Source organism: Triticum aestivum, chromosome 4A, assembly GCF_018294505.1.
Source record: "Triticum aestivum cultivar Chinese Spring chromosome 4A, IWGSC CS RefSeq v2.1, whole genome shotgun sequence".
NCBI lineage: Eukaryota > Viridiplantae > Streptophyta > Magnoliopsida > Poales > Poaceae > Triticum > Triticum aestivum.
Window position 1 is genome coordinate 744,234,227 of NC_057803.1, and position 72,089 is coordinate 744,306,315.

At 45.0% G+C, this 72,089-nt stretch overlaps 1 long non-coding RNA gene and 1 pseudogene across 1 annotated transcript; both read right to left on the reverse strand.

The window, feature by feature from the left end:
* Window positions 1-21,073: 21,073 nt before the first annotated feature.
* Window positions 21,074-27,143, reverse strand: LOC123088536 (putative disease resistance RPP13-like protein 1; annotated as a pseudogene).
* A 7,137-nt stretch (window positions 27,144-34,280) lies between these two features.
* On the reverse strand, window positions 34,281-36,780 carry LOC123083569 (uncharacterized). Its single transcript, XR_006439319.1, has 5 exons — window positions 36,551-36,780; window positions 35,967-36,455; window positions 35,044-35,450; window positions 34,841-34,960; window positions 34,281-34,608 (listed from the first exon to the last, which is right to left on the reverse strand). It is a non-coding gene; the product is annotated as an uncharacterized lncRNA (long non-coding RNA).
* Between the last annotated feature and the right edge of the window lie 35,309 nt (window positions 36,781-72,089).

The following is a 72,089-nucleotide window of genomic DNA, read 5'->3' on the forward strand; positions in this document are numbered from 1 at the left end:
TTCCGAGGCCATGTCTGTACATGCTAGGCTCGTCAAGTCAACCTAAGTGTTTGCATGTGTAAATCTGTCTTACACCCGTTGTATGTGAACGTCTGAATAAAACACCCGATCATCACGTGATGTTTTGAAACAGCGAACTGTCTCAACGGTGCACAGTTAGGGGGAACACTTCTTGAAATTAGTATGAGGGATCATCTTATTTACTACCGTCGTTCTAAGTAAACAAGATGCAAAACATGATAAACATCACATGCAATCAAATAATAAATGTGACATGATATGGCCAATATCACATAGCTCCTTTGATCTCCATCTTGGGGCTCCATGATCATCTTGTCACCGGCTTGACACCATGATCTCCATCATCATGATCTCCATCATCGTGTCTCCACGAAGTTGCTCGCCAACTATTACTTCTACTACTATGGCTAACGCGTTTAGCAATAAAGTAAAGTAATTTACATGGCGTTTCTCAATGACACGCAGGTCATATAAAAGAATAAAGACAACTCCTATGGCTCCTGCCGGTTGTCATACTCATCGACATGCAAGTCGTGATTCCTATTACAATAGCATGAACATCTCATACATCACATACAGATCATTCATCATTCATCACAACTTTGGCCATATCATATCACAAACCACTTGCTGCAAAAACAAGTTAGACGTCCTCTAATTGTTGTTGCAAGTTTTACGTGGCTGAATTAGGGTTCTAGCAAGAACGTCTTCTTACCTACGTTAAAGCCACAACGTGATTTTTCAACTTCTATTTACCCTTCATAAGGACCCTGTTCATCGAATCCGCTCCAACTAAAGTAGGAGAGACAGACACCCGCCAGCCACCTTATGCAACTTGTGCATGTTAGTCGGTGGAACCGGTCTCACGTAAGCGTACGTGTAAGGTTGGTCCGGGCCGCTTCATCCCACAATACCGCTGAAGCAAGAAAAGACTAGTAACGGCAAGAAGGTTGACAAATCCACGCCCACAACTGATTGTGTTCTACTCGCGCAAGAAGAAATATGCATAGACCTAGCTCATGATGCCACTGTTGGGGAACGTTGCAGAAAACAAAAATTTTCCTACTCGTTTCACCAAGATCATCTAGGAGTTCATCTAGCAATGAGTCATTGGATGCATCTACATACCTTTGTAGATCGCGCACGGAAGCGTTCAAAAGAACGGTGATGATGTAGTCGTACTCGACGTGATCCAAATCACCGATGACCAGCGCCGAACGGACGGCACCTCCGCGTTCAACACACGTACGGGACGGGAGACGTCTCCTCCTTCTTGATCCAGCAAGGGGGGAGGAGAGGTTGATGAAGATCCAGCAACACGACGGCGTGGTGGTGGATGCAGGACGTCACAGAAGCAGGGCTTCGCCAAGACTACGAGGGAGAGACGTAATAGGGGGAGAGGGAGGCGCCAGGGGCTGGTGTGTGTTCCTCCTCTCCCCCCCACTATATATAGGGGTGCCATGGGGGGGGGGCGTCGGCCCTAGTAGATGAGATCTACTAGGGGGGGCGGCGGCCAAGGGGAGGTTTCCCTCCCCCCCAAGGCACCTAGGGGTGCCTTCCACCACTAGGACTCCTCCTAGGTGGAAACCCTAGGCGCATGGGCCTAGTGGGGCTGGTGCCCTTGGCCCATGAAGGCCAAGGCGCACCCCCTACAGCCCATGTGGCCCCCCGGGACAGGTGGCCCCACCCAGTGGGCCCCCGGGACCCCTCCGGTGGTCCCGGTACAATACCGATAACACCGAAACTTGTCCCGATGGCCGAAACAACACTTCCTATATATAATTCTTTACCTCCGGACCATTCCGGAACTCCTCGTGACGTCCGGGATCTCATCCGGGACTCCGAACAACATTCGGGTTTCTGCATATACATATCTTCATAACCCTAGCGTCACCGAACCTTAAGTGTGTAGACCCTACGGGTTCGGGAGACAAGCAGACATGACCGAGACGACTCTCAGGTCAATAACCAACAGCGGGATCTGGATACCCATGTTGTCTCCCACATGCTCCACGATGATCTCATCGGATGAACCACGATGTCGAGGATTCAATCAACCCCGTACGCAATTCCCTTTGTCAATTGATATGTTACTTGCCCGAGATTCGATCGTCGGTATCCCAATACCTCGTTCAATCTCGTTACCAGCAAGTCACTTTACTCGTACCGTAATGCATGATCCCGTGACCAGACACTTGGTCACATTGAGCTCATAATGATGATGCATTACCGAGTGGGCCCAGTGATACCTCTCCGTCATACGGAGTGACAAATCCCACTCTTGATCCATGTCACCCAACATACACTTTCGGAGATACCCGTAGTCTACCTTTATAGTCACCCAGTTACGTTGTGACGTTTGGCATACCCAAAGCACTCCTACGGTATCCGGGAGTTACACGATCTCATGGTCTAAGGAAAAGATACTTGACATTGGAAAACTCTAGCAAACGAACTATACGATCTTGTGCTATGTTTAGGATTGGGTCTTGTCCATCACATCATTCTCTCAATGATGTGATCTCGTTATCAATGACATCCAATGTCCATAGTCAGGAAACCATGACTATCTATTGATTAACGAGCTAGTCAACTAGAGGCTTACTAGGGACATGTTGGTGTCTGTTATTCACACATGTATTACGATTTCCGGATAACACAATCATAGCATGAATAAAGACAATTATCATGAACAAGGAAATATAATAATAATCGTTTTATTATTGCCTCTAGGGCATATTTCCAACAGTTCCAACCATGTCTGATGATTTGCGTCGCTCTCAATTTTTCACTTTGGAGTAATTCAATGCCAACACCGAAATTGCTTGAGCAGACCGAACAGATGCTTGCAAAGACTCTCCACGAGTAAACTTTCTTCGTTCCCAGCATGTGTACCAGGACACAACAGCAACTAGATTGCACCGCCGAACACCTGCCAGCACGGGTACGTTATTAGTATCCAATAGCAGCCTCTCTAGGGGTGCAATCCCATCAACCTCCACAAAGCAAGCTTCATCAATGATTTCCGTCATTCCCAAGTGCGTCCAGATCTCTTTTACCCTTGGGCATGTGAAGGACATATGGTTAATACTTTCACAATCAATAGTGCAAATTGGGCATTGACTCCGGCTCTGAATATGGCGGTTTGCGAGAACACTGTAGCAAAGGATATCCCCATACAGTGATCGCCAGTAATGAATTTTCACTTTGTCTGGCGTCTTCAATTCCCATAATGCCTTCCAGACCGGATTCTTCATAGATGAATCATATGGGCTTGTGATTCTAAGCTTTCGGCCGTGTTGGTGATCCCATTCTCTGTAATAAGATGATTTAACTGTGAAGATCCCATTTTTGTTGTAGTGCCAAGAGACAAAGTCCTCCATCATCCCAATTGCCAAAGGGATTTTGAGAATCCTTTCTGCGTCGGCCGGCCAGAATATCTCCCTTATTAACACTTCATCCACACACGAGCTTCATGGTCAATAAGTTCTGCAACTTTAGTAAGCACTATGTTGCCTCTCCTAGTCACAATCCTTCTATTTGGACCGCTTGGAATCCAGCAATCCTCCCAGATATCGATATTGTTCCCATCTCCTACACGCCAGATGTGTCCTCGTTTAATGTTTGTATACCTGCCCATAAACTTTACCACCTGTAAGAGCTCCCCTTCTTCAAATCACAATTAAAAAGATCACCTGAAGGGTAATACTTTGCACGAAGCACTTGGGCACACAAAGAATTTGGCTCGCTCATCAGTCTCCAACATTGTTTAGATAACATGGCCAAATTAAAACTCTCCAAATCTTTAAACCCCATACCTCCTTGTTTTTTAGGGACACACATTTTCCACCACGCAAACCAGTGCATATGCTTCTGTTGGTCATCATCTCCCCACCAGAACCGGGACATTGCAGAGATTATCCCTTTGCAGATCTGTTTGGAGAGCCTGAAAATTGACATAGCATAAGTTGGTATGGCTTGTATGATTGATTTAATAAGTGTTTCCTTCCCACCATAAGACAACATTTTCTCCTTCCAACCACACAAAAGTTTAGTAACTATATCAATAATAAACTAGAAACATTCCGTCCTGTCCATCCCAACAATGGGTGGTAGCCCCAAGTAATTTTCAGTAATAGCTTCGGTCTTGATGTTCAAAACAATACATACTTGTGTCCTTATCTCAGTAGAACAACATGGGCTAAAATTATGCTGGACTTGGCTTCACTAACCAATTGTCTAGAGGCCAAACAATATTCATTTAGTGCTCTTTTCAGGTGATGACCCACAAATGTAGGGGATCTATCATAGTCCTTTCGATAAGTAAGAGTGTCGAACCCAACGAGGAGCAGAATGAAATGACAAGCGGTTTTCAGTAAGTTATTCTCTGCAAGCACTGAAATTGTAGGTAACAGATAGTTTTGTGATAAGATAATTTTTAACGGGTAACAAGCAATGAAAGTAAATAAGGTGCAACAAGGTGGCCCAATCCTTTTTGTCGCAAAGGACAAGCCTGGACAAGTTCTTATAATGAGAAAAGCCCTCCCGAGGACAGATGGGAATTATCATCAAGCCAGTTTTCATCACGTTCATATGATTCGCATTCGTTACTTTGATAATTTGATATGTGGGTGGACCGGTGCTTGGGTATTGCCATTTCTTGGACAAGCATCACACTTATGATTAAACCCAATTGCAAGCATCCGCAACTACAAAAGAAGTATTAAGGTAAACCTAACCATAGCATGAAACAAGCGGCTCCAAATCAGCCCCTTACGAAGCAACACATAAACTAGGGTTTAAACTTCTGTCACTCTAGCAACCCATCATCTACTTATTACTTTCCAATGCCTTCCTCTAGGCCCAAACAATGGTGAAGTGTCATGTAGTCGACGTTCACATAACACCACTAGAGGAGAGACAACATACATCTCATCAAAATATCGAACGAATACCAAATTCACATGACTACTAATAGCAAGACTTCACCCATGTCCTCAGGAACAAACGTAACTACTCACAAAGCATATTCATGTTTATCATTAGAGGGGTATTAATATGCATTAAGGATCTGAACATATGATCTTCCACCAAATAAACCAACTAGCATCAACTACAAGGAGTAATCAACACTACTAGCAACCCACATGTACCAATCTGAGGTTTTGGTACAAAGATTAGATACAAGAGATGAACTAGAGTTTGAGAGGAGATGGTGCTGGTGAAGATGTTGATGGAGATTGACCCCCTCCCGATGAGAGGATCGTTGGTGATGACGATGGTGATAATTTCCCCCTCCCGGAGGGAAGTTTCCCCGGCAGAACAGCTCTGCCGGAGCCCTAGATTGGTTCCGCCTCGTGGCGGCGGAGTTTCGTCCCGAAAGCTTGCTTATGATTTTTTTTCCAGGGTAAAAGACTTCATATAGTAGAAGATGGCCACCGGAGGGTTGCCAGGTGGCCCACGAGGCAGGGGGCGCGCCCAGGCGGGTAGGGCGCGGCCCCCATGTTGGAAATATGCCCTAGAGGCAATAATAAAATGATTATTATTATATTTCCTCGTTCATGATAATTGTCTATCATTCATGCTATAATTGTGTTATCCGGAAATCATAATACATGTGTGAATACATAGACCATAACATGTCCCTAGTGAGCCTCTAGTTGACTAGCTCGTTGATCAACAGATAGTCATGGTTTCCTGACTATGGACATTGGATGTCATTGATAACGGGATCACATCATTAGGAGAATGATGTGATGGACAAGACCCAATCCTAAGCATAGCACAAGATCGTGTAGTTCGTTTGCTAGAGCTTTTCCAATGTCAAGTATCATTTCCTTAGACCATGAGATCGTGTAACTCCCGGATGCAGTAGGAGTGCTTTGGGTGTACCAAACGTCACAACGTAACTGGGTGACTATAAAGGTATACTATAGGTATCCCTGAAAGTATCTGTTGGGTTGACACGGATCAAGACTGGGATTTGTCACTCCGTATGACGGAGAGGTATCTCTGGGCCCACTCGGTAATGCATCATAATGAGCTCAATGTGACCAAGTGTTTGGTCACGGGATCATGCATTACGGTACGAGTAAAGTGACTTGCCGGTAACGAGATTGAACGAGGTATTGGGATACCGACGATCGAATCTCGGGCAAGTAACGTATCGATTGACAAAGGGAATTGTATACGGGATTACTTGAATCCTCGACATCGTTGTTCATTCGATGAGATCATCGTGGAACATGTGGGAGCCAACATGGGTATCCAGATCCCGCTGTTGGTTATTGGCCGGAGAGCTGTCTCGGTCATGTCTGCGTGATTCCCGAACCCGTAGGGTCTACACACTTAAGGTTCGGTGACGCTAGGGTTGTAGAGATATTAGTATGCGGTAACCCGAAAGTTGTTCGGAGTCCCGGATGAGATCCCGGACGTCACGAGGAGTTCCGGAATGGTCCAGAGGTGAAGATTTGTATATAGGAAGTCCAGTTTCGGCCACCGGGAAAGATTCGGGGTTCACCGGTATTGTACCGGGACCACCGGAAGGGTCCCGGGGGTCCATCGGGTGGGGCCACCTATCCCGGAGGGCCCCATGGGCTGAAGTGGGAAGGTAACCAGCCCCTGGTGGGCTGGTGCGCCCCCCTTGGGCCTCCCCCTTTGCCTAGGGTTTGAAACCCTAGGGGTGGGGGGCGCCCCACTTGGCTTGGGGGGCAAGTTCCCCCCCTTGGCCGCCCCCCTTGAGATTCAATCTCTAGGGGGGCGGGCCCCCCCAGGGCCCCTATATAAATAGGGGGGAGGGAGGGCCGCGCACCCCTTCTCCTGGCGCCTCCCTCTCCCTCTCGCTGAGCTTGGCGAAGCCCTGCCGAGATCGCCGCTACTTCCACCACCACGCCGTCGTGCTGCTGGATCTCCATCAACCTCTCCGCCCCCCTTGCTGGAGCAAGAAGGAGGAGACGTCTTCCCCAACCATACGTGTGTTGAACGCGGAGGTGCCGTCCGTTCGGCGCTAGGATCATCGGTGATTTGGATCACGTCGAGTATGACTCCATCAACCCCGTTCTCTTGAACGCTTCCGCTCGCGATCTACAAGGGTATGTAGATGCACTCCTCTCTCTCGTTGCTAGATGACTTCATAGATTGATATTGGTGATGCATAGAAATTTTTTATTATTTGCTACATTCTCCAACAGTGGCATCATGAGCTAGGTCTATGCGTAGTTTCTATGCACGAGTAGAACACAATCTTGTTGTGGGCGTAGATGTTGTCAATTTTCTTGCCACTACTAGTCTTATCTTGTTTCGGCGGCATCGTGGGATGAAGCGTCCCGGACTGACCTTACACGTACTCTTACGTGAGATAGGTTCCACCGACTGACATGCACTAGTTGCATAAGGTGGCTAGCGGGTGTCTGTCTCTCCCACTTTAGTCGGATCGGATTCGATGAAAAGGGTCCTTATGAAGGGTAAATAGAAATTGGCATATCACGTTGTGGTTTTACGTAGGTAAGAAACATTCTTGCTAGAACCCTATTGCAGCCACGTAAAAACATGCAACAACAATTAGAGGACGTCTAACTTGTTTTTGCACCATATGCCTTGTGATGTGATATGGCCAAAAAGGTTGTGATGAATGATATATATGTGATGTATGAGATTGATCATGTTCTTGTAATAGGAATCACGACTTGCATGTCGATGAGTATGACAACCGGCAGGAGCCATAGGAGTTGTCTTAATTACTGTATGATCTGCGTGTCAATGAATAAATGCCATGTAATTACTTTACTTTATTGCTAAACTGTTAGCTATAGTAGTAGAAGTAATAGTTGGCGAACAACTTTATGGAGACACGATGATGGAGATCATGATGATGGAGATCATGGTGTCATGCCGGTGATGAAGATGATCATGGCGCCCCGAAGATGGAGATCAAAGGAGCAATATGATATTGGTCATATCATGTCACTATTTGGTTGCATGTGATGTTTATCATGGTTTTTGCATCTTATTTGCTTAGAACGACTGTAGTAAATAAGATGATCCCTCCCAATAATTTCAAGAAAGTGTTCCCCCTAACTGTGCGTCGTTGCGAAAGTTCGTTGTTTCGAAGCACCACGTGATGATCAGGTGTGATAGATTCCAACGTCCACATACAACGGGTGTAAGACAGATTTACACATGCAAAACACTTAGGTTGACTTGACGAGCCTAGCATGTACAGACATGGCCTCGGAACACAATAGAACAAAAGGTCGAACATGAGTCATATGGAAGATACGATCAACATGGAGATGTTCACCGATGATGACCAGTCCGTCTAACGTGATGATCGGACACAGTCTAGTTGAGTCGGATCATGTATCACTTAGATGACTAGAGGGATGTCTAATCTGAGTGGGAGTTCATTACATAATTTGATTAGACGAACTTAATTATCATGAACTTAGTCTAAAAACCTTTGCAAAATGTCTTGTTGATCAAATGACCCACGCTCATGTCAACCTCAACTTCAACGCGTTCCTAGAGAAAACCAAGCTGAAAGATGATGGCAGCAACTATACGGACTGGGTCCGGAACCTGAGGATCATCCTCATAGCTGCCAAGAAAGCATATGTCCTAGAAGCACCGCTAGGTGAAGCACCCATCCCAGAGAACCAAGACGTTATGAACGCTTGGCAGTCGCGTGCTGATGATTACTCCCTCGTTCAGTGTGGCATGCTTTATAGCTTAGAACCGGGGCTCCAAAAGTGTTTTGAGCAACACAGAGCATATGAGATGTTCGAAGAGCTGAAAATGGTTTTCCAAGCTCATGTCCGGGTCGAGAGATATGAAGTCTCCGACAAGTTCTACAGTTGTAAGATGGAGGAAAATAGTTCTATCAGTGAGCACATACTCAAAATGTCGGGGTTGCACAACCGCTTATCCCAGCTGGACATTAACCTCCCGGACGAGGTGGTCATTGACAGAATCCTTCAGTCGCTCCCACCTAGCTACAAGAGCTTTTTGATGAACTACAATATGCAGGGGGTGGTGAAAACTATTCCTGGAGTATTTTCAATACTGAAATCAGCGGAGGTGGAAATCAAAAAGGAATATCAAGTGTTGATGGTCAATAAAACCACTAGTTTCAAGAAAGGCAAGGGTAAGAAGAACTTCAAGAAGGACGGCAAGGGAGTTGCCGCGCCCGGTAAGCCAGTTGCCGGGAAGAAGCCAAAGAATGGACCCAAACCTGAGACTGAGTGCTTTTATTGCAAGGGAAGGGGACACTGGAAGCGGAACTGCCCCAAATACTTAGCGGACAAGAAGGCCAACAACACTAAAGGTATATGTGATATACATGTAATTGATGTGCACCTTACCAGTACTCATAGTAGCTCCTGGGTATTTGATACCGGTGCGGTTGCTCATATTTGTAACTCAAAACAGGAGCTGCGGAATAAGCGGAGACTGGCGAAGGACGAGGTGACGATGCGCGTCGGGAATGGTTCCAAGGTCGATGTGATCGCCGTCGGCACGCTACCTCTACATTTACCTACGGGATTAGTTCTAAACCTCAATAATTGTTATTTAGTGCCAGCTTTGAGCATGAACATTGTATCTGGATCTTGTTTAATACAAGATGGCTACTCATTTAAATCCGAGAATAATGGTTGTTCTATTTATATGAGAGATATGTTTTATGGTCATGTCCCGCTGGTCAATGGTTTATTCTTAATAAATCTTGAATGTGATGTTACACATATTCATAGTGTGAATACCAAAAGATGTAAGATTGATAATGATAGTCCCACATATCTGTGGCACTGCCGCCTTGGTCACATTGGTGTCAAACGCATGAAGAAGCTCCATACAGATGGACTTTTGGAGTCTCTTGATTTCGAATCATTTGACACGTGCGAACCATGCCTCATGGGAAAAATGACCAAGACTCCGTTCTCCGTAACAACAGAGAGAGCATCCAACTTATTGGAAATTATACATACTGATGTGTGCGGTCCAATGAGCGTTGAGGCTCGCGGTGGCTATCGTTATGTTCTCACTCACACTGATGACTTAAGTAGATATGGGTATGTCTACTTGATGAAACACAAGTATGAGACCTTTGAAAAGTTCAAGCAAATTTCAGAATGAGGTAGAGAATCAACGTGACCGAAAAATAAAGTTCTTATGTTCAGATCGTGGAGGAGAATATTTAAGTCACAAATTTGGTACGCACTTAAGGAAATGTGGAATCGTTTCACAACTCACGCCGCCTGGAACACCTCAGCGTAACGGTGTGTCCGAGCGTCGTAATCGAACTCTATTGGATATGGTGCGATCTATGATGTCACTCACCGATTTACTGCTATCATTTTGGGGATACGCTCTAGAGAAGCACTTTAAATAGGGTACCGTCTAAATCCATTGAGACGACACCGTATGAATTATGGTTTGGGAAGAAACCTAAGCTGTCGTTTCTAAAAATTTAGGGATGCGATGCTTATGTCAAGAAACTTCAACCTGAAAAGCTCGAACCCAAGTCAGAAAAATGCATCTTCATAGGATACCCTAAGGAAACCATTGGGTATACCTTCTACCTCAGGTCCGAAGGCAAGATCTTTGTTGCCAAGAGCGGGTCCTTTCTGGAGAAAGAGTTTCTCTCGAAAGAAGTAAGTGGGAGGAAAGTGGAACTTGATGAAGTACTACCTCTTGAACCGGTAAGTAGCGCAGCTCAGGAAGATGTTCCTGTGGTGCCTGCACCGACTAGAGAGGAAATTAATGATGATGATCAAGGTACTTCGGATCAAGTTACTACTGAACTTCGTAGGTCCACGAGGACACGTTCCACACCAGAGTGGTATGGCAACCCTGTCCTGGAAATCATGTTGTTAGACAACGGTGAACCTTCGAACTATGAAGAAGCAATGGCGGGCCCAGATTCCAACAAATGGCTTGAAGCCATGCAATCCGAGATAGGATCCATGTATGAAAACAAAGTGTGGACTTTGACAGACTTGCCCGATGATCGGCGAGCGATAGAAAACAAATGGATCTTTAAGAAGAAGACGGACGCGGATGGTAATGTTACCATCTATAAAGCTCGACTTGTCGCTAAGGGTTATCGACAAGTTCAAGGGGTTGACTACGATGAGACTTTCTCTCCCGTAGCGAAGCTGAAGTCCGTCTGAATCATGTTAGCAATTGCCGCATACTATGATTATGAGATATGGCAAATGGACATCAACCGGCATTCCTTAACGGCTATCTTAAGGAAGCACTGTATATGATGCAGCCGGAAGGTTTTGTCGATCCTGAGAATGCTAACAAGGTATGCAAACTCCAGCGATCCATTTATGGGCTGGTGCAAGCATCTCGGAGTTGGAACATTCGCTTTGATGAGATGATCAAAGCGTTTGGGTTTATGCAGACTTATGGAGAAGCCTACGTTTACAAGAAAGTGAGTGGGAGCTCTGTAGCATTTCTCATATTATATGTAGATGACATACTTTTGATGGGAAATGATATAGAACTTTTGGACAACATTAAGGCCTACTTGAATAAGTGTTTTTCAATGAAGGACCTTGGAGAAGCTGCTTACATATTAGGCATCAAGACCTATAGGGATAGATCGAGACGCCTCATAGGTCTTTCACAAAGCACATACCTTGATAAGATATTGAAGAAGTTCAATATGGATCAGTCCAAGAAGGGGTTCTTGCCTGTGTTGCAAGGTGTGAAATTGAGCTCAGCTCAATGCCCGACAACGGCAGAAGATAGAGAAAAGATGAGTGTCAACCCCTATGCCTCGGCTATAGGGTCTATTATGTATGCCATGATGTGTACCAAACCTGATGTAAACCTTGCCGTAAGTTTGGTAGGAAGGTACCAAAGTAATCCTAGCATGGAACACTGGACAGCGGTCAAGAATATCCCGAAGTACCTGAAAAGGACTAAGGATATGTTTCTCGTTTATGGAGGTGACGAAGAGCTCATCGTAAAGGGTTACGTCGACGCTAGCTTCGACACAGATCTGGATGACTCTAAGTCACAAACCGGATACGTGTATATTTTGAATGGAGGGGCAGTAAGCTAGTGCAGTTGTAAGCAAAGCGTCGTGGCGGGATCTACATGTGAAGCGGAGTACATGGCAGCCTCGGAGGCAGCGCATGTAGCAATCTGGATGAAGGAGTTCATCACCGACCTAGGAGTCATACCCAATACGTCAGGGCCGATCACTCTCTTCTGTGACAACACCGAAACTATTGCCCTTGCCAAGGAGCCCAGGTTTCACAAGAAGACCAGGCACATCAAGCGTCGCTTCAACTCCATTCGTGAAAATGTTCAAGATGGAGACATAGATATTTGCAAAGTGCATACAGATCTGAATGTCGCAGATTCGTTGGCTAAACCTCTTCCGCGAGCAAAACATGATCAACACCAGAACTCTATGGGTGTTCGATTCATCACAATGTAACTAGATTATTGACTCTAGTGCAAGTGAGAGACTGTTGGAATATGCCCTAGAGGCAATAACAAAATGATTATTATTATATTTCCTTGTTCATGATAATTGTCTATTATTCATGCTATAATTGTGTTATCCGGAAATCATAATACATGTGTGAATACATAGACCATAGCATGTCCCTAGTGACCCTCTAGTTGACTAGCTCATTGATCAACAGATAATCATGGTTTCCTGACTACGGACATTGGATGTCATTGATAACGGGATCACATCATTAGGAGAATGATGTGATGGACAAGACCCAATCCTAAGAATAGCACAAGATCGTGTAGTTTGTTTGCTAGAGATTTTCCAATGTCAAGTATCATTTCTTAGAACATGAGATCGTGTAACTCCCGGATGCCGTAGGAGTGCTTTGGGTGTACCAAACGTCACAACGTAACTGGGTGACTATAAAGGTATACTACAGGTATCCCCGTAAGTATCTGTTGGGTTGACACGGATCGAGACTGGGATTTGTCACTCCGTATGACGGAGAGGTATCTCTGGGCCCACTCGGTAATGCATCATCATAATGAGCTCAATGTGACCAAGTGTTTGGTCACGGGATCTTGCATTACGGTACGAGTAAAGTGACTTGCCGGTAACGAGATTGAACGAGGTATTGGGATACCGACGATCGAATCTCGGGCAAGTAACGTACGATTGACAAAGGGAATTGTATACGGGATTACTTGAATCCTCGACATCGTTGTTCATTCGATGAGATCATCGTGGAACATGTGGGAGCCAACATTGGTGTCCAGATCCCGCTGTTGGTTATTGGCCGGAGAGCTGTCTCGGTCATGTCTGCGTGATTCCCAAACCCGTAGGGTCTACACACTTAAGGTTCGATGACGCTAGGGTTGTAGAGATATTAGTATGCGGTAACCCGAAAGTTGTTCGGAGTCTCGGATGAGATCCCGGACATCACAAGGAGTTCCGGAATGGTCCGGAGGTGAAGATTTGTATATAGGAAGTCCAGTTTCGGCCACTGGGAAAGTTTCGGGGTTCACCGGTATTGTACCGGGACCACCGGAAGGGTCCCGGGGGTCCACCGGGTGGTGCCACCTATCCCGGAGGGCCCCATGGGCTGAAGTGGGAAGGGAACCAGCCCCTGGTGGGCTGGTGTGCCCCCTTGGGCCTCCCCCTGCGCCTAGGGTTGGAAACCCTAGGGGTGGGGGCGCCCCACTTGGCTTGGGGGGCAAGTTCCCCCCTTGGCCGCTGCCCCCCCTTGAGATTCAATCTCTATGCGGCCGACGCCCCCCAGGGCCCCTATATAAAGAGGGGGGAGGGAGGGCTGCGCACCCCTGCTCCTGGCACCTTCCTCTCCCTCCGTAACACCTCTCCCTCTCGCTGAGCTTGGCGAAGCCCTGCCGAGATCGCAGCTACTTCCACCACCACGCCGTTGTGCTGCTGGATCTCCATCGACCTCTCCCCCCCCCCTTGCTGGATCAAGAAGGAGGAGACGTCTTCCCCAACCGTACGTGTGTTGAACGCGGAGGTGCCGTCCGTTCAGTGCTAGGATCATCGATGATTTGGATCACGACGAGTACGACTCCATCAACCCCGTTCTCTTGAACGCTTCCGCTCACGATCTACAAGGGTATGTAGATGCACTCCTCTCTCTCGTTGCTAGATGACTCCATAGATTGATCTTGGTGATGCGTAGAAATTTTTTATTTTCTGCTACGTTCTCCAACACCCCACCCTCATGGGTGGTGGGTGGCCTGATACGTCTCCAATGTATCTATAATTTTTGATTGTTCCATGCAATTATATTACCCCATTTGGATGTTTATGGGCTTTATTTTACACATTTATATCATTTTTGGGACTAACCTACTAACCAGAGGCCCAGCCCGTATTGCTGTTTTTTTTTTGCCTATTTCAGTATTTCGAAGAAAAGGATTATCAAACAGAGTCCAAACAGAATGAAACCTTCGGGATCGTGATTTTTGGAACGAGCGTGATCCAGAGGACTTGGAGTGCAAGTCAAGAAGCAATCGAGGCATCCAGGAGATAGGAGGGCGCGCCCACCCGTCCTGGGAGCGCCCCCTGTCTCCTGGGCCCATCGAGCGGCCACCGATGTACTTCTTCCTCCTATATATACTGACGTACCCCGAAAACATCCAGGGAGCCAACAAAAAACAATTTCCACAGCCGTAACCTTCTGTATCCACGAGATCCCATCTTGGAGCCTTCGCCGACGCTTCGCTGGAGGGGGAATCGATCATGCCGGGCTTCTACATCAACACCATAGCCCCTCCGATGAGTTGTGAGTAGTTTACCACAGACCTTCGGGTCCATAGTTATTAGCTAGATGGCTTCTTCTCTCTTTTTGGATCTCAATACAATGTTCTCCCCCTCTCTTGTGGAGATCTATTCGATGTAAACTCTTTTTGCGGTGTGTTTGTCGAGATCCGATGAATTGTGGGTTTATGATCAAGTTTATCTATGAGAAATATTTGAATCTTCTCTGAATTCTTTTATGTACGATTGAGTTATCTTTGCAAGTCTCTTCGAATTATCAGTTTGGTTTGGCCTACTAGATTGATCTTTCTTGCAATGGGAGAAGTGCTTAGCTTTGGGTTCAATCTTGCGGTGTCCTTACCCAGTGACAGAAAGGGTTGCAAGGCACGCATTGTATTGTTGCCATCGAGGATAAAAAGATGGGGTTTATATCATATTGCTTGAGTTTATCCCTCTACACCATGTCATCTTTCTTAATGCGTTACTCTGTTCTTATGAACTTAATACTCTAGATGCATGCTGGATAGCGGTCGATGTGTGGAGTAATAGTAGTAGATGCAGGCAGGAGTCGGTCTACTTGTTGCGGACGTTATGCTTATATACATGATCATGCCTAGATAATCTCATAATTATTCGGTTTTCTATCAATTGCTCGACACTAATTTGTTCACCCACCGTAATACTTATGCTATCTTGAGAGAAGCCACTAGTGAAACCTATGGCCCCCGGGTCTATCTTTTATCATATAAGCTTTTAGTCTACTTTTATGTGCATCTTTACTTTTTGCATCTATATTATAAAATACCAAATATATATTTATCTTATCATATTATCTCTATCAGATCTCACTTTCGCAAGTGGCCGTGAAGGGATTGACAACCCCTTTATTGCATTGGTTGCGAGTTCCTTGTTTGTTTGTGTAGGTGCGTGGGACTTTTGAGGAGCCTCCTACTGGATTGATACCTTGGTTCTCAAAAACTGAGGGAAATACTTACGCTACTTTGCTGCATCACCCTTTCCTTTTCAAGGAAAACCAACGCAAGCTCAAGAGGTAGCAAGAAGGATTTCTGGCGCCGTTGCTGGGGAGGTCTTCGCTCAAGTCAAGACATACCGAGTACCCATCACAAACTCATCTCCCTCGCATTTACATTATTTTCCATTTGCCTCTCGTTTTCCTCTCCCCCACTTCACCTTTGCCATTTTATTTGCCCTCTCTTTCCAAATCTATCTCTCTTTCGTTAGCCTTCCTTGCTTTTGTTTGCCGTTATGTCTGAAACTTGGGAGATTATCGTTGATATGGACAATAATGATAACATGGAAAATTCTGAGGCTCCGGCTGAAGAACCCCCTATCTTGCATACCAAAAAGTTTTGAATCGGTAGTGGTAACAATATTGGAAAAGGTGTTATTCAAGATTTCTTCATAGAACTAGTAGTCTTGCGGATGCTATCGCTATGCTTGTAGTTGAACTTGAAAGACAATTTATGCATATGCATCCTTGCATACAAAGAATTTTCCTAGAATTTTCCAATATTGAGCATTCTTCTGTTAAGCGTGCTGTTACTACCTTTTTGGCTCATGAGTTTAGATTTATAATAAGAGAGGCCAAAGAAATCTGTGCGCACTATAGGGTGGACGCCGGTCGTCCTCCCATAGAGGCGGTCCTCTTCGATCAAGAGGAAATTAGGCGTTTTCAATCTTCGGACTATGTTGCTTGTAATGAAAACCTTAGAAAAAAGGTTCCTACCGATGTCCTAGTTGATAGAATTTCCGAACTTAATAATGATTTTGCTCTTCGAAATAATGAGCTAGGATACTCTCTTGAGTATAGGCTCACGAGATTTTGCCAAAAGAATGCTTATAGTGATGAATTGGTTGTTGATTATGAAGGGCCAAAGGAGGAACCCGTTCCTCCTGTGATTGATCTTGGGGACTTTTGTCCCGCTAAATTTAGCCCTTTTGATTACTTTTGCATGCCTCAAAGAAAACTTGCTGCTGAACATAGAGAATATGAGATGGGTTTTCAAGATCTATCTTATTGTTATGGCACTACTTAGATCTATCTTCGCTTTTATGCCTATCTAGGGGCGTTAAACGATAGCGTTAGTTGGGAGGCAACCCAATTTTATTTGTGTTTTTTTTTGTTTCTATTTAGTAATAAATTTTGCATCTACTTTCTGTTTAGATGTGTTTTTATGTTTTAATTAGTGTTTGTGCCAAGTAGAACCTATAGGATAACCTATGATGATAGTTGATTTGATTCTGCTGGAAAACAGAAACTTTGCGCACATGAAATTAGTTTTATTAAATCACAGAAACGTGCTTTTGCGTTGATTCTTTTTGCTGCTGATCAATATACAAATTTTCCAGGACTTCCTATTTTGGTAGGAGTTTTAGAGTTCCAGAAGTTTGCGTTAGTTACAGATTGCTACAGACTATTCTGTTTTTGAAAGATTCTGCCTTTCGTGTGTTGTTTGCTTATTTTGATGCATCTATGGCTAGTAAAATAGTTTATAAACCATAGAGAAGTTGGAATACAGTAGGTTTAACACCAAAATAAATAAAGAATGAGTTCTTGGTGGTTTTGTTTTCTTTCACTAACGGAGCTTATAAGATTTCCTGTTGAGTTTTGTGTTGTGAAGTTTTCAAGTTTTGGGTAAAGATTTGATGGACTATGGAATAAGGAGTGGCAATAGCCTAAGATTGGGGATGCCCATGGCACCCCAAGATATTCGAGAATAGCCAAAAGCCTAAGCTTGGGGGTGCCCCGGGAAGGCATCCCCTCTTTCATCTTCGTTCATTGGTAACTTTACTTGGAGCTATATTTTTATTCGCCACATGATATGTGTTTTGCTTGGAGCATCGTGTATTATATTAGTAATTGCTTTTTAGTTTTCCACAATCATCCTTGCTGTACACACCTTTTGGGAGAAGCCTACTTGATTGAAATTTATTAGAATACTCTATGTGCTTCACTTATATCTTTTGAGCTAGATAGTTTTTGCTCTAGTGCTTCACTTATATCTTTTAGAGCACGGCGGTGGCTTAATTTTGTAGAAATTGCTAGTCTCTCATGCTTCACTTATATTATTTTGAGAGTCTTTTAGAACAGCATGGTATTTGCTATGGTTATAAAATTGGTCCTAGAATGGTAGGCATCCAAGTTGGGCATAATAAAAACTATCATAGGGAGTGAATTGGATGCTATGATCAATTTGATACTCGATAATTGTTTTGAGATATGGAGGTAGTGATATTAAATTCATGCTAGTTGGGTGATTATGAATTTAAAGAATGCTTGTGTTGAAGTTAGCAAGTCCCGTAGCATGCACGTATGGTTAAAGTTGTGCAACAAATTTGAAACATGAAGTGTACTTGGATTGTGCATCCTTATGAGTGGCGGTCGGGGACGAGCAATGGTCTTTTCCTACCAATCTATCCCTCTAGGAGCATGCGCGTAGTGCTTGGTTTTTGATGACTTATAAATTTTTGCAATAAGTATATGAGTTCTTTTGACTAATGTTGAGTCCATGGATTATACGCAGTTTTACCTTTCCACCATTGCTAGCCTCTTCGGTACCCTGCATTGCCCTTTCTCACCTTGAGAGTTGGTGCAAACTTCGCCGGTGCATCCAAACCCCATGATATGATAAACTCTATCACACATAAACCTCCTTATATCTTCCTCCAAACAGCCACCATACCTACCTATTATGGCATTTCCATAGCCATTCCGAGATATATTGCCATGCAACTTTCCATCGTTCCGTTTATCATCATGACATACATTACTTTTGTCATATTGCCATTGCATGATCATGTAGTTGACATCGGATTTGTGGCAAAGCCACCATGCATAATTTTTCATACATGTCACTCTTGATTCATTGCACCATCCCGGTACACCGCTGGAGGCATTCATATAGAGTCATATCTTGTTCTAGTTTCGAGTTGTAATTCCTATGTTGTAATCAATAAAAGTGTGATGATCATCATTATTAGAGCATTGTCCCAAAGAAAAAAAAAGAGAGGCCAAAAAGGAAAAAAGAAGGCCAAAGAAAAAAAAGAAAAAGAAAAAAAATAAAATAATAAAAAATAAAAAAATAAAAAGGGGCAATGTTACTATCTCTTTTTCCAGACTTGTGCTTCAAAGTAGCACCATGTCCTTCATATAGTGAGTCTCATTTATTGTGCTTCAAAGTAGCACCATGTTTTTCATATAGAGAGTCTCATATGTTGTCACTTTCATATACTAGTGGGAATTTTTCATTATAGAACTTGGCTTGTATATTCCTACGATGGGCTTCCTCAAATGCCCTAGGTCTTCGTGAGCAAGCAAGTTGGATGCACACCCACTAGTTTTCTTTTGTTGAGCTTTCATTCATTTATAGCTCTAGTGCATCCGTTGCATGGCAATCCCTACTCCTCATGTTGACATCAATTGATGGGAATCTCCATAGCCCGTTGATTATCCTCGTCAATGTGAGACTTTCTCTTTTTTTGTCTTCTCCACACAATCCCCATCATCATATTCTATTCCACCCATAGTGCTATATCCATGGCTCATGATCATGTATTGCGTGAAGGTTGAAAAAGTTTGAGATTATTTAAGTACGAAACAATTTCTTGACTTGTCATCGGGGGTGTAGAATTTGGGAACATCTTTGTGTGACGAAAATGAAGCATAGCCTAACTATATGATTTTGTAGGGATGAACTTTCTTTAGCCATGTTATTTTAGGAAGACATGATTGCTTTGATTAGTATGCTTGAAGTATTACTATTTCTTTTATCAATACGAACTTTTATTTTGAAACATTTGGATCTGAATATTCATGCCACAATAAAGAAAATTACATTGAGAATTATGCTAGGTAGCATTCCACATCAGAAATTCTGTTTTTATCATTTACCTACTCGAGGACAAGCAGGAATTAAGCTTGGGGATGCTTGATACGTCTCCAACGTATCTATAATTTTTTATTGTTCCATGCTATTATATTACCCCTTTTAGATGTTTATGGGCTTTATTTTACACATTTATATCATTTTTGGGACTAACCTACTAACCGGAGGCCCAGCCCGTATTGTTTTTTTTGCCTATTTTAGTATTTCGAAGAAAAGGAATATCAAATGGAGTCCAAACGGAATGAAACCTTCGGGAGCGTGATTTTTGGAACGAACTTGATCCAGAGGACTCGGAGTGCAAGTCAAGAAGCAATCGAGGCGGCCAGGAGATAGGAGTGCGCGCCCACCCCTCCTGGGCGCGCCCCTGTCTCCTGGGCCCCTCGAGCGGCCACCGACATACTTCTTCCTCCTATATATACCCACGTACCCTGAAAACATCCAGGGAGCCAACAAAAAGCAATTCCACCGCCGTAACCTTCTGTATCTGCGAGATCCCATCTTGGAGCCTTCGCTGGCGCTCCGCCGGAGGGGGAATCGATCACGCAGGGCTTCTACATCAACACCATAGCCCCTCCGATGAGTTGTGAGTAGTTTACCACAGACCTTCGGTTCCATAGTTATTAGCTAGATGGCTTCTTCTCTCTTTTTGGATCTCAATACAATGTTCTCCCCCTCTCTTGTGGAGATCTATTCGATGTAAACTCTTTTTGCGGTGTGTTTGTCGAGATCCGATGAATTGTGGGTTTATGATCAAGTTTATCTATGAGAAATATTTGAATCTTCTCTGAATTCTTTTATGTATGATTAAGTTATCTTTGCAAGTCTCTTCGAATTATCAGTTTGGTTTGGACTACTAGATTGATCTTTCTTGCAATGGGAGAAGTGCTTAGCTTTGGGTTCAATCTTGCGGTGTCCTTACCCAGTGACAGAAAGGGTTGCAAGAAACGTATTGTATTGTTGCCATCGAGGATAAAAAGATGGGGTTTATATCATATTGCTTGAGTTTATCCCTTTACATCATGTCATCTTTCTTAATGCGTTACTTTGTTCTTATGAACTTAATACTCGAGATGCATGCTGGATAGCGGTCGATGTGTGGAGTAATAGTAGTAGGCAGGCAGGAGTCGGTCTACTTGTTGCGGACGTGATGCCTACATACATGATCATGCCTAGATAATCTCAAAATTATTCGCTTTTCTATAAATTGCTCGACAGTAATTTGTTCACCCACCGTAATACTTATGCTATCTTGAGAGAAGCCACTAGTGAAACCTATGGCCCCCGGGTCTATCTTTTATCATATAAGCTTTTAGTCTACTTTTATGTGCATCTTTACTTTTTGCATCTATATTATAAAATACCAAATATATATTTATCTTATCATATTATCTCTATCAGATCTCACTTTCGCAAGTGGCCGTGAAGGGATTGACAACCCCTTTATTGCATTGGTTGCGAGTTCCTTGTTTGTTTGTGTAGGTGCGTGGGACTTTTGAGGAGCCTCCTACTGGATTGATACCTTGGTTCTCAAAAACTGAGGGAAATACTTACGCTACTTTGCTGCATCACCCTTTCCTTTTCAAGGAAAACCAACGCAAGCTCAAGACGTAGCTTGGCCCCCCTCAGGTACATCTTCCGCTCAATATTTATCATTAATTCTAAAAATGACTTTCGTGGAGTTTCAGGACTTTTGGAGATGTGCAAAATAGGTCTCCAATATTTGCTCCTTTTCCAGCCGAGAATCCCAGGTGCCGGCATTCTCCCTCTTTATGTAAACCTTATAAAATAAGAAAGAATAGCCATAGTATTATGACATAACGTGTAATAACAGCCCATAATGCAATAAATATCGACGTAAAAGCATCATGCAAAATGGACGTATCAACTCCCTCAAACTTAGACCTCGCTTGTCGTCAAGCGGAAGCCGATATCAAAAATATGTCCATATGTTTAGAGATAGAGGCATTGATAAAATAAAATACGGACATGAGGGCATCATGATCATTCTTATAACAGCAATATATATATATAGGACAAATGTTTCCTACAAGCAGTGGTAGTTACCATCACTTGCGTTTTGTATGTTGTATGTAGTATCTATCGAAACCGAGAGTATATACGTGTAGTATGTAGTATATAATAATGATTAGGTAGTATATATACTAATTTTTTGGTAGTATGTACTATGTTTTGAGTATGCTCTTTTTTACGTACAAATTTGTACGTATTTCACAAATATAACAAAAACTATGGGCTCATATGCAATTTTTTCATGTAACTTGCTTTGAAATATCTTAGATATAGTACATGAACATATTTAAAATAATAAAATAGTATATATAGTACTGCATGGTAGTATATGAGATATGTGGGGTAACTACCACCGGGTGGTAGGATGGATTTTCCCTATATATATATAGGATCGCGCTATTCGTCACCCTGGGTGGGGAATAGTTATTCTTTCCCCCTTTCTATTTTAACATGAATGCATCGTAATTTTAGTTTCGTAAATTTTGTCTTATTTCAGACATAAAAGGAGAACGTAAGAAAATATATAATAGCCGTAAAAATATTTTATGTTACGCAAATTTTGAAACGTAAAAACATAGTGTAAAATGTACATAAAATGTAATTTTTCTGGTCTTCTAACCTTTTTTATGCCAAATTTTACACAGTGAATCAATATGACTGTAACTATTTGTATTTGAAACATAATTTATTTATGAAATGATCGTAAAATTACCTCGGGTGAAGAATAATGTATTCTGCACCCTGGGTGATGAATAGTAACACTATATAAAAGACAAAATAACGGAATGTAATGTTAAGAAGGGATATACTCCCTCCGTTCGGAATTACTTGTCTCGAAAATGGATGTATCTAAAACTAAAATACATCTAGATACATTCATTTCAACGACAAGTAATTCCGAACGGAGGGAGTATATCTTTGAGTGCAAAGGTGACTGACAGGAGCTATTTACCTTTCCGTTTATTTGTATGAAGGAATCGAAATCACACTTTATAAAAAGTACTTCCTGCGAATATGTGCAATCTTTGGCCAACTTTCTCCATCAGGTGCTCGGCAACTCTCCTTCAAGCGTTCACAACGCCCCCATACACTTATCTGCTGGAGGGAGGTTGGCAGATCTGGTAAAGATGATATATTGGGGCAGCTAACAATGTCGAGCATCTTCAGATTGGGGAAGCACTTCAGATTTTCTGGCAGGGAAGTCATTTCACAAACACTGAATCTCAGCCTCTGAACAGATGTACAGTTTGTGAATTCTTCAAATGAAATGAATGGTTGCTCCCATCTAGCAAGACAGAGAAATGTTGGAACTGTGAAACCTTCAGCTGAGAGCATGTTGTTGAGTATCACGGGACTGCTAATATAGAGTGATCTCTGGACTCGAAACTGTGAGATACACTCAGGGATGAGTTTTGGAACATCAACCAAATGTAGGTTGTACAGTTGCAGCGAAGACAATCCTTCGAGAGAACATAAATCTGGCAAGTGATAAAGTGAGAATAATTTAACAGAGGTGAGACTACCAACAGACAAGCATGCGGTGCTTCTACAATTGGTTATGCTAATTTTATCAATGTGTGGCCACTCAGTACAGAGGAAGTCAGCTGCAAGCACACAATTTTCTATAATGAGCACCTTAAGGGATAATGGCAAAAATTCTGCTCCACGTGCCAACTCTAGAGAAGGGCACGAAATCAATCTAACAAATGAAAGAGAGACAGCAGCTCGTAAGCCCCCTAATGACCAGAGACACCAGCAATTATGGATGGACAAGTAGTCAAGTTCTGTCAAATGTTGGAGGACCTCTTCTGAAGGAAGTGTAGTTAGAGTCATAATCCCTTCTAAGCATAACTTTTTCAGTGAAGCCAGGCCATTAAGGCAAAGAGCTAAAGCTCCATCTGTAATACTGCACGAAGAAAGATAAAGTTCACAAAGTCTTGCTGGTGGAACCAGTGGTAGCGCCATGCTCCTTCCATATGTGAGTCTCATCCTTTGCTCTTGACAGTATGTCCATGCCTTGATGGTATTCTCTTTTACCAATACTTCATCTTTCTCTTCTTCTAGAGCACTTTCAAGATTTTGAACATGTGAGTATCATTAGCTGCTTCAGAAATGAATGTTCCAATGAGAGTACAAACCTAATATGTGATCCTGAATCCATGTCCCAGATTAACCCAAGTTGTGATGCCAAATGGTTTGTCCTCATGATATTCTCAATCTGATCATCATATTCCAGCTCATCGTTGGGACTAAATACAAGGAGCGGACATTTTTCTATTCGTATATTTTGAAGGCCTAGTGGAAGACAAGGTAATGTCTTCAGGTTTGGCACATTGCAGAGGATAAGTGAAGAGCAATTCCTAAGTAGTTCGGTATTGGATGGTAGGCTTTGTAATGTGGTGCAATTAGCAAAGCTTAAAGAATGCAAAAACTCAATATATGAAGCATCAAGCAACCAGCAGGGATATTTTGAAGATTTGTAACCGTCAATTGCAAGATCCCCAAGTTGAGGCGGGGGCATCAGTCCTTCTAGAATCTCCAAATGTAAACTATCCTCTTCATTCGTGTTATTTTTGCAGTTCCAAACAAGTCGCAATCTTCCAAGATGACTTTTCTGATGCAACTTCGATTCTAAGGCTTGATCCTTGCTAGTGACATTCTCAAGATTTGTGACATTTAAACTGCCTCGAATCTCATTCATGTCCCTCAGTTGTTGCAACTCATATCCTTTTTTCTTTTGCACAGCAAAATCCTCAAATTGTTGAAGCAAAGTTAACTTGCCAATGTTAGGAATTTGATGCGGTGCATCTTTGTATGGCTTGAGTATTAAATCATTATGCCAATCACGGTGCCATTCAAGATGACGTAATTTCCATAAATTGCAGAGTTTCTCAGGAAAACTCTCAACTTTCCGATTTAACAGAAGTGACTGCAAGTGGTAAAGAGTACACAATGATCTTGGCAATTCAGAAATCAGTGTTCTGATGATGTTCAAATACCGAAGGTGCTTCAACTCACCAACAGATTCTGGCAACTTATTACTGCTATAAGATGACAAATATAGTACGCGCAACTTCTTCAAATACTGTAGTAGCTGATTAAAAATGTCACTTACATCATCTATTAGGGGGTCAATGCAGATAATAGTGCGTAAATGATGTAGCTTGCAGATACTATCCTTGTGTAGCTTCATACTATCAACACGAACTGATAGATGCCGAACAGTGGACGGTATTTCTGTCACCTTATCATCTTCCAGTCTGAAGTAGTCCTCTTTGGAGAGTGATTCTGCCAGATCATGAAGGAGATCATGCATAACATAGTATGTGGGAGTGTGTTTCTTTTCCTTACCAAATTGTTGAAAGAACGAAACAGAGATCATCTCCTTGAAGCAGTCCCTCCCAAAATCATCCACTCTCTTGTTTTGGTTGCACGAATCAATGAGGCCCTCTGCCATCCAAAGATGAACCAACTCATCAATTAAATACCTATGGCCTTTTGGAAACAAGCTGCAATATAGGAAGCACCTCTGAATACATGGATCTAACTTCTCATAACTTCACAACAGAGCTCTCATGGGCTCACTTAATTTGTCAATCTTTATAGTTAGAGCATCCTTCCATGCAGCGATACATGTTTTCCCTTTCAGTTGGGAACCCACAACTTTTGCTGCCAAAGGAGACTTTCCAAGCCTTTTAGCAATCTTCTTCGCAAAATCTTCCAGACTTTCACGCAGCTGTGGATTTCTGATTTCTGGTCCAGAGAATGCATGGTGTTTGAAGAGTGCCAAGAACTGAGCATTTCCTATGTTTTTCAGTGAACGCACTTCTCCACAGCAAAGAGCAGCTGGAAATGTATCCCTTCGAGAAGTTACCAATACTTTGCTTCCCGACTGTTGGGAAACTAGTGGTGCTAATAGTTGGTCCCATTCCCCCTCACTGCCAGGTTCAAACCAAACATCATCCAACACAAGAAGGAATTTCCCTGAGTCTTGCAGTATGTCTGCCAACTTGCGCTGCAATGTATCAAGGTTGTCAATGCGTGGGCATTCCCCCTGAGAGGCAGACTCGATGATCTCCCGTGTATGACGACGTACATCAAGTTTGCGTGATACGCTTACCCACATTCTCACATCAAAATAATTTTTTATCCTTTTGCTATTGTAAACAAGTTGTGCCAAGGTGGACTTTCCGATGCCTCCAGGTCCAACAATAGCGAAACTCGAGTACATAGTTGTATTAGATTTAGTAGTAGCAGTTGTCTTGGTAAGACGATCTATAAGATGATCCCGATCCTTGTCACGACCAATCACTTTGAGAGGTGGTATTGATGTAGTCTCAGGAACAACGGATGGTATGGTGGAGCTCCACACATTATAACCAGCTGGTATGCAGAGCAGTTCACGGAAGTCCTTGGCTTTTGCCAGGGTTGCCTTGAGTTCATTTAACTGTTGAATTAGCTTTCTGTTATCTGAGCTCAGATTGGACATCCTACTCGACACAACACGCAGAGGCTTCATAAAAGTGCTGCTGATGGAGGAAGCATTGGCCGATAAGGAATCCTTGCCCTTTTCTTGGCGCTTGAGAAGGTTGTATTCATGCTTGTCCAGCAAGTCTTCAGCCATGTAGAAGCCTTCTTTGAGTTCCTGAAGCCATTTGTCCAACTTGGGCCTGTGGTTTCCCTTGTTTGCTGCTTCAATCACCAGCTCGAGTTGCGGCATGATAGTGGTCTCCAGTTCATGGAGCTCACGCATCATATCCACTCCAAGGTACGTTGAAGCATTAGCAAGCAGCTTCTTCAAGGCTGGAGATGCAGCCACTTTTAAGCTAACACTTACGGCAACGCTAGCTAATGCAACTTCCATTGAGTTGTGGGGTTTTATTTTTTGGTCTGAATAAATTGAAGATAGAACTTGAATTGTTTCTGGACACAGTGAGGGATGAAAAATCTGTTGAAGCAGTAAATCACAAGATAAATTAGCCAGCTGCAACGGTGATATGAAAACAGAAACCTACTGGTAGATCAGTAGACGATGGCAAAGACTAAGAATACTATTTTCAGAGTGCGGAATGACCTGAATATCACTAGATGAGCAATTCAAAGTGCTTCTGGATCAGAGGTGGAAATAACCAGTCAATATAACAATGGATGAGCACCTGTTGGACTGAAAAATCACAAAATAAATTAGCCGGTTGCAACAACAAAGATAATAAACAGAACCCTACAGCCAGATTTGTAGAGGATAACAGATCAGAATATTGTGGTGAGCTTACACAGAAGCAGAGTTGTAGGAACTAACAATGTTGAGTTGCAAGAGAATGGGAGGCAGAAATCCCCAAACAGCAGGTCAACAAGGCAATAGCAGATCTGATCCAACTACTTGCCCTTTCTTTAAGTTCAGCTGAGATGGACATGCTAATAAACTAACCAGTAGCCAACGTGGACACAACTCACCACCAGTTGGTATCCATCACCATCGCTGGCTCTTCATGCTTTCCAGGAACCATCCTTGTAGACGTTCCACACGCCAAGAAGTCGTGAAAAAATAGGACTTCCTTCAAACTGTATCCATAAATTACATACTCAAAAAAGGAAGGGATTTTGTAGAGCCTAATTACTTTCAAATTATTATTGGAGTGTGCAAGCAAAATTTGACGAAGTGCTTCCTTCTAAGTTTTCAACAAAGAAAGTAGCAGATTTCTAGCTAATGCACTGGAGTACATACCACTAAATACATACCATGCGTCCAGGAGTGGAGAACTATCAACATGGTGGTGGTCTGGTCGACGTCGTGTTAGCCCATCAAAATCCTTTTATCTCACCCCATCGCCATCACTGGCTCATTTCCATGAACCATCCTCACAGATGTGAATGCTATGACCAAGATTAACATATGACCCCATTGATGCTCAACCTGCAGGGAAAGGTAACATCATTTCCTTCAAATTGCATCCATATATTACATATTCAAAAGGAAGGGATTCTGTACAGATTTTGACGGAGTGCTTGCTTCTAGGTCTTCCACAAAGGAAGTAGCAAGTTTCTAGATGATGATGCACTAGTGTCCGTATCACTAAATATATAACAACCAGATTTGCAAAGAATGTACATACCTAACAAAGAATCGATGACTTTTCTAGTTTCGCGTACTAGCATAGGCAGGCAGTTGAGCTATCCGTATCCTGCCTGAACCACCTGCCCATCTGATTTTCCCTTCTTCAGACTGTGTTGCCTCTGTAGATACATCGACTCCTTCACTCGGTTTCCCCAAGGCATCTCTGTTCTTGTAGGCCTACCTGATTCACCAAATTAGCGTTAGTACGATAATCAGCTAAATGATTTCTAACCAAAGGTGGACAATATCCAACCTATTCTATACCAAAGAAAAAAAGGATCAGAGTAAATAATCAGAGGAGTCATTATCAATGTTGCTAGTGTGCACACTTGTAAATAATCAGAGGCGAGTACCAAGAAAGAGACATAAAACTAATGCGAGTATGAATGCCACTAACTTGTTTTGGGTCCAGCAGCAAGGTTCCAAAAGGGTTGAAGCTTTGAATAAGCCATTCAAATGGTTTTTGGGCTAGCAGAAATGTAGCATGGTTCCACGGTAAAGATAAAAGAAATCCCTTTACAGCGAGAATATGATATTACAGAAAGCAAATTTGGGAATCATTAACTGGTGCTATAAACGAAGCAGGGAGTGTCGATTGGTATTTATCCATAGATCCGCCGCGCCTACGCAATTAACACAGGCGAGAACGAATAAACCCACCGGGGTAAGGAGTAAGGACAAGGCAGATGGGAAGTTGATCTGATCGAACTACTTGCCTTTTTTTTAAGTTTTGCTGACTGGACCTGCTAATAAACTAACTAGTAACCAATGTGGACAGCGGACACGGCTCACAATGTGGACAGAACGTAAGCTAGACGCATCTTTCATCTTATGAAATATCACATACCAATGTGGACGGTCAACAAGTCTTAGTCAATAGTAGATCTCATCCAGCTACTTGCCTTTTCTTAAATTTTGCTGACTGGACCTGCTAATAAACTACTCCCTCTGTTCCTAAATATAAGACATTTTGGTAGTTCAAACCTCTGTTCCTAAATATAACACGTTTTGGTAGCTCAGGGAGTAACTAATAACTAATTTGGGTGGTGGACACAACTCACTAACCGATAATTAAAGTACAAACATAAGCTCGACGAATTTTCATGTTTAGACATATCACATAATGGAGTATTTTGTACCAAAATCTTCAGCAGCTAGCCAATACATAACTCTACGGAATTAGATCAGTAGCAAAGAACTCTCCAAATACAACACCATTTTGTGACTAATACAAATAACCAGTTTGTAACCCCTGAAGCATCACGAGTTAGAATCCCATTCTTCCCCTTACCATGCGTTCAAGAGTGGAGAAAAACCAACATGGTGAGCATATTCAAAATGAAGGAATACTGTACAACCGAATAGCTTCTGAACTAGAAGTGTACAGAATTTGACGAAGCGCTTGCTTCTAGATCTTCCACTAAGTTAGTACTCCCTCCGTCCGGAAATACTTGTCATCAAAATTAATAAAAGGGGATGTATCTAGATGTATTTTAGTTCTAGATACACCTCTTTTTGTCCATTTTGATGACAAATTTTTCCGGACGGAGGGAGTAGCAAGTTTCTAGCTAATGCACTATTGTACGTACCACTAATAAATAGTATATAATAGTCATCACTGATATAACAACCAGCTTTGGAAAGTGTGTGCATACCTAACAAAGAATCAATGTATTTTCTAGTTTCAAGTACTAAAATATGTGGACAGTTGAGCTATCGATATTCCCGCGCCTCAGCCTGAACCACCTGCCTATCTGATTTCCCCTTCTTCAGACTGCCTTGCCCCTGGAGATACATCGATCCCTTCATCATACTGCAACAGTTCACACGGTTTTTCAAAAGCAAGTCGTTGTAGCATAGTAGTAAGGGTCACGCGGGTGACCCGGGTTCGATCGCCGGCAACGGCGAAAAATTTTGTTCAAAAAATGGCCTGATTAACAAAATTAGCATTAGTCCAATAATCACATAAATGATCTCTAATCAAAGGTTGTTAGTATCCTAACTACTTTGTAAAAAGAAAGGATCATAGTTTACCCTGATGTCGACTCTAAGGAGTCACTATCAACGTTGCTAGTGTGCACAATCATAAGTAATCAGAGGCAAGTACCAAGAAAGAGACATAAAACTAATGTGAGTATGAATGTCACTAACTTGTGTTGGGGCCAGCACCATGGTTCCAAAAGGCTTGAAGCTTTGAATAAGCCATTCAAATGGACGCACACTTTCATGTACTTTCCTCAGGCCCTGCTTTACCCACTCAATTAAGCAGGACCCTACTTAATTGACGCGCAATTTCTTGTCTTTTCCTGCTTTACCCACTTAATTTACTAGCTGTCGTGCACGCCTACAAGCAGAACACAGAACGGCATGCCTGTAAGTCAAGCACACCGTGTGAAATCAAGATATCATAATTCCTTTAAAGGATCCTCTTCAGGGCATAAACAAAAAGAACAAAACTCGTCTTGAATATGCCCGGAAGCAAATTCAGATATCAGTCATGGGTACAAACAAATCATTGATGCACAAAAGCCCTGCAAAAACATACAAGAACCCATCCAAAAATGCAATCCCCATAAATACTGGACAGGGAGAATACAGTCTCAGCATAGCGAAACCTGAAACCTTCTCGTTACAAACAGAAACCTGATATTAGCTACGGTGCGCTTGACTTACAGAAACCTGATAGGGTTCGAATTTGGCCCTGCTCCTGCTCCTAGATTAGGAATTTACAGTTGCTTCTCCTACTCCTCTGCTGACCCAAAGAAACAAGAGCTGGGGCGGTCAACTAAGCAAGTGCTTAGCCACCATCCAGTTTGACTTTGACTTCAAAATCCATGGTCGACAGTAAAATGGCACAAGCCGTCCTTTTACACTTGGGTTGTTTAAGAATCAAATATAAATATATTTTGGTGCTTATAACTGAAGCTATCTCATGTCCTGTGCATATCCCCCAAACAATGACTATCCGCGAAACAGCATAACAATATAGACAACATAGATTTTCCAGGAAGGGGCAGAACTAATTTTGTGAGCTCCGTACGTGATGAATTGAGGGGACAGTCTGCGTCGCCAGCAACGGCGCCGCACAACGGGGCATGGATTCCATAAAGCCGCCGAACCCGAGAACGCGAAGGGATCTAACCGGCACAGAGAAAGGATAGGGTGGGTGGGAGATGGACCTGGGGGGTCGGACTGGGAGGGACCCCCACCGCTGGTCGCCGGTCGCCGGTGGGTCGCCGGAGCCGACGAAGCTAAGAGGGGAGGGGATGGGTCAGAGTTTGGCGTCCGCGTGGACCGGGCCAGTGGGAGGCTAACAGGGTCAATCCACCGTCGTTCGTGTGGGTATGGACGGCCGTGATGGGATCAGATGTGGTGTTTGTCAAGGTCCTGCCTCATTTTTTTTTGTTACCGAATTGCTGGTGAACAAACAATATTTCCAAGTACTAGGAAGAAATATTGTTCAAAAGAAATTTGTTGGTGAACCAACAATGCATTTATTATCCCTCGGTTACCTCAAAATACGAGGCATCTCGGTCGATTTCGTAGATCACGTTGGGGACGAGGACCAAGCTAAGACAGGGACAATTTGGCAGGCTGCGATGTCGCCGACGGGGGCGAGCGGGTTTGGCCGAAGATTGTGAAGAGGACACCTCAATGGCGACGAGGCGAAGAGTTGACAGTGCGGGCATTGGTGGAAGGAAGGTGGAGTCGCTGGCAATGGAGGCAGCTCAAATGCTCAATTAGGATGAGGTGCTGCAGCGGTGTGTAGCAAGTGGTGGGGGCTATGATTAAGCCAGTAGCGGCGGCAAGAGGGTCGGCGTCGTGACAGAAGAGAAGGATGAAATTAGGAAAACGCTTGCGTTCGGCGCGCCGGCCGAACGTTTCGGCCGGTCTCGTCCACGCGCGCAGCGCTACAACGAATCAAACCACGAGGCCCCACCATGTTATCTCTTTCCCCATCCGTGCGTCCTTCTCCTGGGTCTCTCTTCTTTTTTCCCCACCTTCCATGCTGCCATAGAAGTCCAACCGGCGATCTCCTCCAGCGAGCCCTCCTCTTCTTCCCCGGCGACCACCCCCGAAGCCGACCCCCCGAGCCAGTGTCCCCCCCCCCTCGATTTTCCTCTCTCTCAACTGCATCTCCTACTGCTCCGTGGCGACTGGAGGCAACATTGCAACCAGCCATGGAGTTTTGCTGGAACCGACTGCTTGGCATGCTGGAAACAGCTACGCGGCGAGCTGCAACCGGCAATCGCAAAAGCTACAAACGATGATCGATTTTGCTACAACCGGTGATCCATTTTGCTACAATGGCGACGGGGTGGGGGCACTCACGAGCTATTTTTGCTGGAACCGGATGCCTTAGAAGCTGGAACCGGCAGAATTTTTTGTTGCAACCGGAATGGGTGTGATTTTGCGACCACGACTGATTTTGCTACAACTGGCGCCGCGAAGCTTCCACCTGCGTTGAGAAAAGCTTCTTCCGGAGAAGTAAAAAGCTGGAACCGGTGAACCAAGCTGATGCGATGAAGGAAATTTGCTGGAACCAGCGACATAAAAAGCTGGAACCGGCATTGAGAAAAGCTTCAAAGGTGTGTAACGCCGACGGTGACCGGCCACGCGCGAATGGCGTGCATCGAGCTGCAACCGTCGGCGGGCGATGTTGCGTGTGGCCGGCCATGTTGAAGAAACAATTTTGCGGCTCTTGACGTTTACCACTCCATACTTGAGGCTCTTGTTGATCAAGATGCCTACGCCATTTCTGTTTGCAGCCGTCCCCGTGTACCACAGCTTGAAGCCGGTATCCTCCACCTCCTTCGCCTTCTGTCTTCTCCATTTGGTTTCTTGGACGCAAAGGATATCAACACCTCTCCTCACCGCTGCATCAACTAGCTCCCGAAGCTTCCCTGTCAGAGACCCTACGTTCCAGCTACCTAAGCGAATCCTCCTAGGCTCGGCTAGCTTCCTTACCCTTCGCACTCGTCGAGTCAAATGCGAAGACCCTTGCTCATTTTCCACTACATCCGGGCGCCGATGTAGCGCGCCACTAAGGATGCGACAACCCAATCCTTGCTCACTTGCCACCGTATCCGGATCAAGATACGGCGCGCCACTTGAGGGGTGACGGCCCGGCCCTTGCCCATTTCCCACCACACCCGGGTTCCGATGTGGCGCGTCGCTGAGAGGGTTACGCCCCAACGAAAATCTTTTGGGTTTCATCTCCATAAGAGTGGCTGAGTTTTTATGTTGGCTCTCCATGCCTATCACAACCCTCCTCCTTTACCCGGGCTTGGGACCGGCTATAGTTTGAACTAGCATAGGCGGACAGCTGAGCTATCTGTATCCATTGGGTATCTGTATTTGATTTTTCCTTTTTGAGACTGTCTTGCCTCTGGAAATACATCAATCCCTTCATCATACTGTAATAGTTCACATGGTTGCCAAAAGGCATCTCTGTTGTAGGCCAGCCTGATTCATCGAATTAACATTAGTCCGATAATCAGCTAAATGATTTCTACCCAATGGCGTCTTGTATCCTACCCATTCTGTAAGAAAGGAGTACAGTCTAGCCTGACGTCGACTCTGAGGAGTCATTATCAATGTTGCTAGTACGCACAATTATAAATAATCAGAGGCAAATACCAAGAAAGAGACATAAACTAATGCAGGTATGAATGCCACTAACTTGTTTTGGGGCCGGCAGCATGGTTCCAGAGGGCTTGAGGCTCTGAATAAGCCATCCAAATGGACTCGCACTCTCGCGTACTTCTCCACAACACTACTTTACCGACTTAATTAAGCAGGACCTACTTAATGTGCGAGAAGTTTCCTGTCCTTTAATTCCTGCTTTACCCACTTAATTTAATATCCGTCCAGCACACCCACAAGCAGAAAACAGGAAAGCATGCCTCACTACAGGAAAAACTTATAAGCCGTGTATCTAATACACTCGGCTTATGCTTGTTTAAACTCGGTTTATGTATAAGCCGAGTAAAATACCCGGCTTATAGGACACGGTTTACAAGTGACCGGCTTATACGGTATAAGCCGAGTGCCCAAACAAAAAAACTCGGTTTATGTATAAACCGAGTGTTTTCACAAGGCTCTCGGTTTAATAAAGTAACATGACAGCGGCCGGGTGTTAACGGCCACGTGTTACAGTCTATATAAGCCGAGTGCGTCTGTGCGCTACACGGTTTACCTATAAGCCGTGTGCCTCCTCTCAATGCACGCTTTACATATAAGGCGAGTGCCTCCGCTAGCCGCACGGGTTATATATAAGCCGAGTGCCTTATAGCTGTTGTACACGGTTTATTTATAGGTTCCTTTGGCTGAGGTCCACAGCTTATAGCCTACCCGTGGCATATATGACCTATAAGCCGGGTGCTGTTCGCTGGGGTATTCGGCTTAGCTTTTTTTTTTTTTTGCTTCCTTCAGGGAGCAGCAAATATACATATCCAGGAATACATGATCAACCAAAATATATCCAGCAATATATATCCAACGATGGTTCACACCAACTATATAACAACGAAACCCGGCCCTGAGTTCAAAGTCCGCACATGCATACATACGCAACACAAGTTCACAAACGAATGGACCGTGAGTTCCAAGTCCGCACATGCATACATATCCAACGAAGGTTCACAACAACATACATACATAGGCATCCAGAGTTCACAAATGAAAGGACCGTGGCCGTGAGTTCCAAGTTGACACCAGGCGTGAACCTAAAAGATGCAATGAGCTCCACCGCAGCATGTATGCCCACTCCCAACGGCATCCACGATGCAAACCTATAAGTCAATTATCACACGCATGAGTTTACAAAGTTAAGTTGCAAAGATAGATAAGACACTGGGCTCAACGAGCATCAACATATAAGGTTGAGATTGAAGCTAAGATGTATGAACAATATAAGCATCAACACTTGTTGGCTCTACCATCAACAATGCACAAGTTGTAAGTTGAGAAGCACAAGCAACGACAAGACATAACCATCAACAATGTACAAACATAGACAACTACCTCGAGTGATCATTCCTGCTGTTGAAATAGGGCTTGCTGCATTTTCATGGCTTGCTCCTGTTTAAGCACGGCATTGGCATGAGCCTCCTATCGCAACCTGGTTTCTTCCTCTAGGCGGCCCTACAATATGCCATCGCAAAAAGTTCACCATCGTTGCAATACAAAGAAGAAATCACAAGGAAGGTCAACGAAGCAAAACATACCTCGAATTGATGGAGCATGTGCAGCCCAGGCTGTGGGCAACGCTCTATAGCAGGACCTGAACTCGACGTGGTAACATGGAGGTGGGAGAGTTTCGGAATGTCCTTCTTCCGGATGGCGCCGTCACCAACGTATAACCGGCCACCCTTCTTGCCTTGTCCCGACTAGACGGAAATCATAGCGTCAATGTCCTGTGAGGCCGGATCAGAGTTGGGCCCGTTATGTTGTTTGAACTTCCCACCGTATACATCAATCCTCAAGCCAGCACCTTCGTTGACCCACCCCCTTCTGGTTTCTTTGACAAGCGGGAGAAACATAGTCCCATAAATGCATTGAGTGGCTCGGTGCCGGTTGTCCCTCCAACAAGAAGCCCTGCAACGACGGTCCCGTCTTCAAACTAATGCATGTCCTGTAATAAAGTGCAAACTGAGATCAAACATAAAACAAAAATGCTTCTTTTATCATCAAAAAGCTCTTCGCAAGGAATAAGCTGCATCTCATACACTTTGCTGTGTCCATCACAATCACATTCAAATAAAATTGCAAACTATTTAAGTGCTTCCTTTAATCAGTGGACACTCACACACAATTTTTTTGGCAAGATGAGAATTTTAACATTGGTTTATAATTTGCAGGGATATATGAACTTGGGATTCGATCATTCGAGAAGGTTCATAGAAGAAAAATCTCCACTCCGCATAGGTACTGTTTCTTCTCGACTCCCATAGCCTAACAATTTTTAGTTAGTACAATCATTTCAGATCAATGAATTTCAATCTTAAGTTATTAAATTTCAAATATGAGGCTGTTGTTGTTCTTGACTCCGCATAGATACTGTTTATTCTCTATTCCCATAGCCTAACATTAGGTACTGTCATCATTTTGCTTCCTGAAGATGTAACTGGGGAGGGAGCAGAACCAAGACCTGGTTGCCGTTGTTGTTGTTGCAGACGAGGAGGGGACCAGCAGAGGCACCTTGCTGCCAGAGCACCTTGCAGAGGAGGAGGAGATCAGCAGGGTCAACTTGCCAACGGAGCACCTTGCACATTATTTGGCTTATTAGTTTCTACTAGCAGTAGTGTGTATAGTCAAACATTGAGCAAAATTGTTTCTTTAATAATCAAAGCTCTTCGCAAGGAAGAACACACTGTATCTCATAAACTTGTTGCTGTGTCCATCAAAATTGCATCAAATAAAACTGCAAAACTACTGTAATGGACGGATGCAAACTGAACCGAACATGTGTATGTACTGAAGATGCAAACTGAACCAAAACCGTGTACAGAGAACACCTTGCCGCTTTGCTGCTGGAGCTGAGCACCTTGCGACCGGAGGAGCCGAACCGGATCTGGGTCACCTTCCGGGCGTCCTTCTCCTCGGCAAGCACCTTGCCGTACGAGGAGCCGAACCGGATCTGCAGAGAACACGGCCGGTCAGAGAGAGAGAGAGAGAGAGAGAGAGAGAGAGAGAGAGAGAGAGAGAGAGAGAGAGAGAGAGAGAGAGACGTACCTGCCGGTGGAGGGAAGGTGGCGCGGCGGAGAAGGCCGACAACCTCAACCCTAGCAGACAGCGAGGGGCGGCGGCCGGTCGGAGGGCCTGCTCGGGGGAGCTCATGCTCGGCGAGGGAGGTGGTGGGGTGTGGATCTGGTGGAGAAGGGGGGGCAGCGCGGGGGCGGGTGGCGGCGCGGCCGGCGGTGGGTGCAGGCAGCGGAGTAGCGGGCGATTTTTGGTGCGCGAGGTGGGGGGCGGCGCGGGGAAGAGATTTGGGGGAAGATGAGCGCGCCTGTGTTTTGGTAGGTCCCGCGCATTCTTTTTCCTACTAGGGAAGTCCCGCGTTTTATGCTTCTGCTTTTTTATTAGGTAAGCCGAGCACTACACACGGTTTACACTATATATATATTCGTTCTATTTCGTTAAAAAGGTATTTCCCAATTGGTTTCTCAATCTTTTTGTATTTTCTTTTATTACATTTTTTAACTTTTTATTTTGTGTTATTGTATTTTTTTATTCTTTTTTATTTCATTGATTTAGAAATGAAATCACCCTTTATTTTGTTATTTCGTACATATATTATGTCACTTTGACATGGCATACCAACGCTGGGCCATATGCAAGTCACGGCCTCACGACATGTGTAGGCCTTGTGCAGCAGAAGTATCTGAACACTCCCCTGTACGCGGATTGCTCTTCGCGTGTCTACGGTTGTGGCCGGCGGCCTCCGGGGGCTAGCCATGCCGCCAAATCTTGCGTCAGGGACTCTTACAGGCCTAGAAGTGTGGTGGCGGGTGCCCACACCCGGCACGCGTCTCCGGAGTGTGACCCCCTTCACGGATGGCGCCTGGAGGGGGAAACGGTCGCGTCGGGTCGACACGGAGGGAATCTTGCGGTGGGTTTGGCCCGGACCTTGTTCCGAAATGTTCCTATGGGCTGACCTACCACAATCGGATGGAGAGGTCTATTGGTCAAAGCACGTCCGGCGAAAGTCAAAGGGTTAGATCTCCTGGTCAACCGCTCCATGGATAGGCGGAACGGGAGCCTTGGGGGTAGCAATGCCACCGGAGCGTCGCACGGGGCGTTCATACATGCCTTAAGGTGTGGTGGCATGTCTGAATAGGCAGCACACGGCTCCGGTGTGTGGCCCCCCTCACGGACGGCGATGACACGATATAGTAAACATTCTGCAGTAACGGTGCGGCGTGAATATTACTGAACACTCGGAGCGCAATAAAATCATGATCTTTTACACGGCGTGGGCACATGTGATATAGGAAGGATGGTAATTTTTCATGATTTTTGGTGATGCAGAAGTATTTGAACACTTCCCTCTACGCGCATTGCTCTTTGCGTGTCTACAATTGTGGCCGACGGCCTCCGGGGGCTAGCCATGCCGCCAAATCTTGCGTCGGGGCCTCTTGCACGTCTAGAAGTGTGGTGGCAGGTGCCCACACCCAGCACACGTCTCCGGAGTGTGAGACCCTTCACGAACGGCGTAGCCACCGGCAGCTGGAGGGGGGAAACAGCCGCGCCAGGTCAACATGGAGGGAATCTTGCGATGGGTTTGGCCCGGACCTTATTCCGAAGTGTTCCTATCGGCTGACCTACCACAACCGGGTGGAAGGGTCCACTGGTCAAAGCCCGTCAGGCAAAAGTCAAAGGTTTAGATCTCCTGGTCAACCGCTCCAGGGTTAGGCGGGACGGGGGCTTGGGGGGTAGCAATGACAATGGAGAATTGTGCGGGGCCCTCGTACATGGCTTAAGGTGTGGTGGCATGTCTGAAGAGGTAGCACACAGCTCCGGAGTGTGCCCCCCCCCTTACGGACGGCGATGACACGGTATAGTAAACGTTCTACGGTAACGGTGCGGCGTGAATATTATTGAACCCTCGAAGCGCGCTAAAATCATGATTTTTTTACACGGCGTGGGCACATGTGATATAGGACGGATGGTAATTTTTCATAAATTTTGGTGATGCGGAAGTATCTGAAAACTTCCCTCTACGCGGATTGCTATTTTTTTGAGCTAAGTGACCCTGAATTTGAAAAGCACTACAAATGAAGTCTAAAAAGATTGAAACTTGGCATGGTATCATCCTTTCACCCATACATGGGTAGGCCATTTGCAGACAAGGGAGGGGCAGGCCCAACCACCGGGGGATAAAATTACCTCAGTGCCATGCCTGATCCAACCACTTAAATCCTCAGAAAATCGTATGATGTCGGCAATACTCGGGAGCTGGCACGGTGTCATCATATGGCCCCCGTAGGGTGTGGTAAAATTTTGGGCGCGTTTCGAGTAGGCCTCACCTGAGGCTGCTTGTAAAGTACACCATCTCTGATGTAGTCTCTCGGTACCAAGAGGGAACAAGTCGGGTATGTGAAGGAAGTGCGGGCAGTGTTGCTCCGTTGACCTCGAAACTTCTCGTGCTCTTAAAGGAGTTCATCGAATGACACGTACCAGGCCCCTGCATTTTTCAGACCCGCCTGGAATATTTGTGACATTTATTGCACCGCTAGTGTTTCGGCGCCGGAAATTGTAGATCTGCAAGGCGACACATGAAATCATGCCCAGAAACGGCATGTAAAATCGTACATAATGTCTTTGGGACATGTGTAGGCCTTTTGCAGGCAAGGGAGGGGCAGGCCCAGCCACCAGGGGGAAAACTTACCTCGTCGCCATGGCTTACTTTGCGTTACCGAGTGCCCGTGTCTTGGCTCTGGACGAAGAGCAAAGCACTCGACGTAGAGTGAACTTTCAGTAGTGATTTTTGCATGTCATCATAATATGGGTACACTAGGGGGTCGAAAGAGTCATCAAAATATTAAAGTGGCGTTAAATTGAGAGTTTCACAAATAAGACCAATGAAACCTAGTCGACAGGAAATAGGTGAGAATAATAATACTAATTAAGTAGTAAATATAAATGCAATGAAAACTATCTTAAACCAATTTCGCATAAATGTTACGGGTTGCAAAAAATCCGCAGAAATGTAAGCCTAGTGCTTTCATCGGGCACATGGCTTATATGTCCCTGTAACCCGAGTGCTTACGGAGGGCACACAGCTTATAGACAATGTAAGCCGAGTGAAGGAAATATGCCGTAGAGGCAATAATAAAGTTATTATTTATTTCATCATATCATGATAAATGTTTATTATTCATGCTAGAATTGTATTAACCGGAAACATAATACATGTGTGAATACATAGACAAACATAGTGTCACTAGTATGCCTCTACTTGACTAGCTCGTTTATCAAAGATGGTTATGTTTCCTAGCCAATGACAAAAGAGTTGTCATTTGATTAACGGGATCACATCATTAGGAGAATGATGTGATTGACTTGACCCATTCCGTTAGCTTAGCACTTGATCGTTTAGTATGTTGCTATTGCTTTCTTCATGACTTATACATGTTCCTGTAACTATGAGATTATGCAACTCCCGTTTACCGGAGGAACACTTTGGGTACTACCAAACGTCACAACGTAACAGGGTGATTATAAAGGAGTACTATAGTTGTCTCCAAAGGTACATGTTGAGTTGGCGTATTTCGAGATTAGATTTTGTCACTCCGATTGTCGGAGAGGTATCTCTGGGCCCTCTCGGTAATGCACATCACTATAAGCCTTGCAAGCAATGTGACCAATGAGTTGGTTACGGGATGATGCATTACGTAACGAGTAAAGAGACTTGCCGGTGACGAGATTGAACTAGGTATTGGATACCGACGATCGAATCTCGGGCAAGTAACATACCGATGACAAAGGGAACAACGTATGTTGTTATGCGGTTTGACCGATAAAGATCTTCGTAGAATATGTAGGAGCCAATATGGGCATCCAGGTCCCGCTATTGGTTATTGACCAAGAATAGTTCTAGGTCATGTCTACATAGTTCTCGAACCCGTAGGGTCCGCACGCTTAAGGTTTCGATGACAGTTATGTTATGAGTTTATGAGTTTTGATGTACCGAAGGAGTTCGGAGTCCCGGATGGGATCGGGGACATGACGAGGAGTCTCAAAATGGTCAAGACGTAAAGATCGATATATTGGACGACTATATTCGGAGTTCGCAAAGGTTCCGAGTGATTCGGGTATTTTTCGGAGTACCGGAGAGTTACGGGAATTCGCCGGGGAGTATATGGGCCTTATTGGGCCATACGGGATTAGAGGAGAGAGGCCGAAAGGAAGGAGGTGCGCAGCCCCCTCTGGTCCGAATTGGACAAGGGGTGCTGCCCCCTTTTCCTTTCTCCTCTCCTCCTCTTTCCCCCTTCTCCTACTCCACCAAGGAAGGAGGGAGTCCTACTCCCGGTGGGAGTAGGACTCCCCATGGCGTGCCCCCTCCTAGGCCGGCCGCCCCCTCCCCCTTGCTCCTTTATATACGGGGGCAGGGGGGCACCCCATGACACACAAGTTGATCTACGGATCGTTCCTTAGGCGTGTGCGGTGCCCCCTCCACCATATTCCACCTCGGTCATATCGTCGCGGAGTTTAGGCGAAGCCCTGCGCCGGTAGAACATCATCATCGTCACCACGCCGTCGTGCTGACGGAACTCATCTCCGGAGCTCGGCTGGATCGGAGGCCGGAGATCGTCATCGAGCTGAACGTGTGCTGAACTCGGAGGCCCCGTACGTTCGGTGCTTGGATCGGTCGGATCGTGAAGACGTACGACTACATCAACCGTGTTGTCATAACGCTTCAGCTTACGGTCTACGAGGGTACGTGGACAACACTCTCTCCTCTCGTTGCTATGCCATCACCATGATCTTGCATGTGCGTAGGAAATTTTTTGAAATTACTACGTTCCCCAACAGTGGCATCCGAGCCTAGGTTTTATGGTTTGATGTTATATGCACGAGTAGAACACAAGTGAGTTGTGGACGATATAAGTCATAGTGCCTACCAGCATGTCATACTTTGGTTCGGCGGTATTGTTGGATGAAGCGGCCTGAACCGACATTACGCGTACACTTACGCGAGACTGGTTCTACCGCCGTGCTTTGCACACAGGTGGCTGGCGGGTGTCAGTTTCTCCAACTTTAGTTGAACTAAGTATGGCTACGCCCGGTCCTTGCGAAAGTTAAAACGGAGTCTATTTGACAAACTATCGTTGTGGTTTTGATGCATAGGTGAGATTGGTTCTTGCTTAAGCCCGTAGCAGCCACGTAAAACTTGCAACAACAAAGTAGAAGACGTCTAACTTGTTTTTGCAGGGCATGTTCTGATGTGATATTGTGAAGACGTGATGAGATATAAGTTGTTGTATGAGATGATCATGTTTTGTTGAAGTTATCGGCAACTGGCAGAAGCCCTATGGTTGTCTCTTTGTTGCATAAGATGCAAGCGCCAAATAATTGCTTTACATTATCGCTATGCGATAGCAATAGTTGCAAGAGCAATAGTTGGCGAGACGACCACGTGACGACACATTGATATAGATCAAGATGATGGAGATCATGGTGTCATGCCGGTGACGATGGAGATCATGACGATGCTTTGGAGATGGAGATCAAAGGCACAAGATGATGATGGCCATATCATGTCACATATTTTTGATTGCATATGATGTTTATCTTTTATACATCTTAATTTGTTTTGATTGACGGTAGCATTATAAGATGATCTCTCACTAATTATCAAGAAGTGTTCTCCCTGAGTATGCACCGTTGCCAAAGTTCGTCGTGCCCAGACACCACGTGATGATCGGGTGTGATAAGTTCTACGTCCATCTACAACGGGTGCAAGCCAGTTTTGCACACGCGGAATACTCAGGTTAAACTTGACGAGCCTAGCATATGCAGATATGGCCTCGGAACACGGAGACCGAAAGGTCGAGCGTGAATCATATAGTAGATATGATCAACATAGTGATGTTCACCATTGAAAACTACTCCATCTCACGTGATGATCGGTTATGGTTTGGTTGATTTGGATCACGTGATCACTTAGATGACTAGAGATATGTCTATCTAAGTGGGAGTTCTTAAGTAATATGATTAATTGAACTTAAATTTATCATGAACTTAGTCCTGGTAGTATTTTGCAAATTATGTTGCAGATCAATAGCTCGCGTTGTTGCTTTCATATGTTTATTTTGATATGTTCCTAGAGAAAATTGTGTTGAAAAATGTTAGTAGCAATGATGCGGATTGGATCCGTGATCTGAGGTTTATCCTCATTGCTGCACAGAAAAATTATGTCTTTAATGCACCGCTAGGTGACAGACCTATTGCAGGAGCAGATGCAGACGTTATGAACGTTTGGCTAGCTCAATATGATGACTACTTGATAGTTTTGTGCACCATGCTTTATGGCTTAGAATCGGGACTTCAAAGACGTTTAGAACGTCATGGACCATATGAGATGTTCCAGGAATTGAAGTTAATATTTCAAGCAAATACCCGAGTTGCGAGATATGAAGTCTCCAACAAGTTCTATAGCTAAAAGATGGAGGAGAATCGCTCAACTAGTGAGCATGTACTTAGATTGTCTGGGTACTTCAATCGCTTGAATCAAGTGGGAGTTAATCTTCCAGATAAGATAGTGATTGACAGAATTCTCTAGTCACCATCACTAAGTTACTAGAACTTCATGATGAACTATAGTATGCAAGGGATGACGTAAACGATTCCCAAACTCTTCATGATGTTGAAATCGACGAAGGTAGAAATCAAGAAAGAGCATCAAGTGTTGATGATTGACAAGACCACTAGTTTCAAGAGAAGGGCAAAGGGAAAGAAATGGAACTTCAAGTGGAAAGACAAGCAAGTTGTCACTCCTGTTAAGAAGACCAAAGCTGGACCAAAGCCTGAAACTGAGTGCTTACACTGCAAAGGAAATGGTCACTGGAAGCGGAAATGCCCTAAATATTTGGTGGATAAGAAGGATGGCAAAGTGAACAAGGGTATATTTGATATACGGGTGTTTGATGTGTGCCTTACTAGTGTTTATAGTAGCCCCTGAGTATTTGATACTTGTTCGGTTGCTAAGATTAGTAACTCAAAATAGGAGTTACAGAATAAACAGAAACTAGTTGAGGGTGAAGTGACGATGAGTGTTGGAAGTAGTTCCAAGATTGATATGATCATCATCGCACACTCCCTATACTTTCGGGATTAGTGTTAAACCTAAATAAATGTTATTTGGCGTTTGCGTTAAGCATGAATATGATTTGATCATGTTTATTGCGATACGGTTATTCATTTAAAGTTAGAGAATAAATTGTTATTCTGTTTACATGAATAAGACCTTCGATGGTCATACACCCAATGAACATAGTTTGTTGGATCTCGATCGTAGTGATACACATATTCATAATATTGATGCCAAAAAGATGCAAAGTTAATAATGATAGTGCAACTTATTTGTGGCACTGCCGTTTGGGTCATATCGGTGTAAAGCGCATGAAGAAACTCCATACTGATGGACTTTTGGAATCACTTGATTATGAATCACTTGGTACTTGCGAACCATGCCTTATGGGCAAGATGACTAAAACGCCGTTCTCCGGAACTATGGAGCGAGCAACTGATTTGTTGGAAATCATACATACTGATGTTTGTGGCCCAATGAATGTTGAGGCTCGTGGCAAGTATCGTTATTTTCTGACCTTCACAAGATGATTTGAGCAGATATGGGTATATCTACTTGATGAAACATAAGTCTGAAATAGTTGAATGGTTCAAAGAATTTCAGAGTGAAGTGGAAAAATCATCGTAACAAGAAAATAAAGTTTCTGCGATCTGATCGCGGAGACGAATATTTGAGTTATGAGTTTGGTCTTCAACTAAAACAATGTGGAATAGTTTCACAGCTCACACCACCTGGAACACCACAACGTTATGGTGTGTCCGAACGTCGTAACCGCACTTTATTGGATATGGTGCGATCTATGATGTCTCTTACTGATTTACCACTATTGTTTTGGGGTTATGCATTAGAGACAGCTGCATTCACGTTAAAAGGGCACCATCTAAATCTGTTGAGACGACACCATATGAACTGTGGTTTAGCAAGAAACCCATGTTGTCGTTTCTTAAAGTTTGGGGCTGCGATGCTTATGTGAAAAAGTTTCATCCTGATAAGCTCAAACCCAAATTGGAGAAGTGCGTCTTCATAGAATACCCAAAGGAAACTGTTGGGTACACCTTCTATCACAGATCTGAAGGCAAGACATTCGTTGCTAAGAATGGATCCTTTCTAGAGAAGGAGTTTCTCTCGAAAGAAGTGAGTGGGAGGAAAGTAGAACTTGATGAGGTAACTGTACCTGCTCCCTTATTGGAAAGTAGTTCATCACAGAAATCAGTTCCTGTGACAAATACACCAATTAGTGAGGAAGCTAATGATATTGATCATGAAACTTCAGATCAAGTTACTACAGAACCTCGTAGGTCTTCCAGAGTAAGATCCGCACCAGAGTGGTGTAGTAATCATGTTCTGGAAGTCATGATACTAGACCATGATGAACCTACGAACTATGAGGAAGCGATGATGAGCCCAGATTCCGCGAAATGGCTTGAAGCCATAAAATCTGAGATATGATCTATATATGAGAACAAAGTATGGACTTTGATTGACTTGCTCGATGATCAGCAAGCCATGTTAAATGAATGGATCTTCAAGAGGAAGACGGACACTGATAGTAGTGTTATTATCTACTAAGCTCGACTTGTTGAGAAAGGTTTTCAACAAGTTCAAGGTGTTGAATACGATGAGATTTTCTCACTCGTATGATGCTTAAGTCTGTCTGAATCATGTTAGCAATTGCCACATTTTATGAAATCTGGCAAATGGATGTCAAAACTGCATTCCTTAATGGATTTATTAAAGAAGAGTTGTATATGATGCAACCAGAAGGTTTTGTTAATCCTAAAGGTGCTAACAAAATGTGCAAGCTCCAGCGATCCATCTATGGACTGGTGCAAGCATCTCGGAGTTGGAATATACGCTTTGATAAGTTGATCAAAGCATATAGTTTTATATGGACTTATGATGAAGCCTGTATTTACAATAAAGTGAGTGGGAGCACTACAGCCTTTCTGATTAGTATATGTGAGTGACATATTGTCGATCAGAAATGATGTAATTTTTTTTGCAAAGCATAAAGGAGTGTTTAAAAGGAGTTCTTTAAAAAGAAAAGACCTCAGTAAAAGCTACTTACATATTGAGCATCAAGATCTATTGAGATAGATCAAGACGCTTGATAAGATTTTCAATAAGTACATACCTTGGCAAGATTTTGAAATAGTTCAAAATGGAACAGTCAAAGAAAGAGTTCTTTCCTGTGTTGCAAAGGTGTGAAATTGAGTAAGACTCAAATCACGACCACAGCAGAAAATAGAAAAGAGAATGAAAGTCATTCCCTATGCCTCAGTCATAGGTTCTATAAAGTATGCTATGTTATGTACCAGACCTATTGTATACCTTGCTCTAAATTTGGCAAGGGAGTACAATAGTGATCTAGGAGTAGATCACTGGACATTGGTCAAGAATATCCTTAGTAAGGACTAAGGAGATGTTTCTCGATTATGGAGGTGATAAAAGAGTTTGTTGTAAAAGTTACATCAGTGCAAACTTTTACACTGATCCAGATGACTCTAAGTCTCAACCTGGATACATATTGAAAGTGGGAGCAATTAGCTAGAGTAGCTCCGTGCATAGCATTATGGACATAAAATATTTGCAAAATACATACGGCTCTGAATGTGACAGAGCAAAACATGATCACACCTTAGTACTCTTTGGGTGTTAATCACATAAGCAATGTGAACTAGATTATTGACTCTAGTAAACCCTTTGGGTACTGGTCACATGACGATGTGAAATGTGGGTGTTAATCATATACAAATATGAATATTGGTGTTAAATCACATGGCGATGTGAACTAGATTATTGACTCTAGTGCAAGTGGGAGACTGAAGGAAATATGCCCTAGAGGCAATAATAAAGTTATTATTTATTTCCTCATATCATGATAAATGTTTATTATTCATGTTAGAATTGTATTAACCGCAAACATAATACATGTGTGAATACATAGACAAACATAGTGTCACTAGTATGCCTCTACTTGACTAGCTCGTTTATCAAAGATGGTTATGTTTCCTAGCCATGGACAAAAGAGTTGTCATTTGATTAACGGGATCACATCATGAGGAGAATGATGTGATTGACTTGACCCATTCCGTTAGCTTAGCACTTGATCGTTTAGTATGTTGCTATTGCTTTCTTCATGACTTATACATGTTCCTGTAACTATGAGATTATGCAACTCCCGTTTACCGGAGGAACACTTTGGGTACTACCAAACGTCACAACGTAATAGGGTGATTATAAAGGAGTACTATAGGTGTCTCCAAAGGTACACGTTGAGTTGGCGTATTTCGAGATTAGATTTTGTCACTCCGATTGTCGGAGAGGTATCTCTGGGCCCTCTCGGTAATACATCACTATAAGCCTTGCAAGCAATGTGACCAATGAGTTGGTTACGGGATGATGCATTACGTAACGAGTAAAGAGACTTGCCGGTGACGAGATTGAACTAGGTATTGGATACCGACGATCGAATCTCGGGCAAGTAATATACCGATGACAAAGGGAACAACGTATGTTGTTATGCGGTTTGACCGATAAAGATCTTCGTAGAATATATAGGAGCCAATATGGGCATCTAGGTCCCGCTATTGGTTATTGACCAAGAATAGTTCTAGGTCATGTCTACATAGTTCTCGAACCCGTAGGGTCCGCACGCTTAAGGTTTCGGTGACAGTTATGTTATGAATTTATGAGTTTTGATGTACCGAAGCAGTTCGGAGTCCCGGATGAGATCGGGGACATGACGAGGAGTCTCGAAATGGTCGAGACATAAAGATCGATATATTGGACGACTATATTCGGAGTTCGGAAAGGTTCCGAGTGATTCGGGTATTTTTCGGAGTACCGGAGAGTTACGGGAGTTCGCCGGGGAGTATATGGGCCTTATTGGGCCATATGGGATTAGAGGAGAGAGGCCGAAAGGAAGGAGGCGCGCAATCCCCCTCTGGTCCGAATTGGATAAGGGGTGCGGCCCCCTTTTCCTTCCTCCTCTCCCCCTCTTTCCCCCTTCTCCTACTCCAACAAGGAAGGAGGGAGTCCTACTCCCGGTGGGAGTAGGACTCCCCATGGCGTGCCCCCTCCTAGGCCGGCCGCCTCCTCCCCCTTGCTCCTTTATATACGGGGGCAGGGGGGCACCCCATGACACACAAGTTGATCTACGGATCGTTCCTTAGCCGTGTGCGGTGCCCCCCTCCACCATATTCCACCTCGGTCATATCGTCGCGGAGTTTAGGCGAAGCCCTGCGCCGGTAGAACAACATCATCGTCACCACGCCGTCGTGCTGACGGAACTCATCTCCGGAGCTCGGCTGGATCGGAGGCCGGAGATCGTCATCGAGCTGAACGTGTGCTGAACTCGGAGGCCCCGTACGTTCGGTGCTTGGATCGGTCGGATCGTGAAGACGTACGACTACATCAACCGCGTTGTCATAACGCTTCCGCTTACGGTCTACGAGGGTACGTGGACAACACTCTCCCCTCTCGTTGCTATGCCATCACCATGATCTTGCATGTGCGTAGGAATTTTTTTGAAATTACTACGTTCCCCAACAGTGGCATCCGAGCCTAGGTTTTATGGTTTGATGTTATATGCACGAGTAGAACACAAGTGATTTGTGGACGATATAAGTCATAGTGCCTACCAGCATGTCATACTTTGGTTCGGCGGTATTGTTGGATGAAGCGACCCGGACTGACATTACGCGTACGCTTACGCGAGACTGGTTCTACCGCCGTGCTTTGCACACAGGTGGCTGGCGGGTGTCAGTTTCTCCAACTTTAGTTGAACTAAGTATGGCTACGCCCGGTCCTTGCGAAGGTTAAAACGGAGTCTATTTGACAAACTATCGTTGTGGTTTTGATGTGTAGGTGAGATTGGTTCTTGCTTAAGCCCGTAGCAGCCACGTAAAACTTGCAACAACAAAGTAGAGGACGTCTAACTTGTTTTTGCAGGGCATGTTCTGATGTGATATTGTCAAGACGTGATGAGATATAAGTTGTTGTATGAGATGATCATGTTTTGTTGAAGTTATCGGCAACTGGCAGAAGCCCTATGGTTGTCTCTTTGTTGCATAAGATGCAAGCGCCAAATAATTGCTTTACATTATCGCTATGCGATAGCAATAGTTGCAAGAGCAATAGTTGGCGAGACGACCACGTGACGATACATTGATATAGATCAAGATGATGGAGATCATGGTGTCATGCCGGTGACGATGGAGATCATGACGATGCTTTGGAGATGGAGATCAAAGGCACAAGATGATGATGGCCATATCATGTCACATATTTTTGATTGCATATGATGTTTATCTTTTATACATCTTATTTTGTTTTGATTGACGGTAGCATTATAAGATGATCTCTCACTAATTATCAAGAAGTGTTCTCCCTGAGTATGCACCGTTGCCAAAGTTCGTCGTGCCCAGACACCACGTGATGATCGGGTGTGATAAGTTCTACGTCCATCTACAACGGGTGCAACCCAGTTTTGCACACGCGGAATACTCAGGTTAAACATGACGAGCCTAGCATATGCAGATATGGCCTCGGAACACGGAGACCGAAAGGTCGAGCGTGAATCATATAGTAGATATGATCAACATAGAGATGTTCACCATTGAAAACTACTCCATCTCACGTGATGATCGGTTATGGTTTAGTTGATTTGGATCACGTGATCACTTAGATGACTAGAGAGATGTCTATCTAAGTGGGAGTTCTTAAGTAATATGATTAATTGAACTTAAATTTATCATGAACTTAGTCCTGGTAGTATTTTGCAAATTATGTTGTAGATCAATAGCTCGCGTTGTTGCTTTCATATGTTTATTTTGATATGTTCCTAGAGAAAATTGTGTTGAAAAATGTTAGTAGCAATGATGCGGATTGGATCCGTAATCTGAGGTTTATCCTCATTGCTGCACAGAAAAATTATGTCCTTAATGCACCGCTAGGTGACAGACCTATTGCAGGAGCAGATGCAGACGTTATGAACGTTTGGCTAGCTCAATATGATGACTACTTGATAGTTTTGTGCACCATGCTTTATGGCTTAGAATCGGGACTTCAAAGACGTTTAGAACGTCATGGACCATATGAGATGTTCCAGGAATTGAAGTTAATATTTCAAGCAAATACCCGAGTTGAGAGATATGAAGTCTCCAACAAGTTCTATAGCTAAAAGATGGAGGAGAATCGCTCAACTAGTGAGCATGTACTTAGATTGTCTGGGTACTTCAATCGCTTGAATCAAGTGGGAGTTAATCTTCCAGATAAGATAGTGATTGACAGAATTCTCTAGTCACCATCACTAAGTTACTAGAACTTCATGATGAACTATAGTATGCATGGGATGACGTAAACGATTCCCAAACTCTTCATGATGTTGAAATCGACGAAGGTAGAAATCAAGAAAGAGCATCAAGTGTTGATGATTGACAAGACCACTAGTTTCAAGAGAAGGGCAAAGGGAAAGAAAGGGAACTTCAAGTGGAAAGACAAGCAAGTTGTCACTCCCGTGAAGAAGACCAAAGCTGGACCAAAGCCTGAAACTGAGTGCTTACACTGCAAAGGAAATGGTCACTGGAAGCGGAAATGATGTTATTGACTTGACCCATTCCGTTAGCTTAGAACTTGATCGTTTAGTATGTTGCTATTGCTTTCTTCATGACTTATACATGTTCCTGTAACTATGAGATTATGCAACTCCCGTTTACCGGAGGAACACTTTGGGTACTACCAAACGTCACAACGTAACTGGGTGATTATAAAGGAGTACTACAGGTGTCTCCAATGGTACATGTTGAGTTGGCGTATTTAGAGATTAGATTGTCACTCCGATTGTCGGAGAGGTATCTCTGGGCCCTCTCGGTAATGCACATCACTATAAGCCTTGCAAGCAATGTGACCAATGAGTTGGTTACGGGATGATGCATTACGTAACGAGTAAAGAGACTTGCCGGTGACAAGATTGAACTAGGTATTGGATACCGACGATCGAATCTCGGGCAAGTAACATACCGATGACAAAGGTAACAACGTATGTTGTTATGCGGTTTGACCGATAAAGATCTTCGTAGAATATGTAGGAGCCAATATGGGCATCCAGGTCCCGCTATTGGTTATTGACCAAGAATAGTTCTAGGTCATGTTCTGCTACGTTCCCCAACACATATATGCTTGTGTTTGCAGGTACCGGTATTTGAATTGCGATAGTTGCCAATATTTTGCCGGAATGTTGAATCATTTCCGTTTCGGCGAGAATTTGGCACTATGCATTCTTTTTGGTCCTATTTTTAGGCAAAGTCATGCCAAATATTTTCTTGGTTCTAAAATATCGTTTTGCTCTACCCCGCAGGCGACCATGGTCCGCACAATGACCGAAGGCATCGTGAATAGGTTTTTGAGCTCCGCAAAGGCCGAGATGCTTCAAAAGAATGAGATGGAGATAAGATGTCCGTGTCGAAGATGCAAGCTGAGGAGCCTTATGGACCTGGATTCTGTACAGGTGCGGGACCACCTGCTCTTGCGTGGTTTCATGGATGGCTATCAGTGGCAAGGTGATGAAGATGATTATGAAGTCGTCCATGGGGTCCAGGCAAGAAATGAGGAAAGGCAGCAAGACAACCGCGGCTAGGGTGGGCGAGAAGACGAAGAATCTCCAGGACATGATCACGAAGTAGATGCAGTACATAGTCATCATGTGGAAGATGCCGGACATGATGATGAGGAAGATGCCAGAGCAGACGAAGGGCATGATCATGAAGATGAAGATGCTGGAGCAGACGACGATGGACCATCGATGGGCTGGGTGCAGGACCCTCATATTCAAGAGCTGCTTCTCAAGCAGACGGATAACACAAGAGCTGCCGCCCGAGAGAAAGCCAAGCTAGATAGACGCAGTTACTCCATTGTATGAAGGATGCAGGCCCGAGGATACCCGCCTGAAAGTAACGCTCATGGCTCTGGAGATGAAGGTAAAACACAAAATGACCGACGCATGCTTCGACGAGAACATGTCATTCTGGCACGAACGTCTTCCCAAGGGGAACAAGTGCCCGACCAGTTTCGAGGAGGCGAAGAAAATCGTGTGTCCTCTGGATTTACCGCACGTGAAATACCATGTGTGCATGAACAATTGCATCATTTATCAGGACGAGCACGCGGAGTCTACCATATGTTTGGTGTGCGGCGTCACTCGGCACTAGAAGAGGAAGAAAGCTCCTCAAAAAATGGTGTGGTACATTCCGATCACTCCTCGTCTGCAGTGGTATTTCGCGGACCCTAAGCTAGCAAAGCTCCTGCGTTGGCACGCGGATAGGGAGGACAAGAAGCGAGAAGATAACAGAAATGATCCGGAGATAAATAAAAAAACAAGATGCTGAGTCACCCTAACGATGCGAGCAAGTGGCAAGCGTTGAACTTCGAACACCCAGAATTTGGGGATGATCCAAGGAACATCGTGCTGGGAGCGAGCACCGATGGAGTCAATCCGTTTGGCAGCCAGAGAAGCACACATAGCACCTGGCATGTGTTTGTGTGGATGTACAACCTTCCCCCCTGGTTGTGCATGAAGAGGAAGTACATTCACATGAGTATGCTAATTGAAGGACCGAAACAACCAGGGAACGACATCAATTTGTATCTGGGGCTGCTGAAAGAGGAGCTAGACACGCTATGGAAAACGCCAGCCAATACGTGGGACGCCGCAGAGAAATAATATTTCCCTATGAGAGCCGCACTGCTCACAACGGTGCACGACTATCTCGGTTACGGATATGTCGCGGGGCAGGTGGTCCACGGATTTTCTGGATGCGTAAGGTGCATGGATGACACAACGTATCGCCTGCTAGATAGAGATCCCGGATCTTCGAAAACTGTGTTCATGGGACATCGAAGGTGGCTTCACGACGATGACTCATGGATAAAACGCAAGGATCTGTTCCATGGTGAAACCGAACCCCGAATAACGCCCGCGTAAGAGGAGCGGCGAGGAAATAGACGAGCTGTTGAAAAATTGGAAAGATTGCCCACTGCTGGGAAAGAAGCAAAAGGCACCAGAGCCGGGAAAGATGCAAAAGGCGCCAGAGCCGCTGCTGAAGGTATGGAAAACGAGGTCTGTTTTTTAGGACTTGCCGTACTGGAAGATCCACCGTGTGCCTCACAGCCTTGATGTCATGCATATCACGAAGAACGTGTGCGAGAGTCTGCTTGGTACTCTGCTCAACATGCCAGAGAGGACCAAATATGGGCCGAAAGCAAGGGCAGACTTGAAATCAATGGACATCAGGGAGGAGCTTCAGCTAATGATGATGATGATGATGAGGCAAAGCAGGAGACGGAAAGTCATCGCAAAGGCAAAAAGGCCAAGAAGATCGGATATGACTACCCTCCCGCGTACTTCACTCTAAGTCAGGAGGAGATCGAGCAGTTTTTCACCTGCCTCGTAGGAGTAAAACTTCCTTACGGTTACGCGGGGAAGATAAGCAGATACCTAGACTCAGCGAAGCATAAGTTCAGCGGGATGAAGTCTCACGACTGTCACATGATGATGATGCAGATACTTCCAGTTGCAATCCGTGGGATCATGGACGTGCACGTCCGTGAAACGCTATTTGGCCTATGCAACTTTTTCGATGTCATCTCTCGGAAGTCGGTTGGCGTGAGGCAACTCAGAAGGCTACAGGAAGAGATCGTGGTGATACTATGCGAGCTTGAGATGTACTTCCCGCCCGCATTCTTCGATGTTATGGTGCATCTGCTGGTCCATGTCGTGGAGGATATCATCCAACTCGGGCCGACGTTCCTGCACGGCATGTTGCCGTTCGAAAGGATGAATGGTGTCATCAAAGGATACGTTCGCAACATGTCACGTCCAGAGGGAAGCATAGCCAGGGGCTTTCTGACCGAAGAGTGCATCTCCTACTGCACGAATTATCTAGCATATAGAACCCCGTTGGTTTGCCCGTCAACAGGCACCTCGGCAGGCTCACTGGATGGGGTCACCGCGATGGTCGCCGCAAAATGCATGTCGACTTCGAGGGTCGACTCGCCGACTTTGAAAGAGCAAACCTAGTCGCGCTACAACACATAGACGTGGTCGATCCTTGGGTGGTAGAGCACAAAACCTTTATTGAGAAGACGTACAATGACCGAGGCCAACAGAGGACGGACAGAGATATAATCAAAGAGCACAACTCATGTTTCACGCGTTGGTTCGAGGAGAAGCTTCTGTTGTACCCTTTACATGAGGATTCTTCTGCGGAAGAAAAAACTTATATTTGCCTTGTCACAGGGCGCCGAGCACAACCTGATGACCGATGAGGCGTACGATATCAATCGCTACACATTCTACACCGAGGGAAAGGACATGAAGAGCGATGGTTATCAGAACTCCGGGGTAACGATGGAATCCTACACCGGTAACGACAAGGACAGATACTACGGAAGGATCAAGGAGATCTGGGAGCTGAGCTACGCTGGAGAGAAGGTCCCGATGTTCCGTGTCAGATGGGCCAAGAGCGTCCTAAAAGAAGACCGGTATTTCACCACCATGGTTATACCCGAAGCCAAATCCAAGACCGCGGGCGCAAACTTCACCGCGAAAAATGAGCCACGGGTACTGGCTTCCCATGTGGACCAATGCTTCTTCATTACCGACCCGTCAAAGCCCAGTCGTGTTGTCATGAGGAGAGGCAAAAGGAAGATCATCAGAATGGATGGAGTCGCCAATGAGCAAGACTTCGACAAGTACGGCGATCCTAAGATGGAACATGACGACGACGATGAAATGCCATACACCACAAGAAGAAGCAGGACCACCCTACCTAAAGGACGTCCGTTTAACAGAAGAACTCCATTTGTGAAAAAGAAGGGCAAGAAGATAGTGAAAAGATAGCTAGCTAAGATCGATTGTATTTAAATCGTAGTCTTCATTTCTCGATTGTATTTTGACATATTGAAATGATATTTCTTCTGTTCTAGTCCTCATGAATATTTATTTATGTTTTTTATGGTATTGAATTTCTAACTCACAAAAAGTATTGAATTTGTTAATATTTTTTGAACTCATGAATATTTTTAAATTTCATGGGCACTTTTTGAATTCATGAATATTTTTTCGAATTTGATGATATTTTTTCATATTCATAAATGTTTTACTAATTCACAAATGAATGCAACTAAAAATCCAAAAAAATATTGATGATATTTTTAAATAACAAATTTGATGGTATTTTTTCATATTCATAAATATTTTGAAATAACAAATTTGATGATATTTTTTCACATTCATAAATGTTTTCAAATTTGATCATCATTTTCTAAAAAAATATTAGATGCAACTAAAAATAATAAAAAAGTTACTAATGGCGCACTAAGAGAAGGTGCGCCATTGCTATCAATGTACTTATGGCGCACCCCTAGGAGGTGCGCCATTGGTATACCAATTTTTATGATATTTTTTAAATATTTTCAAATAACAAATTTGATGATATTTTTTCATATTCATAAATATTTTCAAATAACAAATTTGATGATACTTTTTCACATTCATAAATGATTTTAAATTTGATCGTCATTTTCTAAAAATTTATTAGACGCAACTAAAAATAATAATAAAAAAAGTTACTTATGGCGCACCCTCGGTGGTGCGTCATTGCTATGGATGTACTTATGGCGCACCCCTGGGAGGTGCGCCATTGCTAACCTTCCCCCCTCTATCCCTTTCCCCCTCGCCCCCCGCACCAGATCCCCCTCCATCTCGATTGCTATCCGTCCTCGCCAGATCCCCCTCGCCGCCGATGACCCCCCGCACCCTCCCCCGCTCCACCGCTGCCGGCGACCCCCCGCACCCTCCCCCGCTCCACCGCCGCCGCCGATCCCCCGCACCCTCCCCTGTCTCCTCGCTCGGTTCCCCCAAACGGAATCGGCCGAGCGCACCACCCACCCCTCCCTCCCTCCCGAGCGCCACCTCCTCCCCGAGCCCACCACCGAAGCCCTTCCCGAGTGTGAGACCTAGGGTTCAAGCCACCGCTGTCGGCCCTCCGCCGCGGCGCGCCCAGCCGGCCGAACCCTCCGCGGCCCCCGCCTCCCCGAGCGCGGCCGCCGCGCGTCACCGCGGCCACCGACGGCTCCGTGCTCCGTCGTCGTGCCTAGGAGCTGCGCCAAGCTCCGCTACGCCATCTTGGAGGATCCTCGCCGTCGTGGGTCCTGTCGCCCCCCACTTGCCAAGGTGCGGCTCCCCCCTCTTCTCTGAAAATTTTGGCATGTTTTTGCAGTTCGTGGAAGTAGTGAACAACTAGCTCTTGGTTTAGGTTTTCCAGAAATAGTTAAGTACTTCTGTGAACATCGATCTTGGCCTGCAATCATTTTGGTCGTGCTAGCGCTGACAACGTAGAGTATACTGCTTGGATCAGTGACAGTTATTCTACTTCCTTAACATCAGGCAAATTGATAATTTTTTGGTCAATATAGCAAGTTTGAGAGAAGACCAAATTTTGTTAGTCTTAATACACTTTTCATATGTTCAGTTGGTGATATTTGAAATAGCTAAGCTTACTCGTGTGGTCCATCTATGAAAATCTCACACAATGACACATGAAAGCTATTTTCTTTTAATTTTGGTGCACTTTTGTTTAGCAAGATGTGCAGGAAAGCTATTTTATTATGGAGCTTCGTTGAGCAATATATGACATTGCTTTAAAAAAAAGAGCAATATATGACATTTGCTTTTTTTTAACAAAATTCCTATTTTCTTTTAGAAACTTTTTTTGTGACATGTACTCACTGAATTTTAATTGACAGTAAAATTCAGTGTAACATACAGACTAAGGGTTTCTTGTGCCAATTTCAGTAAAATTTTGGAATCCAATCTTGGTGAACGAGAGAGAGCCAACGGCAAAAGTGACGCCGCGTGGACCCGCCCCAACACCCACGACGCGTCGAGCCTGATCCTGCTGCATAGAGGTGTGTGTGTCAGTGTGTGTGTGTGCGCGCGCGCGCGTGCGAGAGAGAGAGAGAGAGAGAGAGAGAGAGAGAGAGAGAGAGAGAGAGAGAGAGAGAGAGAGAGAGAGAGAGAACTACGGGGAAGGAGCGTCATACCATCTTTGGCCATGCAATGGGATTCATTCTTTTCTTGCAGATGTACAGAAATGTGAGTGCAGCTCAGCATGCACACATGACTGTAAAAACATAGCTACTCACATTTTGGACTAGAAACCACGGGCAAGGAACACGCATACCATGTTTGGAGTAGCTAATTTTCAACTAGTGGCGAGTTTGATTTCTAGTAGCATAGCATGGGCATGCACTGCTAATCATCAAGTTGGTTGGTGTAGCCACTATGGTTGCGAGGAAGGTGGCTTTGAGATGATCAATGTACTTTTTTGTCGGGTTCTTTTGAATTTTAATTGACAGTAAAATTCAGTGTAACATACAGACTAAGGGTTGCAGATTCACTGAATTTTAATTTTAATTTTCTTGTGCCAATCTGTTTTTTGTCTTGTAACATGTGTTTGTTTCGTGCACTTGCTGAATGTTCAAGGGGGCTGTGGCTTGTGTCGGACAGCAAGTGCCAAAATTGGAACTGAAACTTGTTCAATGATTTTGCAGGTACCCCGAGAGGCCCTTGAGTTTGCCAGAATGTCGATTAACTTCCGTTCCGGCAAATTCGGGTACTCCATATGTCCTATTTTCAGCAAAGGTCATGCTAAAAATTTTCGTGAATTTTAGCATGACTTTGCTAAAAATAGGACATATGGGGTACTTGCGACTAATGCATGGGCCGGGGTATCTTAGTACTTAATCTATAGATTTCGAAAATTGTTCGTTGACAATTATTGGCAACTAGCTGTATTCCTCTATCTGAGATATTCTGTGTACATGCAATATATATCCAATCAGTGGGATAAAAAGCCACGAGAAAGTAGAGCTGGACATGTAAGATGCAATCTACTAATGCCTCATTATCACCCTGTTATGCTCAGCCCAACACTCCCAGTCAAGATTGGTGATAGATAGATATCGTTCCCATCTTTCGTTACAAGCTAAATTATGTTCCTTGACTCCAAAACCCTTAGCTAGACCATCTGCTACTTGACTCCCTGATATTACATGATTTAATTGAATTATACCATCCAGGGCCGTCCAGGGGCCTGTGCGGGCTGTGCGACCGCACAGGGCCCCCAAATTCCTGGGGCCCCCGATTTTGGGCTAGTGCCTAGTGTATTTTTCGTGTTGGGCCCTTTTATCACAACTAGCACAGGCTTAGGCCAGCCCAGCTAGTCCCCGTCTCTCTCAAACTGGGCTAGCCCCACAATCTCCCAAAATAAGCCTTTCGTTAGTCCCGATCAACACAGCCGCCGATCGCGATCTATCGATCTGGCCTCGTGCGGTCTGCTCGGAAGAGAAAAAGGGCCCTCACGGAGATGAACCGACGAAGTGCGGTGGCGGCGGCGGCGCATGGAGACGGAGCGTCGTTGTCACTTTGCTTCCTGCCCGGAGAAACAACCCGCTGCACTGCCCGCATGAAGAATTCATTCCACAGTTTTCTTTGTCGCTGGTGTCCGAGGCCTAGGTGAGGACATCCCGATCTGTCCACAAGGTGTGCTCAAACTGATTCCCTATTTAATTTAGTATTTTGTCCTGTTGAATGATTATATTGTCTGCATACGCTTCAGTTTATCAATCCATTTGTTTAGAGAAGATCTATAGTACTAGGCTAGTTGACCAAGTTGTCACACACCAATTTCCAAGCTAGTTGCTCGATTAAAATTTGGAGTACAGTTTTTTTTATCTTGGTATAAGCTTACAATTTATGGAGTGTTTGAATTCATTATTTTTTCTTTTTATAAGAAAACATCTATTCTAGAATTTTTATGGCCTTATTTTGCATTTCGCGCCGGGCCCCCGAATTCCAGGAGACGGCCGTGATACCATCATAGAACTTCCCCTTAATAAATAAAGGATCTATCTCCACATACTTGGTTCTGTTGTGTTGGATCGGGTTACTGGTTATGCTTATAGCTGATTTATTATTACACCACACCTTCAAAGGACCTTTTCCCAGCACCTTCATTCTGATAGAGGATTTCTACCCATAATATTTCACTAAGTCCTAGTGACATAGCTCTATACTCTACTTTGGCTGTTGATTTGGACACAACTAATTGCTGCTTAAACCCCTTCCCAGGACTGCATCTTAGATACGACAAAATAGGCTATACTGCATCCATATGTCCACTCCTAGGATCAAGCATGTATCTGTCTACCACACTTGCGGCATAGGCAATGCCAGGTCTTATATGCCTTAAGTATAGGAGTCCCCCAACGAATCTGGCATCTCTAAGTACATTCTAAGAGATTTGCAGATTCCAAGGTAGATTCTATAGTTCCAAACAAGTAAGCATAAAATAGGAATGTAAATATGTGCACCTGATTCAAGTAAAAGAAGATTAATGTTGCATATGCCAATAAAAATGTGATAAAGAGAGCACCACCTATATATATTGAGTATTGATTCAGCATCACATGCTTTTTTGGACATTGGTATAGCAAAAATATTTGTAGAAGAAGATCAGGGGTACCTAGGCAATATCACAAAACATCTCTCAATTGATCCCAAAACACCTAGGCAATATCAAAAACATCTCTCAATTGTTCCTTGATAATAACCAACTTTTTGGCGACATTCCTCGAGAATTAGGTTATTTGGTCAACTTAGAGATCTTGTTCCTTGACAATAACCAACTTTTTGACCAAACTTTTTTCCTATTTAGAGCGAAACATGGCCCACAACGATGAGGTCGGCGGTTCGGGCAAGGCATTCTGGGAGCTGTCCCAGGAGATGGAGGAAGAACCTCATCGCTATGAGGACGCCGCGGAAGACACCGATCCTGACTACACAACCCCTAGTGGCGTCGGGGATGACACCACTGATGGTGCCGCCGAGGATGCCACCGCTGATGATGGCAGCACATGCACAGATGTAAGCCAACCGAAGAGGCAACAAAAGGACCGGCGCCCGAACATGCTCGGCACCGTCAAGGAGGAATTTACTGAAGTGTCCTCCGAGGGGCATCCAACAGCGCCCAAAGAATTAGTCAAGGGGTACGCAGGACAGCTCGGGTGCATTCTCCGGAGCACGTCTCGATCAACACCGAGAACCTAAGGCATCATGACCGAGGGGATTTGCGCAACCTCCTCTTCAGGAAGCTGCACGAACGATACAAGTTCCCTGGTGACTTCGCAAACACACGCCTCTCAGGGAATAATGTGAACAGTGCCGTCCTCACGAAGATGAGCATGGCCCTGGCTACTTGGAGAGGCGCGGTGAAGAAAATGATTGAAAAAGGTGATAGTTATGAGAAGATCAAGGAGAAAAATCCTTCGATCAGCGAAGATGACTACAAGGAGTTCAAGATCAAGTGCGAGAGCAACGCAACCGTGGAATCAAGTCAGTGGGGGAAAGACATGCAGGACTTGAACTTAGGGGTCCACCAACTCGGTCCCGGCGGTTACGGAGTGGCGGAAGCTATATGGGACAAGGAGGACGCGGAGCGTGCCGAGCAAGGCCTACCGCCCCGCTTCGAGAAATACCATGACAAGCAGACCAGGAACTATGTCAGGGCCCGATACAAGGTGGACCCGGTAACAAAGGAGCTTACCACGGATCCTAAGACCAAGGCGCTTGTGCTTGTTCTGGTAAGGAATACACCCCCGCGTAATTAGCTCCATATGTTGCTGAAAGGATCGATATGGTTGACTAGAGGGGGGGGGGGTGAATAGGCAACTAACAATTTTTAAGCTTTTATTTACCAAATTAAACTATGCAACAAAATAGGTTGTCTAGATGTGCAACTAAGTGAGCAACCTATATGATGCAATAACAACTAGCACATAAGCAAGCAATGGATGTAACACAAGTAGGCTTGCAAAAGTAAAGGCACAAAATAACCAAGAGTGGAGCCGGTGGAGACGAGGATGTGTTACCGAAGTTCCTTCCTTTTAAAGGGAAGTACGTCTCCGTTAGAGCGGTGTGGAGGCACAATGCTCCCCAAGAAGCCACTAGGGCCACCGTATTCTCCTCACGCCCTCACACAATGCGAGATGCCATGATTCCACTATTGGTGCCCTTGAAGGCGGCGACCGAACCTTTACAAACAAGATTGGGGCTATCTCCACAACACTTGGAGGCTCCCAACAACACCACGAAGCTTCACCACAATGGAGTATGGCTTTGAGGTGACCTCAACCGTCTAGGGTGCTCAACACCCAAGAGTAACAAGATCCGCTAGGGATAAGTGGGGGAAATCAAATTTCTCTTGGTGGATGTGTAGATCTGGGCCTTCTCAACCAATCCCGAGCAAATCAACAAGTTTGATTGGCTAGGGAGAGAGATCGGGCGAAAATGGAGCTTGGAGCAACAATGGAGCTTTGGGGAAAAGAGGTAGGTCAACTTGGAGGAAGAAGACACCTTTATATAGTGGGGGAACAAATCCAACCGTTACCCCACTGAGCAGCCCCGCACAGGGCGGTACTACCGCTTGGGCAGGGCGGTACTACCGCTGAGGGCGGTACTACTGCTCTCACCCAGCGGTACTGCCGCGCTGGCGAGGAGATCAGAGACCCAGCCCCAGAGCGGTACTACCGTGGTAGTAGGCGCGGTACTACCGCTTGGAGCGGTACTACCACCCCTACTTCCGCACCTAGTACCGTAAAACTCGACACGAAAAACATCGTTCGAGAATCGAAGCGGTACTAGCGCGGAATTGCTGTGGTACTACGGCCGAAGTCCTTAAGCGGTACTACCGCTCGGGGGAGCGGTACTACTGCTGTGGAGCGGTACTACCGCTCCTGGAGCGGTACTACCGCTAGAGTGCTTAGGCGGTACTACCGCAGAAGACCGCGGTACTACCGCTGGGGTAGGTCAGGGCAGGAACACAGAAGGAAGAGCTGCTCCATCGCAGCTGGAAGGAAGACATTGAGTGTGAAATGGATGTGTACGTGTTGATTCCACCCTAGTCTTACCAAAGCGGATCCCCTCTTGATAGTACGGTGACTCCTACGAAACTAGTCCACCAACAGAGAGACGAAGGAGCTACACCGTCTTGAAAGACACACGAAGGGGAGGAAATCGTCTTGTGCCAATGAATGAATCTCTGAAAGAACTTAACGCACACGATTAGTCCGCAAAAGCATTGTCATCAATCACCAAAACATCTTGGGGATAAATATGCCCTTACAATCTCCCCCTTTTTGGTGGATTGATGACAATACGGGATTTGCACAAGCATGATATAGAGTAAGCGCACAAACTCCACCGTCCTAAAATGTAGATGGGCTCCCCCTAGATGTGTGCTATCCAGATAAGTGCTTTGGACTGCACGACACACATACTAGGATCAACGCTCCCCCTACATTTTAGAGACCAACAATCTAAGCAAGGTATATGAGAGCAACATAGATGACTTAACAAGAAAAGCAAGCAATTCATAAGCTAGATAGTGACATAGATAATGATACTGGAAAGATAAGGTAGCATATGTCTCACACCATATGACTCGAACTTAGGTCTCACAGACAAACCAAACAAAGCAAATGCAAGGAGAACACGAACACAAAAGACGGAAGACATAAATCGCAAATCCCTAAACTCTCTCCCCCTTTGGCATCGAGACACCAAAAAGGAGAGGGAGTGTTGCTACGGCTCCAGGTGAGAGCAAACGAGGGACACACACATCAGAGCACAACGGGATCATCGGCGCCACCGTCCTCAGACTGTAAGTGCTCGGCATCAGAATCGGTCCACGGGCAGTGCAGCTGAATCCACTCCTCCTCCTCCGTAAGCTGGTCCTTAGACCCACTGTTAACTATAGCACCCAACTGACGCATGAGCTCCTTGTGGCGACCTCGGGCCTTCTTCTCAGCCACATGAGTCATGTACTGACTGTGAGAGTCCATGCAGAACAACTTCTTCATCTTGAGCTTGAGCTTCTTTGCCCAAGAGGGCTCTGCCTCAGAAGGCATGTAGTCATCATCATCATCATCAACCCCAGTCTCCTCCTCGGTCTCCATGGCAGTAGCAGACGAAGGAACTCCAGTCCTAGGGGCCTGAGTGCCCCAATTATCCTTCTTCCTCAAACGCTTGACATCGTGAGAGATCAACTCTCCAGTCTCCAGTAACACCTGGGGATAGACACGATCCCAGGCCTTCTCAATGAGCAGCATAATGAACAGACCATAAATCGGGCACTTGCGCTCGGAGATAGCAGATAGCAGCTCAGACCACATAACATGATAGATATCCAAGGACTCTCCGGTGTGCTGTCCCTTCTCACGCTGGCAGAAAAGAAGCATGTCGACGAGATAGGAGTGAACCTGGTCAAGATTCCCGATACGAGGGAAACGAGTCTCTCTGAAGATGCGGTGAAGGATATCCAGATAGGCAGGCAGCTCATAGGTTTCCTTCTTTGTCTCAGGGTTGATCCTCAAAGTGCAGTAGGGCCATAGAGCTTGCTTGTGAGTGGCATTGGGGCGGCCGTGAGGGCGAAAGCCGACAGAAGACTCAAGACCTAGATCTTGCACCCCAATCAACTCCATGAACGCTTTCCACTTGACTGAAAGCAACTTGCCATTGGTCATCCAGGTCAGTGTCCTGTCCTCATCAGTCCCAAGGTGAACCGTGGCTTAGAATTGGGCCACAATATCAGCATCTGAAGAAAGAATGTTCAGTTGTGTGCACATCTGAAGAGCTTCACCAAAGTATTCAGGATCTTGCTTCATATGGTCGGTGTCGATGGAGTGCACGTTGACATAGAGGTTCTTCTTGGCTTTGAGAACATCGAAGAAGATGGCAAACTGGAACCTGTTCCAGAACGGACGGTTGACCAAAGTGGGATCTTGGTCTGCCTCATACGGGTTGCGTCGGCGCCTTGCCCAGAACTCCTTTGGCGGCATTTCTGGCATGGTTTTACCTGGCTTAGGCTTGACCCCAGGCTTCTTCTGGAGTTGAGGTGGAGGTGGAGCACTTGAAGAACCTCCGGCAGGCTCGGTGGTGCGGTAGCGCTTGGACGTGGCACGACCGGGGTTGACACGACGAGCCTGATGCTCAGGGACCTCATCACCTGGAACCACACACAAGAACACGCAAACAACCAGAAAGAACGAGCATAAGCCACAAAAAACGAGCAAAAAGGATCACTAAAAGGTAGGAATATGGTGTAAATTGGTAGAGGGCGGTAGTACCGCGACCTCCGAGCGGTAGTACCGCTCCAAGCGGTAGTACCGCTCTTGGGAGAGCGGAAGTACCGCTCGAGGCGGGGAAAACAGCCGGTTCCAACTGCCGTGCTCAGATCCGGTACTACCGTCCTACCAAATTCAAAAATACTCCAACCCAACACTAATCCACACTGTCTAGAAGCATTCTCCATCCAACTCAAGCCTAGATCTGGCCAAAAATCTAGAGATGCAATTGCTATTGCCCCTAAGACGCTAGATTGGAAATCTAGACAAAAAGAAAAAGGGAACGGGGGCAATACCGGCATCCATGGCAAGAGGACAAGGTGGGGATCGACTCCACCGAAGGGAATGGAGAGGAGCGCCCCGGAGAGGGAGATCCGCCGGAGCCCTCCCGCGACGCCGGTGCTGAAGAGAGAGAGGAACAGAGCGAGGGGAGGCGAGCGAATGGGTATGGGGGAGAAGAAACTCCCCCTGCCCCCGATATAACCCCCTGCCCGCTCCCCCGAGTGGTAGTACCGCACTGGAGGGTGGTAGTACCGCTCGCCACTAGCGGTAGTACAGCTTCAGCAACCGCACGACTTCTAGACCAACGGCTAAAACTCCAAGAAGATTGAAAGGAAAACTAAGAGAAAGAGAAGACCAACAAGGCAACACACACACACACGCAACGGACCAGAAACCACTCAAACAAAAACAACCACACGAAACAGAGCGAGCTCTGTCCTCTCTCAAGAGAGGGCGGTGGCCGGAGCCACCTATGTTTGAGTCAATTGATATGGCACCGTGAAGAATTATCCTTGGGCCCATGACCAAAACTCGTCTTTGAAGCACAAGTACCATCAAAAATGGCTAATGTGAAAGAGTTGATCGATTTATGCATAATGGGGGGAGGGAGAGTTCATTGAGGGAACAACACTCCCCCCATGTCCATGCCTACACCTAAACTAGACAACAAGATGAATGTGGTGGGGGTGCAAGGGTTCAAGTCACATTGCTCGAATCAATGATATTTAGCTCATGCCTTAACTCGCGAAATCTTGCTTCATCCAGGGGCTTCGTGAAAATATCTGCAAGGTTATCATGAGTGTTGACATACTTGAGCTCGATCTCCCCTCGCCTAATGTGATCCCGGATGAAATGATACCGAATCTAAATATGCTTCGTCTTGAAGTGTTGCACCAGGTTGAGAGAAATCTTGATGGCACTTTCGTTGTCACACCAAAGAGGCACTTTGTCACAAATGACACCATATTCCTTTAAAGTTTGCCTCATCCATAAGAGTTGTGCACAGCAACTACCGGCCGCCACATACTCCGCTTCGGTGGACGAGAGAGACACACAACTTTGCTTCTTGGAAGACCAACTCACCAAAGAGCACCCAAGAAACTAGCACCCTCCGGAAGTGGACTTCCTATCCACTTTGTGTCCCGCCCAATCAGAATCCGTAAATCCTTCAAGCTTGAAGTTTGCTCCTCTTGGGTACCATAAGCCAAAGTTTGGGGTATGAGCCAAATATCGAAAGATTCGCTTGACCGCCACATAGTGACTTTCCTTCAGAGTGGCTTGAAACCGTGCACACATCCCCACACTCAACATGATATCCGGTCTAGATGCACAAAGGTAAAGCAAGGAGCCAATCATGGAGCGATATACCTTTTGATCCACCGCTTTACCATTGGGATCGATGTCAAGTTGGCACTTGGTAGGCATTGGTGTAGTAGCCAGCTTGACATCACTTAGCTTGAATCTTTTAAGCATGTCTTGAGTGTATTTGGCTTGGTTGATAAAGGTTCCTTCTCTTCTTTGTTTGATGTCAAAACCAAGGAAGAACTTCAACTCTCCCATCGAAGACATCTTGAACTTGGAGGTCATGAGAGCGGCAAATTCCTCATTGAAAGCTTTGTTAGGGGATCCAAAGATAATATCATCAACATATAGTTGGCATACAAACAACTCCCCTTTGACCTTCTTAGTAAAAAGAGTGGGGTCGATTAGCCCCACCTCAAATCCACGATCTTGTAACAACTCGGTAAGGTGGTCATACCACGCACGTGGGGCTTGTTTAAGGCCATAGAGTGCCTTATCGAGTTGATACGCATGATCTGGAAAGTAGGGATCCTCGAACCCGGGGGGTTGCTTGACATAGACCAACTCATTAATAGGACCATTAAGAAAAGCACTTTTCACATCCATTTGTTGCAACTTAAAGTTGTGATGGGAAGCATAGGCAATCAACATACGTATGGATTCAAGACGGGCAACGGGAGCAAAGGTTTCACCGTAGTCGATACCCTCGACTTGGGAGTAGCCTTGTGCTACCAATCTTGCCTTGTTGCGAACGATGTTCCCATGAGCATCTTGCTTGTTCTTGAAGATCCATTTGGTCCGAATGACGTTGTGGTCTCCCGATGGCCTTGGCACCAATCTCCATACTTTGTTTTACTCGAAGTTGTTGAGTTCTTCATGCATGGCATTGAGCCAATCCGAGTCTTCGAGCGCCTCATAGACCTTTTGGGTTCAACACACGAGACAAACGCGTGATGTTCACAATAGTTTGCTAATTGTCTACGAGTGCTTCCCCTATCTTAGGCTTCCAACCACATTTTCCATGAGATGGCCTTGGGTGGTGAGCTTGGAAGCAATCTTCGTGGCACCACACTCTAATTCCTCCTCGGATGTGGAAGGAGGAGGGTTGACTTGATCATCTTGAGCGCCGTCTTGAGCTTGTTCTTGATCTTGACCTTGCTCTTGATCTTGAACTTGCTCAAGGGGGAGAACTTGACCTTGGGCATCATTTAGAGGTTCACCACCATCTTGAGGTTGATCTTGCCCTTGGTCTTGTTCACGAGGTTGAGGGCCTTCACGTTGTTCTTCGGAAGCGTGTGGGTCTTGATGAGGTGATGGCTCTACTTGAGTAGAGCATTGTCCTTCTCCTTCGGCCACAAGGGGTTCCTCAATGGGTAGAATTTGACCAATACCCATTCTTCTTATGGCTTGGGGAGGAATTTCATCACCTACATCACAAGTACCACTTTGCTCCACTTGGGAGCCGTTATTTTCGTCAAACTCCACGTTACACGTCTCCTCAATGAGTCCGGTGGACTTGTTAAGGACACGGTAAGCATGAGAGTTTGTAGCATAACCAACAAATATGCCCTCATGAGCTCTAGCCTCAAATTAGATAAACGAACACCTTTCTTGAGAATGAAACACTTACAACCGAACACCCGGAAGTACTTGAGGTTGGGCTTGTTGCCGGTGAGTATCTCATAAGGAGTCTTGTTCAAGCCTTTGCAAAGATAGAGCCGATTGGATGCATGACATGCGGTGTTGATGGCTTCGGCCCAAAAGTTGTATGGGGACTTGAACTCCGCCATCATGGTCCTAGCCGCATCCATCAACGTCCGGTTCTTCCTCTCCGCAACACCATTTTGTTGAGGGGTGTATGGAGCAGCATATTGGTGCTTGATCCCCTCATCACTAAGAAACTCATCCAAGGTGTAGTTCTTGAACTCGGTGCCATTGTCGCTTCTTATTGTCAAGATCTTTGCATTGTGTTGACGTTGAGCTTCATTTGCAAAGTCGATGACGGTTTGTTGAGTCTCACTCTTCCTCTTGAAGGAGTATACCCAAGTGTATCTTGAATAGTCATCCACAATCACCAAGCAATACTTTCTACCTCCAAGACTATCAAAAGATGGAGGCCCAAAGAGATCCATGTGAAGGAGCTCCAAGGGTCTCTTCGAGTAAATGATGGTTTATGGAGGGTGAGCCTTTTCATGAAGCTTTCCTTCGATACAAGCACGATCTTTGTCAAAACTAACCTTTGTTAGTCCGTGGACATGGTCCCCCTTGAGAAGACTTTGCAAAGATCTCATATTGACGTGGGCTAAACGGTGATGCCAAAGCCATCCCACGTCAACTTTAGCCATTAGGCATGTCGCGGTCTTAGTGGGTCGCTCCGAAAAGTTAATCACATAGAGACCATTCTCGACATGCCCAACAAAGGCTACTTTAAGAGTCTTGCTCCACAAGAGGGCCACGGTATCAATGTTAAAGAATGTAGCAAAACCCATGAGTGCAAGTTGACGAACGGAAAGCAAATTGTATGCAAGGGACTCAACAAGCATGACTTTCTCGATTGTTAGATCATGAGAAATGACAACCTTGCCGAGACCCAATACCTTAGAGTGTGATGCATCACCCCACTCGACATTGGTGGGCATAGATGGAATCTCTTGCACGTCCACCACCAAGTCCTTGCTCCCGGTCATATGATTTGTTGCTCCACTATCGAGCAACCATGACCCCCCACCGGAAGCAAACACCTACAAGAGATCAATGCTTGGTTTAGGTACCCATTTAGTAATGGGTCCTTTGATGTTAGTAACAAGGGTCTTGGGAACCCAAATAGACTATTCAATGTACTCATAAGGAGAACCAACAAATTTAGCATAAACATGTCCATCACTAGCACGGCACAACACATATGACGGGTTAAAGTCCCCGGCTTTGTTTGAGGACATGCTGTTGCCCTTTTGGATGTCAACTCCCTTCACTTTTTCCTTCTTATCCTTAGGAGCACCCTCTCCTTCTTTCACAAACGTTTGCTTGAGAGGAGGAGGACGTTTGGTCTTGTTGTTCTTCTTCTTCTTGCTCTTGGACTTGGGTGCAAACCCAATTCCTTCCTTGGCCACAACTTCCTTTTGATTGCTCAAAAGGTCATTGAGGTTCTTCTCACCTTGAATGCATGTCACAAGGCCTTTCTCAAGTTGATCTTTCAACTTGGCATTCTCCTCCACAAGATGCACATGCTCACAACACAGGTTAGTGGCACATGCATTATCAATTAATACCATGTGAGGAAAGGTGGCCTTTTCCTTGATTAGCTTAACTTGGAGTTGAGCATGAGACTCCTTGAGGTTAGCGTGAGCACCCTTCAAGACCTTGTGGGCCTTGTCAAGTATCTCAAACTCCTCTTTGAGTCTAGCATGATCAACCCCAAGTTTAGCCTTCTCGGAAGTTAGCACACGAGACATGACAAGAGCATGATCAAGATCTTTCTCTAACTTAGCATGGTCATCATTGTGTGACTCCTCAAGAGTCAAACGATGCACACGCTCTTCCTCAAGAGCATTAGAGAGATCCGATATCTCATCGGCATAGTCACGACTATGACCTTCCATCTTAGAGATGGTTTCTTCGTGAGCCTCGATCATGTCATTGGCCTCACCAAGTTGTTCCAAGAGAGCAACAAAATGCTTCTTGGACTTGCCCTTGAGCTTACTCATAAAAGACTCAAACTCATTCACTTCTTCATTAGATCCATCATGTTCATCAATGCACTCCTCCATGGAGGGATTAGTAATGATGGTGGTTTTAATGTTGGCGGTTACCTTGTTTGAAGCTTTAGCCATGAGGCATTTGGCGTTGATGTTTTCGTTGGGTGAATCAAAGAGAGACACCCGGGGAGTAGTAGCAATGGCAACGGATGCCATGGCCATAGCTTCTTCATTTACATCATCATTGTCATCCTCTTGGTATTCTTCTTGAACCACCAACCCACGAGTGGGAGTCTTCTTGGCGAAGTTGTTCTTGTTGGGGAAGGACTTGGCTTTGTCTTTTCGGATGAACTTGCCACCATTGTCTTCCCGCTTTTCGTAAGGACAATCCGCAACGAAATGGCTCACATTGCCACAGTTGAAGCAAGTTCTAACTCGTTGCTTGCCCTTGACACCACTTGAGTTGTTCTTGTTAAAGTTGGGTCTTGAACTCTTCTTGCTCCAAAATTGTCTTGAAGCAAGGGCCATGTGCTCATGGTAATCAAATTTGGTGTCTTCGGGGTTGCTTTCCTCATCTTCCACTTCTTCCTCTTCTTCCATAATAACCTTGGCCTTCAAAGCAAGGTTGGGCTTCTTTGCCCTTTGAGAATGGAGCACCGCATTGTCGGCGGTCTTGTCCAAGATGCACATTGCAACGAACTCATCCAACACATCACTTGAGGTCATGGAGTGGAAGTCCGGTCGTTGACGAATGACGGAGGACATGGCCTTGTTGTAGGGCATCATGGCCTTGAGGAACTTTCGCTTGATCCAATTGTCATCCGTGTCCTTGCTTCCATGATCTCGGAGTGAGACCGCGAGTTTGGTCACTCTTCGAAAGAGCTCACGAGGTTCTTCATCTTCTTTCATTGCAAACTCATCGGCTTCATCTTGCACCACTTCATAGTTGGAGTGTTGGATGCTAGCACTTCTTCGATAGAGACCCTCGACACATTTCCATGCTTCTTTAGCCATGGCATGGGGTCGAAGATGAGGGAGATCTTCGGGAAGGATTGCATCTTGGATGATGAAGAGAGCACTCTCATTGAATTGATTGTCCACGGCTTCTCGAGGGGTGAAATTGCTTGGGTCATGAGGATAGAAACCTTCTTCAATGATTCTCCAAAGGTTAGTGTTCACATGTTTTAAATGACGCTTAAAGCGATAGACCCAAGAATCAAAATCTTCATGTTTCTCATATTTAGGAGGAGGACCGGCATGATTCAAATGAGTGGAGGGGATTGGCCCTCCATAAATTGGGGGTTCCACATGGGCAAAGATGCCGGTACCATTTCTACCACTAATAGAAGGACTCTTTTCAATGTTAGCTTCCCCCTTGTCGGAGGTAGCATCCGTCACCTTGTTGGTGGGATCACCCACTTTCATCGGCGAGGTAGATTGTTTAAGTCCTTCTATGAATTCTTTAAACATGTCCTTGACCTCGGTCGTCATGGAGGTTTTCAATGTTTCCAAAGCCACATTGAATTCCTCACATGAGATCGAGTTACCCCCATCTCCCGTAGATGACATCGGATTTGCACTAGAGTGCTCTCCCACCTCATCTACGACATCAACCATACTCTTCGGACGGTAAAGTCCTTAAAAAGAGACGAGGCTCTGATACCAATTGAAAGGATCGATATGGTTGACTAGAGGGGGGGTGAATAGGCAACTAACAATTTTTAAGCTTTTATTTACCAAATTAAACTATGCAACAAAATAGGTGGTCTAGATGTGCAACTAAGTGAGCAACCTATATGATGCAATAACAACTAGCACATAAGCAAGCAATGGATGTAACACAAGTAGGCTTGCAAAAGTAAAGGCACGAAATAACCAAGAGTGGAGCCGGTGGAGACGAGGATGTGTTACCGAAGTTCCTTCCTTTTAAAGGGAAGTACGTCTCCCTTAGAGCGGTTTGGAGGCACAATGCTCCCCAAGAAGCCACTAGGGCCACCGTATTCTCCTCACGCCCTCACACAATGCGAGATGCCGTGATTCCACTATTGGTGCCCTTGAAGGTGGCGACCGAACCTTTACAAACAAGATTGGGGCTATCTCCACAACACTTGGAGGCTCCCAACAACACCACGAAGCTTCACCACAATGGAGTATGGCTTCGAGGTGACCTCAACCGTCTAGTGTGCTCAACACCCAAGAGTAACAAGATCCGCTAGGGATAAGTGGGGGAAATCAAATTTCTCTTGGTGGATGTGTAGATCTGGGCCCTCTCAACCAATCCCGAGCAAATCAACAAGTTTGATTGGCTAGGGAGAGAGATCGGGCGAAAATGGAGCTTGGAGCAACAATGGAGCTTTGGGGAAAAGAGGTAGGTCAACTTGGAGGAAGAAGACACCTTTATATAGTGGGGGAACAAATCCAACCGTTACCCCACTAAGCAGCCCCGCACAGGGCGGTACTACCGCTTAGGCAGGGCGGTACTACCGCTGAGGGCGGTACTACCGCTCTCACCCAGCGGTACTGCCGCGCTGGCGAGGAGATCACAGACCCAGCCCCAGAGCAGTACTACCGTGGTAGTAGGCGCGGTACTACCGCTTGGAGCGGCACTACCGCCCCTACTTCCGCACCTAGTACCGTAAAACTCGACACGAAAAACATCGGTCGAGAATCGAAGCGGTACTAGCACGGAACTGCTGCGGTACTACGGCCGAAGTCCTTAAGCGGTACTACCGCTCGGGGGGAGCGGTACTACCGCTGTGGAGCGGTACTACCGCTAGAGTGCTTCGTGTTGGGGAACGTAGTAATTCCAAAAAAAAATCCTACGCACACGCAAGATCATGGTGATGGCATAGCAACGAGAGGGGAGAGTGTTCGTCCACGTACCCTCGTAGACCGTAAGCGGAAGCGTTAGTACAACACGGTTGATGTAGACGTA